Raw genomic sequence first — 72,089 nt, 5'->3', positions numbered from 1 at the left:
CCTGTGGAGGAAAAGGGACAGCGTGGCTTCTCTCTCAAGAGGATAAAAGCTTCGGCCCTTGCCTTGACAAGCTTTTATTGCTTTTCTGAGCACATGACATGATGGTCCTCATTTACTATGCACAGGTGCACTTTAGGTGGTTACCTTTTACAGAAAACAAAGGAGAGGATGTTGCTAATCACAACACAGAAGAAGGATATTTGCAAATGCATGGGGGAAAGTGGCTGGACTGGTTACACTCATCCTTGGTAGGTTTAACACAGATTTTAGAAAGTTAAGTTAAAGATATGTAGTAAATGTTTGCTGTCTCAATTCAGGGTGAGGGAATTTTAGCAAAAGCAAGTTTCATAGCAGTCTAGGTACAGTGCAGGCCTGATTCCCCATGGGAGAACCTATCTGTGGGAATGGGTCCTGTGCATCTCTGAGTGGGAGCTGGGCACATGCCATGCAGAACAGTCTCCTATACACTTCCTCATTTCTTTTAGCAAGCCAGCTGGCCACATAAGGCAGAGGCATTGCTGAGGCTGTGGTGGAAGGGGGGTGGGGTGTGGCCAAGGCTGTGGCTGTGAGTGTTACGGCAGCCACTACAATAAAGTTTCATAAACAGCCACAGAGAACCTTTTTTTTTTTTTTTAACAAAATCCTCCTGTTCAAGCCTGCCACTCTTTATAAGCAGCCAGCCTCTCAGAGCCCAACTTTCCAACCAGACTGGAGACAATCCATGTCAGGGTCCATCATGGCCCCACTCTTCTCCCTTCTCTGGGCATCACCCTGCTCCCCAGTTTTTCTGGTAATGACCCAGCTGTTGTCCACAGTATCAGCAGATGAACACCACCCCTGTGTGTCTGCCCCTTCATATTTATTACCCTCAGTGACTTCAAGCATCCAGGTCCATCACAGTGCTACTCTATCCTCCCTGTTTGGAAGGGGAGGATTGATTTGGCTATCTTCCAGGGATCCTGCAGTAGGTGCTGGTAGGCCCTGGGTTGGGGCCTGCAGCAATCCTGGTCCTGTGCTTATCCCAGGGACTTTACCATTCCAAAGCAATCTCCTTACCATATGTAATTCAATATCCTCTACAATTTTGGCCTCCATCCATCATATATGCTGGAATACCATTGGCTGTTCTCTCCATTCCTCAGAAGACTGGTTGGATGTTCCACTTGTGTGCAGGGGGAAGCCACATATCTTTATCAATTTATTCATCAATGGACACCTAGGAAGTTTCAATGTCTTGGCTAATGTAACTAATACTGCAATGAACATGGGGCACAGAATATCTTTTCTGGTATTTTTCCTATTTTCAAGTTAGTGTTTTTTTTTTTTTTTTATTGCTGTTCAAGTACAGTTGTCTCCATTTTCCCACCAACACTTTCCCCAGTACCATCTAACTCCCCCTCCCACCCTCAATACATCTCTGCTTCAGGTTTGTCCATAGGTCTTTTATACATGTTCCTTAACAATCCTTTCCTTTTTTTCCCCCTGTCATGCCTCTCTTTCTACCCCTTTGGTTACTGTCACTTTGTTCTTTAGATAAATTCCCAGAAATAAAATTGTTAAGTCATATAGAATTCTTTTATTTTAATATTTTGAGTGCATCCTATGTGTTTTCCGTAGTGGCAGCACTAATTTTTATTTCCACCAGTGATGCATAAAGCTTTTTTCCCCTTTCACACTCTCACCAAATACATAACATTAACAAATACAAACAATAACAAAATACAAACAATAAAAAATACAAAATAACATTTGTTTTTATATCTTTAATATATCCATTCTGACAAGTGTGAGGTAACATTTTAAGTTTTTTTTTTTTTATTTATAATTCCCTGATTAGGGATGTTGAGCACCTTTTCATACTGGCCATTTGTATATCTTCTTTAGAAAAAATTCTCTTCATGCATTCTTGTCATTTTTGAAAAGATTTTTTCCTATTGAGTTTTATGAGACCTTATATATCTTGGATATTAATCCCTTATCAGATAAATGATTTGCAAATGTTTCTCCCATTCCATAGGTTTTCTTTTCATTTTTTAATGATTTCAAACATTTCTTTGCTGCCTTTATTTTTTAAAACATTTTATTTATTTACTTTTAGAGAGAGGGGAAGGGAGGAGAAATGGGGGAGAAAAATATTACTCTGTGAGAGATACATTGATTAGTTGCCTCTTATACACCTCCAGCTGTGGACCCTGCCTGCAACCCAGGCATATGGCCTGACAGGGAATCAAACATGTGACCTTTCAGTTCTCAGGCCAGTGTTCAATCCACTGAGCTGCATCAGCCAGAGCTGTTATCCTTTATTCAACAGAGGTCTCCATTTTCCTGCCCTTTACCAACCTCCTCCCAGCCCCAGCACCCCCTTTCCTCTGGTCATCACCACCACACATTTGTCTGTGTCCATGGGTTATACATAAACTTTTTGGCTAATTTCTTTACTTTCTGTCACCTAGGCCCATCCTCCTTCCTCCCCTCCAAAAGCTGTCAGTCTGTTTCCTGTATCCATGCCTCTATTTCTATTTTGTTTGTCAGTTTATTTTGTTGATTAGATTCCACATTTAAGTGAGATCAGAAAATATTTGTTTTGGGTCATGAAGTGTTAATGAGACTTTCGCTGTGTCAAATGTATGAATGTGGCAAACATTTTGACCTACAAATATCTAACAACATAGTTGAGACATTTTGATGATAACTGGCCCAAACAAAATAAAAAAGAAACAAGTGTCATTGGCCAGCAATGAATCAAATTTGTGGTTGAACCCATTTTTGCTAAAAAAAAATCAGCTCTGAAAGTGAGAAACCATTTGGTATTTTTTTCACTGATCCAGGAACTTCACCAGGTAGAATCAGTTATAACTCACTTGTAAAATATGTTCTTGAAGTCCCACTGGTCTCTTAGTGTGCCTCTGTGCAAATTACCATAAGTCAATGAGACAGAAAGATTCTCAGAACAAAGTAACATGCTAAAGTCATATGTTTTGTTAAATCATATAGAAAATTCAAGGGGGAAAGAGGGAGTAGGTTCACAAACTTAGAAAAGAAAGTGATCAGAATGGAAAGATCACAATAACTGGATTTAGTGTTATACAAGGGGTATAGTCCTTTGTCAGCCACATCAGCTTTCCCTGTGGGTGGTTTGAAGGACCAGTGTGTATGGCACAGAGGGGTTCTGTAAGTGACCTGAAACTAGCACTCATTTCCTCCAGCGGAGACACTCAAGTTCAAGGACTCTTGCCTAGTAGTTCGAATTCACTGACAACTTGCTGAGCAGCTCTGGATCTTATATGCGTATCTCAGATAGGGCATATATGGGGTCAGGATGAGTGTCACTAAAGATAGATGAGTATTTAATGCTTACTTGTTCTTTTTTTCCTTTTCTACATGTGTTCAGCACATTTAGGCTGAACTTTATTATGTTTAATAATTCTCAAAAACTGCTTACTAGCTATAATTAGTTTTATTTATTTTCCTAATTTGATTCTTTTATATGTTTGTTTTTTTATTTAATAGTTTATTTTATTGTGTTTTTTTGCATTACCGTTTATCCACCATATAACCTCTTCCACCTCCATCCACCTTCTTCCCCCACAACAATGACCACACTGTTGTCCATGCCCATGAGTTATTTTTCAGTAATAACACCTTTCTAGGTTTGGAATTCCAACATATCCCTGCTGTCAAATGAATGAATCATAAACTAAAAATGTAGGCATTTCCTTATAATTCAAAGCATACTGTAAGAGTTTATATAGGTCCTTGCAGTATTATTGGACCTCTCAGGAAGATTCTCTTGCATAACCTTTACAAATCACATGAGTCAAGTAGAGAAAGGCTAGAAGCATAATGGACAGCACTTGATATACCATATTTCTCCTCCTGATGCTCTTTTTTGTTGTTGTTGTTGTTCTTCCTCTTCCTTATTCTTTTTTTTCCCTTCCCCTTCTTGCCCACTTTGTTTTCTTTCTTTCTCCTTTCTGCTAATGTTGATTTGGAAAATTTTGGTTATATACTTGAAAATTATTTACACACTAGTCTTTTATCCAACTGTACTATATTTTACTTCATGTCAATAATAAGAAACAGAAACTCACTAAGGACTAACCTAGTTAAAATTCTTCCACTGAATTGAGAAGCAACTGATATTGACTGCAGAAACTTCTTTAATTATGGCAACTGCCTTTCATCATCAGATAAATATTATTGACGATCTGCTCATTCTATTTTTGACAGGGACAAAATTATGCAACTCTGGCTAAAGATAAAATGTACATCAAGAGAATGAGAAATGACAAAAATTATGGTTAGTTTATGAAAAGGGCAGTTAAAGAGACATAAAATGAATACATTCTGTGCATAGTAGATTCTAGATCTATGTTAACATGGCTGCATAGGTTGTTTAAAAGGATAAAGCAAACCAAAATATAAGCTTCTCTAACTTTTAAGGTAAATATACTGATTTCTCAATTAAATACTCTGGAAAGAATGTAAAAAATATAAATAGTGTACAGAATTGTAATTCATGTTTGAACAAAGCACACTTCCTTTCTCATCTGATTTTTTTGGGGGGTGTAGTTGATCTTCTTTAACTAGAACTAAAGAATGAAATAAAATTATTATCATCATTCCTGCTTAAATTTAAGTATTTAAATATAAGCACTTAAATGTACACATTGTTTTAAATTTTTATTTTTTATTATTGTTCAATTACAGTTGTCCCCATTTTTCTTCCATTACTCTCCCTCGTCCTACCTACCCCAACCTCCCACAATCAGTTCTCAGCCTTTCCATTATCTTTGTCCGTGTGTCCTTTATGCATGTTCCTTGATGACCCTTCCCTTTCTTTGCACCATTATCCCCTTCCCCCTCCCCTGTGGTTACTGAGAGTTTGTTCTTTATTTCCATGTCTCTGGTATATTTTGCTCACTTGTTTTTTTTTTTTTTTTTTTTAATTGAAGCATTTGAGACATACTTGGAATAGGTATTTGAAAGTAACAAGATAACCAAAGACTTTGGTTAGAAGACTTTTCTAGAAATCTAGAAAAAAAAAACTTTCATATATACAGGAAGGTTTTTTCCCATAAGTTATATACTACAATAACTTAAAGTTAACCTCCAGGGCATAGCTTTAGTTTTTCTTCCCACAGGTACTGCCCATTTCTCTACTCTCCTTTGTAGAAAATGCCTCAAAAGGTTAGTTTATTGTTGATGCCACTAATTTATTTTCTCCCATTCACTTACATTAAAAAAAAACCTTCTTATATTGAAAATTTTAATCATATGTGAAATAGATAATATTAAAATGAACCACAGATTTAATGATTATTAGCATGATGTTTGCTTCATTTTACTTTCTTCAATGAAGTATTTTAAAGCAAATCCTAGATAAGGTATCATTTCACTACTAAATACTTCAAAATGCATCAGGATGCATGTGTAAAAATTTTTTTCTTACATAACTGGTTTTGTAAGTTTTTAAAATTTTTAATTAAAGTTGTCATCAATATTAATTTAGTTTCAGGTGTGTATTGAAGTGGACCCAAGCTTGTGAAGTGGGCGACATTGTGGATGAGATACAAGACAAATTCACATGGACTACCATGTCCTGTAGAGGAAAAGGGACGGCACAGCAACTCTCTCAAGAGGAGAGCACCTCAACCCTTGCCTTGACAAGCTTTTATTGCTTTTCTGGGCACATTATATGATGGTCCTCATTTACTATTCATGGGTTCACTTTAGGTGGTTACCTTTTACACAAAACAAAGAAGAAGATGTCGCTAATCACATCATAGAAAAAGGATAGTTGCAAATGCAAAAGGAAAAGTGGTTGAATTGGTTACACTGGTACTCGGAAGGTTTAGCGTAAATTTTAGGAAGTTTCTTTAAAAATATGCAGTAAATGTTTGCTGCCTCATTTCAGGGTGAGGGAGTTTTAGCCAAAGGCAAGTATCAAAGAAGTCTAGGTACAAGGCAGGCCTGATTACCATGCAGAGCGATCTCCTATAGTGTATCATAGTGCATAGACATTTATGTAACTTATGAAGTGATCCCTGAATAAGTTCAGTATTCACCTGACTGCACTACATAGTTATCACAATATTATTGACTCTATTTCCTATACCATAGTTTACGTACCCATGAACATTTTGTAACTATCAATTTGTACTTCTGAATTCAGCCACCTCTTTTTCTCAGCCTCCCAAACCCCCTTTCATTTGGCAACCATCAGTTTTTTCTTTGCATCTGAATCTGTTTCTGTTTTGTCTGTTCATTGCTTATATTTTTGTAGATTTTGTATATAAGTGAAATGATATGATATTTGTCTTTCTTAGGTCTACCCATATTATCACAAATGCTGAGATTCATTATTTTTTATGGCTGAGTAATATTACCTTGTATTTATGTACCATATCTTCTTTACCAATGTTGTATTGTTGGACACTTCGGTTGCTTCCATATCTTAGCTATTGTAAAAACACTGCAATAAACATAGGGATGCATTTTTTTCTTTGAATTAGTGTTTTCATCTCTTCAGATAAATACCCAGAAATGGATTTTGTGGAGCATATTATTTTTCTACTTTTATTTTCTAAAGGAATTTCCATATTGCTTCCCATAGTGGCTGCAGCAATTTGAAATCCTAGCGATAGTGCAGAACAGTTCTTTTTTCTCCACATCTTCCCAACGCATGTGTTGCTTTGTTGATACCCATGCTGACAAGCGGGAGATGATGTCTCATTGTGGTTTTAATTTGAAATCCTCTGATGGTTACTGACACTGAGCTTCTTTTCACACGTCTTCTGGCCACCTGCATGTACTCTTTGAAGAAACATCTATCCATTTTTAATTCAATCATTTATATTTTTGTGTTGTTATAAGAGTTCTTTATAAATTTTGGATATCAACTCCTTCTCAGATGTATCATTGGAGTATATCTTCTTCCATTTGGAAAATTGTCCATTTTGTTTATCTTTTCCTTGTTTTGCAAAAACTTTTTAGTTTGATGCAGTTCCACTTGTTTATTTTTCCCTTGCCTGAGGACATCTATCCAAAAATATTACTAAGAGCAATGTCAAAGTGTTTACTACATATTGTTGTTTTAGGAGTTTTATGATTTCAAGTCTTACATTTAAGTATGTTTTAGTTTTATTTTCATTGTCTGTGTTGTTGCAGTTGTTCCCCCTCCTCTCCCTTTCCCTATTTCCCTACAGCCCTATTGTCTTCCCACCCCAAAGCAATCCTCATATTGTTGTCCGTGTCCTTGAGTTGCAAATAAATGCTTTTTTGTTGATGTTGTTGTTAATTCTTTCACCACCATTCATCTCATTCTTTTTTCTACTTTCTGGCAGCCATCAGTCTGTTTGGTGTATTTATGACAAAGAAGGCAAAACTATATGATAGGGTAAAGACAGACTCTTCAATAAGTTGTATTGTGAAAACTTGATAGATTCATGAACATAATGAAACTAGCCCCATGCTGTTTTAATTACTATAACTTTGTAATATAGTTGGTAATATAGGTCAGGTAGCACAATACCTCCAACTTTATTCTTTTTGTCAAGATTGCTGTGGCTATCCTGAGTCTTTCTTGGTTTCATATAAATTTTAGGACTATTTATTCTAGCTCTGTAAAAATAATGTCATTGAAATTTTGATAGGGATTGCATTGAATCTTGCTTTGGGTAGTATGGATATTTTAGTGATGTTAGTTCTTCCTATCCATGAACATGGCATATGTTTTCATTTATTTGTAACTTGATTTCTTCAATGTCTTAAATTTTTCAGAGTACAGGTCTTTTACTTCTTTAGTTAAATTTATTCCTAGGTTTTGTTTCACGCAATTATAATGAGATTATTTTTTAAATTTCTTACTCTGATAATTTATTATTGGTATAGAAAAATACAATAAATTGCTGAATATTAATTTGGTATCCTGCTACTCTACTGAATTAATTTATCAGTTCCAGTAGATTTTTGGTGGAATCTTTAGATTTATTCGTATACAGTATCATGCCATCTGAAATAATAACAGTTTTATGTATTCTTTTCTAAATTGGATGCCCTTTATTTCTTCTTCTTGTGTCATTACTGTGGCTAGAACATCCAATAATATATTGAATACAAGTGATGAAAGTGCACATTCTTGCCTTTTCCTTGATCTTATGGAAATCACTTTTAGTTGTTTTTTTTTTAGTTTAGTTTAATATGTTTGCTGTAGATTTGTCATACCTGGTCTTTATTACGTTGAGTTATGCTACCACTATTTCCAGTTTTTATCATAAATGGATGCTGGGTTTTGTGAAATGCTGGGGGTTTCTTTGCACCTGTGAATATGGTTACATAATTTTTATGCATAATTTTTTATGTGATATGTCAGGTTGATCTGCAAATATTGATTCAACCTTGCATCCCAGGAATAAATCCCACTTGATTATGATGTATGATATTTTTAATGTGTTATGAATTTGGTTAGCTGATATTTTGTTGAGGTTTTTTGCATCTATCTTCATCAGGGCTATCAGAGTATGACTTCTTTTATATGTAACATCTTTAGCTGGTTTTGCAATAAGCACAATGCTGGCCTTGTAAAATGAGATTGGGAGCCTTTCATCCTTTGTAATTTTTTGAAACAGTTTGAAAATGGTAGATGTTAGTTCTCCCGTGAATGTTTTAATAAATTCACCATTAAGCCATCTAGTCCAGAATATTATTGGGAGATTTCAATTACTGAATTGAATTGTTATTTGTTTTTGGTTTGTTCAGATTTTCTGTCTTTTTCTTGACTCAGCCTGAGAAGATTGTATGTTTCTAAGAATTCATCCATTTTTTTAAGATTGTCCAATTTAGGCCCTGGCTGGTGTAGCTCAGTGGATTGAGCGCAGACTGCAAACCAAAGCACCACAGGCTCGATTCCCAGTTAGGGCACATGCCTGGGTTGCAGGCCACGGCCCCCAGTAACTGCACATTCATGTTTTTCTCTCTCTTTCTCCCTCCCTTCCCTCTCTAAAAATAAATAAATAAAATATTAAAAAAAAAAGATTGTCCAATTTGTGGGTATGTAGTTGAAGTATTTTCTCATAATATCTCTTTTATTTTTGCTATGTCAGTGGTCACTTTTTTTCATTTCTGAATTTATTTATTTGGGTCATCTGTCCTTATTTTCTTGATGAGTCTTGTTAAAGGTTTATCAACCCTATTTATCTTCTCAAAGAACCTGCTCTTGTTTACATAGATCTCTTCCTGTTTTTTAGGGCTCTAATATGTTAATCCTTCTATGATTTTTATTAGTTACTTCCATAAACAGTGTGTTTTCTGTGTTCTTTGTTTGCTAGACTGAGATTTTTCTTTGTGTTGTGGTAGGATTGTAATGCTATAAATTTTCATCTTAGACTTGCTTAAGATGTATCCTTAAGAGTTTGGATTTGTGTTTGTATTTGTTTTTTTTTAAGGGTTTGTTTATTTATTTGTAGACAGAAGGGAAGGGTGAGAGAAAGAGAGGGAGAGAAACATCTATGTGTGGTTGTCTCTCATGAGTCACCAACTGGGGACCTGGCCTGCTATCCAGGCATGTGCCCTGACTAGAAATTGAACCAGTAACTCTTTTATTCACAGGCCAGTGTTCAATCCACTGAGCTACACTAGGCAGGTCTGTGTTTGCTTTTTCAAATTCTCACTGAGGATATGTTTTTATTGATTTTAGAGAGAGCAAGGAATGGAGAATGAGAGAGAGAGAGAGAAATGAGTGACAGAGAGAGAGAGAAATGAGTGACAGAGAGAGAGAGAGAGAAAGAAATGAGTGACAGAGAGAGACATTGATGTGAAAAACAAACATTGATCAGTTGCCTCTTGTGCATGACCTGGCCAGGGAATCAAACCCACAACTCACATAACCCACAGGGTATGTGCACTGACTGGGAATAGAATGAAAATACTTTGATATATGAAATGATGTTCCAAACAAATGAGCCACATGACCAGAGCTGTGTTTGTATTTTAATTTGTCTCAAGTTATCTTTTGATTTCTTTATTAACTTCATTGTAAGCTCACTCATTGTTTAGTAACATGTTATTTAGATTCCATGTTTTTGTGTATTTTTCAGTTTTATTTGTGTAATTGATTTCTAGTTGTATACCATGTAAGTTGAGGAGATGCTTGACATGATTTCAATGTTCTTAAATTAATTGAGATTTTTTTTGTGACCCGACATATGGTCTGTATTAGAACATATTCCATGTGCATTTGAAAGTATATATTCCACTTTTTTGTGTTGAAATGCTCAAAAATATTAATTAAATCAATGATATAATGTGCCATTTAAGGTATTGTTTTCGCATTGATTTTCTCTCCGGAGGGTCAATTCATTAATAGCAATGGGATATTAAATTTTCTTATTATGACTATATTACTGTTGATTTCTCCCTTTAAGTCTAATATTTGTTTTATATTTTAGGTGCTTTTACATTTTGTAAGTAAATGTTCACAAATGTTATATCCTCTCTTTATATTGATCCTTTTAGCGTTATAAAATTTCTTTGTTTTTTCTTATAGCCTTTGTTTTGAAGTCTATTTTTTTCTGATATGTGTTGTTATCCAGCCTTATTTTATTTTCATTTCTATACAGTATCTTTTTCCAGCCTTTACTTCTAGCCTCTGTATATCTTTTGATCTTAAGTGGGTTTATTGTAAAAAGCATATTTATGGGTCTTGTTTTCTTATACATTCAGACTCCCTATTTCTTTGGATTTTAATAGGTGATATGATATTTGATAAGCATTGTTATTGTCATTTTATTACTCATATTTATTTCTTCTTCTTAAAGAATTCCCATTAGTATTTCTCGCAATCCTGGTTTGGTAGCAATGAAGTCCTTTAGCTTATTTTTGTCTAGAATCTCTGTATTCCTCCTTTGATTCTAAATGACAGCCTTGCTAGGTAGAGTAATCTTGGCCTTAGGTTTTTGGTTTTCACTGTGTTGAATATTTCATGCAAATATATGCTGGCCTGCAAGGGTTCTGTTGAGAAATCAGCTGGCAGTGTTATTGAAGCAATCTTGTAGCTTTATCTCCTTCTGCTGCTCTTAAACTTCTCTCTCTGTCTTTTACCTTTGGCATTTTAATTATGATTTGCTTTCATGTGGGTATCTTTGTGTTCAAATTTTTGGGGACTCTTTGTGCTTTATGGTCTTGTATGTATATTTTCTTCACCAGGTTAGGGAAATTTTCTCTCATTATTTCTTCAAATAGGGTGTTAATCCTCTTCTCTCCCTCTCCTGATACCCATGTGATGTAAATATTGGTACGTATGCTTCTTCTTGTCCTTGATGTCTATTAAACTATTCTTCCTCTCTCTGTCCCTCTGTGTGTCTCTCTCTCTGTCTCTCTTTTTTGTGATTGGGTGTTTTCTGTTACTGTGTTTTCTATATACTAATTTAATCTTCTCCATAGTCTAATCTGTTGTTGATTCCTTCCAGGATGTTATTCAATATAGTTATTGTATTATTTTATTCTAACTCAAGGGTATCCAAACTTTTGGCATCTCTAGACCACACTGGAAGAAGAAGAGTTGTCTTGGGCCACATACTAAATACACAAACTCTACCAAAAACTGATGCACAAAAAGAAGTCCATGCATTATTTTTGTGATAACTACCTCCACAGATAAGCAAAAAAGTCCTTACATAGTAACCCTAACTATGCAGAGGCCCTTTTAATAATCTTAAAATCATAGAGTAGGTCCAAAGTTCGTTATTGCTAATGTAGGTAATGTATAGAAATATCTAAGTAGTAAAATGTGATTGATTTCTTATATTTTTATTATAAAAGTAAAATAAAAGATGTTAACATGAAAGTAATGGGGAGTTTGACATTGTATTTGAAAACTAGTGCATCAATATCTGATTTGATAGAAGTAGTTGCAATTCTCAGTGAGTTTTCAAGGTACACATCAGATATTTTTATTCTAATTCTACTCTTAGTGAACAGGGTGCAGCCAAGAGGGGAGGGCCCAAATAGGGATTTGGAATGGGGCCCAGAACTCAAGGTGTCCAGGAAATATTAGAAAAATATAAAGGGTGACCTCACCCGTCTCCCCCTAGAGTTTGAGTTGGGGGAAGGGACACATGGAGCAGGGCCATTGAGAGCTGTTTTGCATAACAACAGTTTTGCAGCTAGCCTCTGGCATGACCACTTAACATATCTATAACCTTTAACTGGTTTCATAGATATGTTAAATAGCTGTGGCTACGCTTTGAGCCAGGGGGATGGAAGTGACTTCCATGCAAGATGTAACTGGGAGGCAACTCCCCCTGGTTACAGCACCAGCGTGAGAGCTTGGAGATGATTGGTTCCATGCCATGGGGCTACACCTGCCCAGACTCACCATGGCAGCCCAATAAAGCTGGAAGGATAAGGGAATGCTGGCAGGTGAAACCAATTGTAGGAGGAGTCAGAAATGGGGCTGTAGAGGGAAATTGGTGCGAGGATTTAAACTCAGACATGGCAACCATTTGAGGGAGAGAACCACGTGACTTTGGCTGAGTAGGGACCCTCGCAGCTGTGGCGAAAGAGAACCATGCGGTTTTGGCAGAGTGGAGATGCCTGCAGCTTTAGCGAGAGGTGAGAACCATGTGGCTTTGGGGTGCTCCCTTTTGCCACATGGCTTAGGAAGAAAGAGACTTTGCCTGGAAGAAAATGGGTGAAAGGACTCTTACTGGTAGACCATGAAAAGGTGCCACATGGCTTTGGATTAACTGGACATCCTGGTGGTGACACAGCTGATGGTACTGGGAGCTTGAATCATGGACTTCTATTATTTTTCTGAGATATGGTACCCCGGATTAGGGCAGAGGGAGAAGGAAGGACTGTGTGCATCTGTGGGTATCCTAAAAGACTTTAATATTTTAATGAAGACATTGGGTCACTACTTTAAGTCTGTATAGCTTTAAATAAATATTTCCTTTCCTTTTCACAAATCTCTAGCATTGAGAGACATCTTTCCTCTGGCAGCGGGCATGACAAGCCTAGTGAGGGGTCCTTTTGGTAATAGTATATCATACACCCACCTTGGGTCTGTTCTGTAATATTACTATGTTTTATTCTTGAAAATCATTGCTCACAAATGTAGGTGCTGCCAAATAGTGATGACATTAATAATGCATGATTGTGAAGCAAGGGATATTTATCTCTGGGAAGTTAGGACATATAAAAGTCCAGTAAAGAGACGTGATCAATTTTTTCCTTAAGTTGAATGTGAAGTTGCAGCTCTATGCACTCCATTTGAAAATTTGCAGGTAACATATTTATGTTGACTGAAAATGGAGTTGCAAATATAGCAAAATATTGATTAATATCCTGGAAATCTTGAAATAGGTTTTCAAATTATTGTATAAAGTTGAAAAACAAGGCTGCATTAAACAGGACTATGTTTAGTCAATACGTCAAAATGAATAAAATTGTTCGCCTTAATTTGAGTTTGCCATAACTTCAGTTTCATTTGGAACACTCTTATGGTTTGAAATATGGTATTGATAAATTGGTTTTCACCTTGAAGATGGATGTTTAACTAATTTAAATGAACAGTTAAATCCACTAAAAGTGCAAAATCCGTAAGCCCATTTTCATCATCAAGTTCTGGCACAAATTTGGTTTTTTGATACCATAAATGACTTGATAACATGTCCCAAATCATAGCTGTCTTACTTCCAAAAAGTAAATGATGTCAGGATTGTCAGCATCAATACTTTTAAGGAATTCCTGGAATTGGCGATGATTTAATCCATTGGCTCTTATAACATACACAGTCTTAATGATGATTTACATGACATTATCCATTTTTAAAACTTTTGTGCATACATTTTCTTGATGTATTGTGCAATGACACTTCATCAAATATTGAGTTTGGAACAACAATTGCATCATCTGGTATTAATTTTGCAAGTTTCACTCTTATACCTACCATCACTGGGACACCATCAGTAATTATGCCAAATATATTGACAATGACATTCAACATAGAATTTACTGCTTCATATAAATCTTTTATTTAGTTGTATATTTTAATGGCACTAAAGAAGCCATTTCTTCAATGACATTATATTTGTCATCATACTTCTAATAAAAATGGCAAGTTGAACCATATCTGTAGCATCAGTGCTATCATTTATCACCAAAGCATAAAATTGAAAATTAGCAGCTTTACTCTCCAAACTTCTTTTGTTAGATTTTTCCAATTTATTCAATTTTCTTGGCTATTGTCTGGTGAGACAGCTGATTTTATAAATATCCCTTTTTTTTCCCCAGGGAAAATTATATCTACCATACTTTCTATACATTACTTAATAAACTCACCATTAGCCCTGTCTGGTGTGGCTCAGTGGATTGAGCACCAGCTTGGGATCCACTGAGTCACCAGTTCAATTCTCAGTCAGGGCACATGCCTGGTTTGTGGGCCAGGTTTCTGGTAAGGGGTGCATGAGAGGCACCCACACATTGTCTCTCTCCTTCTTTTTCTCCCTCCCTTTCACACTGTCTAGAAATAAAACAAATTAAATCTTTAAAAAAGAAATTCAATATATATGTTTAAAGAATAAACTCACCATCAGTAAGTGGTTTTGATATTTTTTTTATTAAATGTGCCACCACATAATTAGCTCTTATAATAGAATCCATCTCAGTAGTAACTTTCTGAAAAAAAAAAGTTTGTTTTGAAGACAGACTTTTTTCAGTTCCACTATTTTCTCCTTATGAAATAATCATTCATACACATTGGATTTGGCAGCATGGTTTTGCATGTAATGCCTTTTAGAATCATAGTTTTTGAAAACTTCACAAATTCCCTACAAATTAAGCAGAGTGCCTTACTATTTGCCTTGACCAAATAGTCATCTGTCCACTTTTCACTGAATAGTCTTCCTTCATCTGTAACTTTTCTTTTGAGGGGATTCTTTTCTCTTTTTAGATATTGTAGAAGCCATTCTGGAATTTAAAAATAATAATAATAGATAAGGGACTTTATTTACTTTTATTATAAAAATTGACAAGAAAATAGAAAACACGGTTCAGGCCCTCCATAGCCCTCTCGGCTGCTGATGCATGGTGAAGTGGTAGCCAATTGTAAAGTATGGTGGGCAATATGTAATTCACTGCTAAGGTGTGGATGTACTTTTAATAATAAAATAAGAATGTTCACCTGACTTCTAATTAACATTAAACATCTAATGTTGCAGTGGTAGATTGAAATATTATTGATAATTGCTACCTTGGTAAGTCACCATGAGCACATGTAATGTCTGGTGGTGTCAGTTCTACAATCTGCACTTGGAAGATAACACACTGGAAACCATACACCACTATAAAACTGAAGCCATGTATGCATACAAATAGTAAGAGAGTACACACATTTATTTTACTTAACATTGTGACATGCAACCACAAAAAATCTCATAATATTTTAAGTAAAGTTATGATTTTGTTTTGGGCCACATTCATAGCCATCCAGGGCCACAAGTGGCCCATGGCCATGGGTTGGACACCACTGTTCTAACTGGTTCTTTTTTATGGTTTTTATGACCTTTTTTTTTAACATTCAGTGTCTCATTGTTAAAGTTTTTACTGAGTTTATCTATTTTCCCTAAGTTCTTAGAGAATCCTTATAATTATTTTTCTTGAACTCCATTTCCAGTTGATTGTTTGCTTCCATTTTGTTTAGTATTTTACTGGAGTTTTCTTCTGTTCTCTCATTTGGGGCATGTTTCTCTGTGCCCTCATTTTGACTGCCTCTCTGTGAGGCAGAAGATAGAAGAGGAAATCTTTAGATACTGCAGCTCTTGTCAGTCAGCATCCTGATTTCTAGAAATTACCTTAGGACATTTGATAATAATTAGTATTATAATTTCCTTCCCCAAGAGAGCAATCAAGGAGGGTTGTAGGAAATCTCATGTGTAAAAGCTGAAGTATAAATTCTATAAAGCCTGTAATTGTTCAGTGGCAGGGAACCATTCTCTGGGAGCCACTCCCTGATCAGAAATGGCCTGCTTCCATTTCTTGGGAATTGTACTATCCTTAGTAAATTTCCCAACTAATTTGCTTTATAGTTTCTGTATGGTCAGTTCAATCCAATTATTTGTTTGTGACCACCAAGATCCTAGACCCCATATCCTTCAGCAACAGTTTGATGAGGCAGCCTGTAGAACTTCTATGAAAATGCCAGAGTAGTAAGACAACTCCTTCCAAGCTACTTGGTGGTTAGAGACCTTTGTTGTCTCTGTCTCCTCTATTCCTTGGGACACCAGCTTCTTGGAGAGAGTTTGCTGCTTCTGTGTGGTCATGGGTCAGGCAGCTAAAAGCCATTAGTCTGTCCACCACATTAAGAGACGGTGTGAGGATTACCTGGTCATAAATCAAGGTTAGAGACTAGCTCCATCTTAGACATAAGATAATATCCATGCAACAAGGCCCACTATAAAACAAAACATTGTTCCTTTCTCATGGCTTTCTATTAGGACTATTGTAACTCAAGAAAGGTTTTCTGGGGGTACCTCCCTTCTTCTCAAGCAAACCACATTCCCCCTAAAACTTGCTTCACCCACTGCCTCTCTATTTTGTACCTCTTCCCCATAAATGTTTGCTGCATTTGCTGAACCTAGCCAGGGTGGTGAGCCATTTAAAGTCCTTTTGGAAGCCTTCCCAACCTAGGTTAGCTTTGTAAAACCATCATAGTTCAAGTTAAGCAATTAGGAGGAACAGAGGAAACTAGCCAAAGTTAATCAACTACAGTCCCCTCCCTACAACACTTTGCAGGAGTCCAACTTAAAGAATCAATTCCTAAATAAATCAATTACAGAGAATATAGCTTAAGTTATAAAAAGCAAAGAAAACTATCCCAAGTTTAACCATCCCAAGTTAACCAAGTAGCAGACAAATCTAGCCAAAGTTAATCAATTAGAGAAAAAGAAACTAGCAGAAGCTAACTTTCTTACTTCTGAACTAGGGTACAATTAGTTCTTGGCAACTTTAGTTTGTTTTCTCTCTTAGTTGCACCAGAAACATCTGGTAGCTTAGAATGGTAGGGTAACAGGGGATTCCCTGTAACCCACAAGAATGGTGGGATAATGGTGGGTAACCTGTAACCCACTAGCTTAGAATTGTGGGATAAAGGGGGATGCCTGACATCCACTAGAACAGTGGGATAATGGGATGCCTTGTAACCCACTAGGAAATTCCTTGGAAAAACAAAGTGGGCTGCCTGCAGGGAGCCAGGAAGTTTCACTTTATTTCTTCCTCAGGTACACTGTGGGCAAGATGGGTAATATACCCTCTATTCCCTTAGCATCCCCATTGGTATGCACTCTTAGAAACTGGGAAAAATTTGACCCTGAAATTGTAAAGAAAGAGAAGCTAATTTTCTTTTGTAATATGGCTTCACCCTAGTACACATTAGGAGATGGGGAAGTTTGGCTTGAAAATGGAAGATGTTTTGTAAAAGGTTCGGCAAATGGTCAGAAGTTCCTTATGTTCAAGCCTTCATGGCACTGTATTGCAATGTATCCCTCTGCTCTAGTCCAAGAGAGGCAGCCCTTCTCATGGTTAAACTAACATCCTAGACAACTCCCTTCTAGGTTCCCCACCTGTCCTTCAAGAGGAATGATGTAGGCCCCAGAATCTTGAAGCCTATTCTCCCACCTCAGAGGAATTAACCTTTCCTCCATTCTACTACAAGAAACCTATTCCCAGCTGGGCATACTCAAGGCAGAGCCTCACATCTGTCCACTGATCCTGTCTTCCTGCCCCTAAGGGAAGTAGCAGGTACAGAAGACCCTATTCAGGTTCCATGTACCCTTTTCAATAAATGACCTGTGCAAGGCAAATATAGACTAGAAATCTTCTATGAAGATCCCTCACTGTTCACTAGTAAATTCCAAATCTTAACTCTTGCTTTTGATATGTCCTGGAGACACCTTTATATAATCCTGACTACACATTGCTCTCTAGAAGACAAGTGATAATTTAGGAAGAGGACCACAAACATGCCTGATTACATGCTCAAAACCCCAATGATGTAGGACCAGAAGCTTAAAAAGTCCATGATCAAGAGCCCAGCTGGTACTCAAGGAGGAAACAAACAACACCATCATTTAGTGTTTATTAGCTGGGATGAGACAATGCATTAGGAAGCCTGTAAATTATTACAAGAATAGAGAAATAACACAAGGAAAGGAAGAGAATCCTGCTCTCTTCTATAACAGGTTACTGTTAGATCAAGTATTAAGGGTGCAGCATTTCATTAGCCCATCAGCAGCAGATATTCATAGAAAGCTTCAGAAACTACAAATGGGTAAATAAACTCCTATGGAACACTAATAGACACAGCCTTCTCGATTTTTAACTGACACCTTGAGGGCAGAGAGGAACAGGTACAGAATAGAAAAAATGGCAAGGAAAGGCAGGCCAAGTCAATAGCTCTAGCTGTTAGCAGCACCATTGGCATTACCCAGCTACCTCAATGTAATCTGGGAAAACCACAGGAAATGTCAAGGGAAAAAAGATCGAATATGCTTTAAGTGTAAACATCCTGAACACTGGGCAAGGGATTGGACTGGGCACATTCCAGAGCCATGTCCCATGTGCAAAGGTGCAAACCCTGATCCCTGGCACTGGAAGGTAGACTGTCCACATTCTCTGAGAGGAAAGGGGTTATCACCTAAAGCTGTGGAAGCCCTTGAGGACATGAGGGAGCCCACAGAACAGACTGGCCCCAGCCAACAGCAGCATTTGATCCTTAATGAGGGACCCTAGTTAACTCTTGATGTGCAGGTAAGAAAATTAACTTCCTTGTTGATAATGGGGCACTTAATCTGTCTTCAGTTCTTATGCTGGACTTCTCTTCTCTAGTTCAGTTAATATTTTTATGGGAGATTGAAAAAATTCTCAAAATTGTTTTTATATAACCCTGTCACCTGTAAATCTTAAAGCTAACATTTTAAACATTTCTAATTATTATGAAATGACATTTACCATTGCTAAGATGAGACCTCTTGTACAGATTAGGGGCTGCTTTGAAGTTTTAGGAGGTCCCAGTAAAGATCTTTAACATTATGTTGTGGCAGGAAAAGAAAAACTCCAAAAGTTCCTATGTAACTGTAACACTTGCAAAATTTCACACAGGACTGTAGAAGCTGACCAGTTGTAACCAAGGCAACGCTGGTAATCTCAAGGCCACTGACCTTGCTTCTGCTTCTGAATGCTTGCTTTCAGCAGCTGGTTCCCCCTCCCTTTCTGCCTGTGTAATTGGTATATAAAAAGGACTCCAAACCCAGCTTTTTTTGGCTCAGGATTTGGGAATTAACCCCCCTTGAGCCCACATGCGTAATAAAGTTTGTGCTTCGTTATCTCCCCGAATGTGGGTGGATTTTCCACAACATTTTGGTGCACTGGCCAGGAAACCACTCACGCGAGCAGGCATTTTGCCTCTGGTGAAGGTGACTGGGGGAATTGGCGGGGGAGCCCTGCTGCAGGGGAGGAGCACCTGCCCTGGTGATTCCAGGCTTCCCCGGGCAGAGACTCCCCGTGCTGCATCTCCGACCGCTCTAACAACCAGCGGAGGGGAGAGACGAACCGCGAATTGTCGGAGGTGCCAATCAGGTATCAGTGAGCCCTGGGGACCGGACTCAAGTATCAGAGGGGGACTGATCACCCCCCAACCAGAAAATTCAGGAGTCTGGGCCAAGACTCAGACCACTGGACTCCTACTTGGGGGAGAACTGTGTGACTGATTGTGTGAATGTATTTGTAACTCTACGGCCCAGCCAGGCTTACAGGAGTCTGATTGGGCCCCCCACCTGCGGCGGGCATGTGAAAGATCCCCTTTTCCTTTGTTTGTCTGTGTCAGTTGGGAGAATTCATCATGGGTTGGGGGGGTTTCTGCCACCGTACTATATTGCATGTATGTGGGTGCGCCGCCATTTTGGATAAAATGAAGGACAAGCCACGTGAGTGCCCCCCCAGGGTGGAGGTGCATGGTTGTTGTCATCTTGGATAATGGGTCACGTGAGAGCCCCTCCATCTTAGAACTGGGGAAGGTGCCAGGCTAAGGGCTCTCTCTCTAGACTGCATCCCTCTGGTTATCTGTGTAAGTGGTTCTGATAAGGATGGCTCTGAAGTTTAAGGAAAACATCTGGCCCGTAGGGTGTTTACAGGGTCTGAGCTTCAGAAAACTGCAGAATGTCCCTGCAAATCTAGGGAATTTTAGTGAAAGTTACCTGCAGTGCCAGGGACTTTCGGCTGTCCTTCCCAGAGTGGAAAATGAACCAGGATTAAAAGAATAATGGTTAAATCTGAATGAGTAAAATTATGTATAAATAATGTAAAGTTTTAAACCTAGAGTAAAGGAAACCTCAACTATTTGTTTTCTGGTTTTGTGGGAAAAGAGCAGTGTTGTTTCTGATCAAAAACCCTCTGTACTTAAAATCTGTTTAAGGTTGCCTGTAACCAGTTGGGGAGGATGCCTTTGCCACTCGGGACCCAGGAAGGGTCATTTGGGGCTGATGAGTGCTTCAGCCAGAGGCAAAGCAGCATGTCTCTGCCAAAAGACCGGGCCTCAAGGAGCATGTCTCTGTGCGAGAGAATACCCCTACCTGTGTACTGTTCTGGAAACTCTGTGTTTTGGGTTTTGCTCTGCATCTTCTCTGAAAAGGAAATTAAGAATTCAAGGGAAGGTTAAAACTTCACACTCTGTAGATAAGCAAATAATTTATATATATATATATATATATATATATATATATATATATATATATAAATGAAGAAGGTCTGTGGGAAACTGTACAGATAAATGGAAAAGTAAGAGTTTTAAAAGGAATTATGTGGTGTTAGTTAATAATAAAAGGTATAAGACATGGAAATACACTCTTGGTGGATATCAGAAAATGTATGAGAAAAAAAGGGTTGCAAAAGTTGCATAAGTCTGTGGAAGTAAAGGCTTTAAAAAGCCTGGTAAATATCAGAAGGGAAAAGATTTTCCTTCAGGCTTTGTATTTTTCTCCCTACCTGATCCCTCCAGAATTTGGCATTCTGAATGAGTAAGTGAAAACATAAGGTTTCTTTGCATAAGACCAATAAGACCAGTCGTTAATAGTGGTTTTGTCAACCAAGACTTTGACTGGAATGTCACGCCTGAAGGAGGCATGTATGGGTTCTGGTCATCACCAGAAAGCCCTGAGGAACTGGGATTGACTTGTGAAGCTAGCGTAAGCCCACGGAAAAAGCCTGGTACTTTGGTTGGTTGTGCAGGTCATGGCAGTCTTTCCAGGGAAGGAATGAAGGTTGCTTTCATGAAAGACGGCCAAAAAGGAACCTGTGGGCACAATGAGAACCTCAAGGATCTGAGTGAAACAACTGGTACAGGCAAAGCCAGATAGCAGATGTGTGGCTCTGCTTCTGGGCCCTGAGGGGCGGACTGTGAAGTCAACCTGAAGGTTCCCTGTGTGAGTTCTAGCAAAGCAGAATTAAAGATCATAAGTAATCCAGGCTGCTCTTGGTGTGTTTATGCAAATAAACAGTCAAAATGAAAAACAGAACTCAAAGAGTCCCTTAATAACAGTGAGGGTGATCTTAAGGAGAAAAATTATGGTTCGAGGAAAATCACTGTGCTCAGTATTAAACATCAGAATAATGCAGCTAACTGTCTTAAAAGTTTGTTTTCTGTTTGCAGATGACATGATAGTGTACATAGAAAATCCTATAGACTCCACCAAAAAACTGCTTGACCTAATAAATGAATTTGGTAAAACAGCGGGATACAAAGTCAATATCCAGAAATCAAAGGCATTTCTGTACACCAACAATGAAACAGCAGAAGCAGAAATCAAGAAAAAAATCCCATTTGAAATAGCAAAAAGGAAAATAAAATACCTAGGAATAAACCTAACCAAAGAGGTAAAAGACCTGTATTCAGAAAACTACATAACACTGAGGAGAGAAATCAAGGAAGACACAAACAAATGGAAACATATACCGTGTTCATGGATTGGAAGAATTAATATCATTAAAATGTCCATACTACCAAAAGCAATCTACACATTCAATGCAATACCTATTAAAGTACCAATGGCATATTTCACAGACATAGAACAAACACTTCAACAATTTATATGGAACCATAAATGACCCCGAATAGCTGCTGCAATTTTGAGAAAGAAGAGTAAAGTAGGAGGAATCACAATACCTGACACTAAACTATACTACAAGGCCACTGTAATCAAAACAGCCTGGTACTGGCATAAAAACAGGCACATGGACCAATGGAACAGAACAGAGAGCCCAGAAATAAACCCAAGCCTCTACGGTCAATTAATATTTGACAAAGGAAGCAGCAACATAAAATGGAATAAAAATAGCCTCTTCAACAAATGGTGTTGGGAGAACTGGACAGCTACGTGCAAAAAAATGAAACTCAAGCACCAACTTACACCTTATACAAAAATAGATTCAAGGTGGATAAAAGACTTAAATATAAAGCGTGACACCATTAAAGTCCTAGAAGAGAACGTAGGTAGGAAAATCTCAGATATTTCACGCAGAAACTTTTTTACTGACTTGTCTCCTAGAGCAAGGGACATAAAGGAAAGAATAAACAAATGGGACCTCATCAAAATTAAAAGCTTTTGCACAGCTAAGGAAAACAGTATCAAAATAAAAAGAGAACCAACTGTATGGGAAAACATATTTGCTAATGATACCTCAGACAAGGGTTTAATCTCCAAAATATATAAAGAACTTACACGACTCCACTCTAAGAAGACAAGTAACCCAATTAAAAAATGGGCAAAGGACTTGAACAGACAATTCTCCAAGGAGGACATACAGAAAATCCAAAGACACATGAAGCGATGTTCAATATCGCTAGTCATCAGAGAGATGCAGATTAAAACCACAATGAGATACCACTTCACACCAGTCAGAATGGCCATCATAAACAAAGCAACAAACAACAAGTGTTGGAGAGGATGTGGAGAAAGGGGGTCCCTAGTGCACTGTTGGTGGGACTGCAGACTGGTACAACCATTATGGAAAGCAGTTTGGAACTTCCTCAGAAAACTAAAAATGGATCTGCCTTTTGACCCAGCAATTCCATTGCTGGGACTCTATCCTAAGAACACTAAAACACCAATACAAAAGAACCTTTGCACCCCGATGTTCATAGCAGCACAATTTACAATAGCTAGGTGCTGGAAGCAACCTAGATGCCCATCAGTAAATGAATGGATCAAAAAACTATGGTACATTTACACAATGGAATTCTATGCAGCAGAAAGAAAGAAGGAGCTCATACCCTTTGCAACAGCATGGATGGAGCTGGAAAGCATTATGCTAAGTGAAACAAGCCAGGCAGTGAAAGACAAATACCACATGATATCACCTTTAACAGGAATCTAAACAACAAAACAAAACAAAACAAAAAACTGGCAAAATATAACCAACGACACTGAAATAGGGGATAGTCTGACAGTGGCCAGAGGGGAGAGAAGAGGGAATTTCAGGGGGGAATGGGTAGGGATTACAGGAACAAATTTGGAGGACACATGGACAAAAACTAGGGGTGGGGGGTAATGGGGGGAAGGGGGGAGGGTTGGGTGGAGGGGCTGGAACGGGAGTAGGGGGGAGAAAACTGTACTTGAACAATGATTGAAATAAAAAAAAAAGAAGATGAAAGAAAAAGAAAAAAAAAGTTTGTTTTCATTTGAAGGTTAAAACTGGTTTTGTAATATCATCAAAAATGTACAATTTACAGGCATAAAGGACCTGTCAAATTGCCATTGCTGAATGTCATTGCAGGAAAGACCTTGCAACTGAATACCTTCCCAAAAAACAGTCTCACAGGCACAGAGACTGGTTTGGGGACTATCGTGTAAATTAATCTGTGTGTTCTGCTGTTTTCATAGGACATATGCCTATGACTTCATTACCTGAGTGATTGGTTGCCGTATAGGCCTCACTTAAGGAGCCCATTTTTCATCATCGCCCCCTGGAGTCAATGGTTTGGCTAAACCAAGTGGTTGGGTTAGTAAGCAGTTTGGGTGATCTGTGGGCTTCACTTTAAAACTGATTTTCCCTTTTCTATCTTAATGGCTTGAACAGAAAAGGTTTAGGTATTTGAAAGGAGGAAAATCATAATATATTCCCTTCAGCCTGAGTAAAGTATAATGGGCCACAAGAGTTTTAGATAAGTGTAGCATGCCTTGTACACCTTCTTCCAGATAAGCCATACCTAAGCCTCTGCCTTTGTCATTTTATGGTTATGATTTAATTGTGCCTTCCAACTCTTTCCAAATCTGTTACCTCCAGAATATAACCAGGATGCCAGTGGTCCAGTAATGCTAGCCTTTGGACACCAAGCCTGCCACTTCCTGGTAACAACCCACTGACCAGTATTCTGTAAGGTCCTTCCCCTTATAGGAAGGACACCCTCCGTGCTGCACCCCCTTTCAGGGCACCCCAAACCCATGGGTAGGTAGAACAATGTCCATTTCCAGCCAGAAGCAGTTACAAGAAGACAAGACCTTCGTCCATTGTCCTTTAAAAGAATTTAAAGTGGGTATATACCTAAAATGAAAAATTGTTACAAAGTGCAGCCAAGAGGAGGGACCCCAAATGTGCATTTGGGATGGGGTCCATAACTCAAAGTGTCCAGGAAATTTTAAGATGTCTTCACCCCTTCCCCCACAGGTGCGAGTTGGGGAGGGACACACAGAGCAAAATATGCGGGGCTGCTTTGTATAGCAACAGTTTTACAGCTAACCCATGGTGTAGTCATCTAACATACCTATAGCCTTCGGCTGGTCACTTGGATGTGCTGAATGGCTGTGGCCATGCTCTGGGCCAGGGAGATAAAAAAGACTCCCCTGCCCAGGATGTGACTGGGAGGCAGGTCCCCAAGTGGGAGCTTGAAGAAGATTGGCTCCATAACATGGGGCCACACCTGCCCAGACCCATGATAGCAGCCAGACGGGAGCGGGTACCGGCCTGTCCAGGATCTGTGGGCTGTCTACAAAGTAGCTGACAGCCACCAGCCACCACCCAGTGGTTCTGAACGTGTACACCCTCCTAAGCTAGCTTCCCCAAACAGCAACGTGGTTTACCTGCCTTGATCTGAAGGATGCCTTCTCCTGCATTCCTGTGGCACCTTCCAGCCAACCCATTTTTGCCTTTGAATGACAAAAATCCACACACAGTGGTCAAGACTCAGTTAACCTGGACTAGTCTGCCCCAGGGGCTTAAGAACTCCCCAACCCTATTTGGGGAAGCCCTAGCAGGAGACCCCTCGCTAAGGCGGGGACGGACCTGATGATTCTGCAGTACATGGACAACCTCCTCCTGGTGGCCCATCCCAGCAACGGTGCCGGGAGGAAACACACACGCTGCTGAAGTGCCTGACTGAATTAAGGAAAGAACACTAGAAGCAGATCCCGAACATACTCCTTCTCTTCACGTCGAGTTGCAGAGGGCACGTGCTGTGTATCTGAAGTGCCCCTACAGCCATCTGTGCAGTCCTCTGTCATGGCCCTTCACGGTGCTCCATTGGATTCGCCTGCCCCAGTGGCCTGCAGCTCCCTTAGGGCTCCAGTAATGTCACCAGGTGCAGAGCTCAGCAACCAGGCTTGCCGGAAGTACTCATGGTGTGATCAGGGGCGAGGACAGAAAATGGCAGAGTTGCCAATGCCCTCCAGAACCTTGTCTGATTTCTAAGAAAAATGCTCGTTCTCCTGAGGAAAAGCCAGCCTGCACTCTGCTGCTGTGGAACTCGGCCCTACCAGGCTTTGAAAGGTCCGTACATTAAGAGAAAGCCTTCCAAAATATTAAGGGGTGCCTCAGTAATGTTCCTGCCCTTGGACTGTCAAAGCCAGGTGGCCTTTTAATCTGTATACCCACAAGAGATACAACGTAGCCCTTGGGTCCTGACCCAGCCTGTGGGACCATGGCAACACCCGGTGGCTCACCTGTCTAAGCAGTTGGACCATGATGGCACTGGCTGGCCACCTCGTCTGAGGGCAGTCACTGCTGCCATAACCATTTTGCAAGGGGCATAAATGGCTGTTGAACCCCAAAATGACTCAATACCAGGGCATCCTCCAAGGAAACCCGAGGGTGCATGTTAAGAACATGAAACAAGTCAATCCAGCCACCTACTTACCGGAAAAACTTAGAGAGCTGGACCATGATTGTCTTAGAGTAACTGAGGAGGTCCACACCAGCCGGCCAGACCTCTAGGACCAGCCCCTGGCCAAACCTGATGTTGATTTCACCCACTACATGGATGGAAGCAGCTGTATGGTTGAGGGCAGGAAAGTCACCCAGTATGCAGACCAGAAAACTGGACTGCCCTGGACAAACTTACTGCTGCAGGAGTCACCCCTTGGATCTACTACAGCTGGGCCAAGACAGCAGCAGATCCTGAAAACCTGAGGACTAGGCCTGTGCCAAAAAACCCATGCTAAGACACTGGAGGACGCCAACCAGTAAAAAAAGACACCAAGGAATAGACTGTTGTTCTGCAGGGTACCTGACTTTAATTGGCACCCTCGTAGGAGCATTGACGATTAAACTAGTGACTGTGGCCCCTGAGGAATGGAATCCCTGCAAAGCAGGTCACCCTAGAAATAGTTTGTCTCTGTTTGATGTCTGTATTTGAATTTATTGTATGCTTTGCTTAACAAATGCGGTCCCTGTCTCAGCCCCAGCTTGCAAATGTAGTACCCCCAGGCATAGGATTATGCTCAGCGGTAGACTGGCCTCTTACTATCTCCCAGGGTCAGCTTTCAGCTCCTCCACTGACATGCCATCGGGTTGCGTTCAGTCACAGCAATCCCTCTGCACTTGGGGAGGGAAGGTATACCGAACTGGAGTAATATCCAGGACCATTAAGTACCAGGCCCGGAGGTGTCAGGCATATAGGACCCTGCATCCTCCGGGCCTTAGTCCAACACCTAGGGCTACAGTGACTCACAGGGCAGCCACCACAGTGCTAGTCCTCCAGTGGTAGCAACACCAGTATCAGCAGTTGTAACCCTCCCAAGGACCTCAGCCTTATAACCAGGTATTAGTGATGCTAAAAGGGATAAAACACCTTATAGCATCAAAGGGGGGAATGTGGCAGGAAAAGAAAAACTCCAAAAGTTCCTATGTAACTGTAACACTTGCAAAATTTCACACAGGACTGTAAAAGCTGACTAGTCATAACCAAGGCAACGGCTGGTTATCTCAAGGCCACTGATCTTGCTCCTGCTTCTGAATGCTTGCTTTCAGCAGCTGGTTCTCCTTCCCTTTCTGCCTGTGTAAATTGTATATAAAAAGGACTCCAAACCCAGATTTTTTTGGCTCAGGATTTGGGAATTAACCCCCCTTGAGCCCAAATGTGTAATAAAGTTTGTGCTTTGTTATCTCCCTGAGTGTGGGTGGATTTTCCACAACAATGTTAGCCAATAAAAGAAAATTAGAAGGCCATATCCCAGAACAAATTTTACAGAAAATAGGTCCCCTAGAATTTGAGACTCTGGAGTTCCCAGAAAAGCCAAGACTTCCCAGTCAGTTTAAATTTACTTAAAGCTTGGGACTGTCTATCCCCACAGGAAACAGTAGCCTATCAGACAAGAGGAGGCCCCGGAGAATCTGAAGTCCATCACAGATAAATTTGTAACCTTTGGGCTGCCAGTACCCTGTTAATTCCACTGCAACACTTCAATCCTCCCTGTTGTTAAACTGATATGAGAGTACAGATCAGTTCCAGATTTAAGACTGGATAATGAGACTGTTGTTCTCCTCTATCCTCATGAAGCCAACACTTACACCACACTCACTCAAGTACTGAATACTGAGTGGTATACAGTTTTAGACTTAAAAGACACCTTCATTTGCATCCCTGTCCATCCAGATTACCAATACCTTTTGCATTTGGGTGGACAGGCACAAAAACAATGATCCATCAGCAATATACCTGGACAGTACTACCATAGGGTATAGATATAGTCCTCGTCTGTTCTCAAAAGCATTAGAAAAAAAGATCTAATGGAATTACAATTATAAGAAGGAGCTGTCTATAATATGTAGATGATGCCCTAGAGTGCAGCCCCTGAAAAGAAACCTCATACTATCAAAACTCTTAACTTCCTTGAGGACTAGGGATGTCAAGTCTCCAAGAAAAAGGCCCACAGTAATAGATAAATTTTGCCCTAAATACCCACCATGGCTGTGGAGCTGCTCAGGGTAGATAGTTGGGTCAATATTTCCAGAGTAATACCAGAACATCCTCCCCTGAACCAACAGAAGAATCTGGACTCCAACTAATCCTGTGAACCCTTAGATCACACACTTGTTCAGGAAGGAGAAACCTTAAACTTAAATCAGTATAAAACCTCTTTTTGCTAACAATCTGCACACTTGCTATTACTCCTTGTGTCAAGAACTCTCTCTTTTCTAAATTACCTGGGATTTTCTCTGGAGCAATACTCTTCACAGTTGCTGGGTTTGATGTCACCAACCACAATACAGTGGATGAGGGATATTTGTATAATATAGGGCTACATGATTAATCCTAATCTTCCCACATGCCACCCAGAAGAAACAATCAAAGCCTCAAAGTACTCTTGCCAGATAATAAAACAGAGTGGACTTTTAAGTAGATTACTTATTGGCCCAGGGGGTTGGGGTTTGTGTTCTAGCTAGTACTACTTGACAAAATATTACAGCAAGCAACATAGGTAAAAGGATTGTATCCCAGGAACCCCAAAATTATCTGGGGTATCATTAAGGGATACGTTTGCTCAGTAATTTGGTTTATTATAAATCATCATCTTAATCCTAATCTCTGACCCTTGCTTCTTTAAATTTATATCTTCTATACTCAAACAGTTCCACATCAGGACGATGATGCTCTAGAGTTTTCAACCAATACCTAAGGAATCCAGTGCCAAGACCTTACAATATACAGCATCCATTCTTGTCTCAGGAATTCCTCTCCAACTACTAGATAAGATAGAGCAAAATGTCCATTGTTCTCAGCAGGTAGTCTACTTTCCATTCCAGCAGGAAGTAGATACGGAAGACTGACCATCTTCCATCAGAATCCCAAAAAGTATTTTTTAGAACCATGTCTCTCAGGGAGAAGTTGAGGCAGGAGATAACATAGGAAATCCTGAGAAACTGTGGTTGTTGTCAGTTAGGATCCTAATATCCAAGTATCACATTGTGATACCTGATAATAATTTGCATGGTAGTTTCCTCTTCCAAGTGGCCACTTAAGGAGGATGGTGGGAAATCACATGTGTAGAAGCTTAAGTAAAAACCCTATAAAGCCTGAAACTGTTCAATAGGAGGTAGCCATACTCCAGGAGCCATTCCCTGGCCAGAGATGGCCTGCTTCCATTTTTTTGAAAAAACACTTTCCTTAATAAATTTTCCATTTACGTTGCTTTACAAGATTTGTAAAGCAAATTGGTCAATATTTGTGAAGCACATTTGGTCAGTCCAATTATTTGTTTGTGACTACCAAGAACCTGGATCCCATCCCCATCTACAACATCTGTGTATTTGTCTAGTATTAGGTATATCTGCTATATTACCCAATCTTTTCAAGGTGGCCTTATGTAGTAGGTGTCCTGTGGGGTTTAGTGATTCAGCCTCCCTGGTCACCTGAGCTGGGTGCTCTAGAAGTGTCACTTGTTTTGTTTGTGTGTGTCCTCCTGTTGTATTTGAGCCTTGATTATTGTTGGCACATCAAAGTAGTGTTGAGCCTCAAGCTGACTTGCTGTGAGAACTAATCAGGACCACAGCACTGAGCTACTGTGAAGGGGCTGGCTTCATAGAGTACAATTTATCCAGCAGAGCTCTAGTGCTTTCTGAATCCACCCTTTTGCGTATGCCATTTTGGACCTTGTGACCTGTTTTTTTTTTTTTTTTTTCTGAAGCTGACCACTGGTTCTGTTTATTCTGGGGCCTCTTGGGAGATGCACTGGCATAGGCCATGTTCAGCTGCTATGTTTTTCTACACCAAGACCACCTATTAGAAGCTACACAGTGAATCACAGTTGGCAGATAACTGTCTTGGGCCCAGAGCCACATTTCAGGTACTACTCTGTAAAACAAGGCTGCTTGTCACCAATGTCTGCCCTGGGGCCACTCAGGAAGAGACACAGGGCCCACTGAGGCCAGTTGCTGTCTTCCTGGGACCTGGGGATCTTTTTAGTGTTTTTAGGAATGTTTTGGGCACAGGCCAAGGCTAGGTACCTGTCAGAAACACCCATTCAAAGTGTATCAAGAGGTGAGCAAGTTGCATATCACAGGGTCTCCAGGAATCACCAGAATGAGGCTAGCAGTGGTCACCAAGTTATTGTAGGTTCAGGTTTAACACAAGGCCAGGCCTGGGGCTACTCATTGAGAGGCAAAAGTATACTAAGGTCATACGATGCCTGTATGAGGTTTGCAGACTTTCCAAGAGCTTTTCAGAAAGCCTGCATCATGGGTCAAGACCAGTTCCTTGCGGCTGGAATTGGCTTGGGTGGTATATGGCCTGGGTAGGACTGGTTATCAGGGAATCACCAGAGTGTGGCAAGTGGTGTTAACCAGGCCAAATCAGATTTTGATATGGCCACCACCTATACCTGCAGGTTATGGGGAAGGAGGTCTCAACACAAGAACAATGGTATCGCTCTCCAACCCTCCTGCTGAAGCCACAGAATTCAGTTTCTTCAGTGTGTTCTTGGTGCCTTTTCAACTGTTGTCCCTTTGCTGGACCTCAGGGTGAGTGTCTGGGAGAAGTTAAATCAGTATAGAGGCTCTGTAAGAGTACAACTACTCTTTACTTAGAAACAATCTTGGTAGGCAAAATATTTCTCCTGATTCTCAGTCACTACATGTGGTTTTGGCATCAGGACATTCCACATCTCTGCCCCTTTTACCAGTCTTGACTTGGATTCTTTATTATATACTTATATATAGGACTTCTGTTAAGCTCATCTTAGGTTTGTTCTTCATATTAAGTGTTTTATAATTTAGTTTTAATTTTGACATGGTCATGAAGGGAAGCAAGCACCACAGCATTTACCTACTTTACCATCTTGACTAGAAGCTGAGTCATAGGTTGTTAATACTGTTAAGTGAACCAAGATCATATTCTCTTTATAAACACTTCTCCTTAGACAATAAATTTAACAGGAGGAATCCTGAAATTCCATCTCCACCAGTCCTGCACTCAAGACTGAGACTTTAGTATTTACCTACCAGTAAAATAATCAATTTCTTAGCTAGGAGTGAGTAGTATGTTTTATTTCTTAATTATTACACATTTTTGAGAATAATTTTTTTTAAAAATTACCTTGTTTTTATTGTGCAAAGTGATCTTTTCTATGAAAATATCAAATAAACATAACATTTTTAAAAAAACATTTTATTAGACATGTTACTGATATCTATATTAACACTATTGTGATAGTGGTAAACAGGAGAACTCTTGTTCATTCTATTATTAGCCAACTAAAACAGGCTTCACCTACTCTAATTAGCAGCACATACTTCAAATTCCTGTTTCTGTAACCGAATGTTTATTTAAATTACAATAAGAAGTTTGTAATTAATTATATTCTGTTTCTTTTGTGGTTTTCATTTATTTGCTAAAGGATAAAGTTGGTTGACTAGATTATCACTAACTTGAATCTAAAAATAAATAAATTAATTAATTCATTTATATTTTAAGTGGAAGTGGGGTGGTCAGTGTTCTTTCATATTATGTTACAATAAATTTGAACTAATCATTTTGAAATAGGGAAAATTCTTAGATTTTTGTCCATTTCTATGGCATGTAGCACATATTAGGTGTTTAATACATACTGAAAAGAAACAAAGAGGAAAAAAGGGAGGAGAGAGAAAAAAAGACATTACAAATCAAGTAAATTAATAACAGTTGATCATTTGGTCCTCTTGGGTTGTATTCTAAATAAATAGACTGTTAGAATACTGGATTGCAGATTGAGTTCTGTGTTCTAAACATATGTGTCTCAAAGTAGTTAGATAACATTATTCAAGTCACTATTCCTTTACTGAATTTAACTTCTCTGAATACTTCAAATGTTTAGGGAGAGTCTAAAACTCAAACTACTTACTCTATATTTTATTGTTCCTTTCAAACCTAACATAACTTCTATAATTGCTCTTTATGTTAATAAATTATCTTTAGATAAAAATTAGATTATTAAAATGGCTACAATTTTTATCCTCTCTGAATCAGTAACCCTGGGTGATACGAATTTCAGCTCTTCAACAAAATGTGTAGTCTATTTATTTCTGTACTTTAGACTTTCTTTGTGTGTGTATGTGTTGGGTCCTTGTGACTCTTTGACTACTAGAATTTGATTGTGTGCTAGTTCTGAGCCTAAGGCTATAGCCCTTTCACTCTTATGTTAACTATCTTAAAAGCATACACAGACCCCCTGTGAGAAACCTTTGCTAGTCTGCTAAAGAATAACAGGCCATGTGGAGCAGTGGCTCTGCATTTCAGCTTAGGACATAGTATATTATCAGCCATGATCTATCTCACCTAGCCCCTGACTACAGACACATGAGAAAGGCCAGCTGACATCAACCATTTTTGGTTCAGTTCAGCAGAAATGTCCACTTTGCCAAGACATCAATGAACAATAAATTATTATTCTCTTTCACTTAGTTTTGGTGTGCTTTGTTACTCACCAAAAAAGCAAATTGATTAATTCACTTCTCCTGAAACATAACAAAGACATCCTTTACTCTGTTTTCACTTGGTCTCCATAGATCAATTACTGTTGGGAACTGCCCTGCTGGTTTCAGAAGCTGTAACCGCTCCCATGGCTAAGGCTGAGTGAGTGACCTTCAGACCATAAGCCACTAAGGAGACAAAGCTTATCTCCCTGGCAGGGGCACTGCCTCTGCTCCTTTTACTTCACCCTGCCTGACCCCCAATGCTAGATTTGGTTGGCAAATGATGGGTAAGATTCCTCAAGGGAAGGATGATCTAAAACAGGCATGATCATAGGGGCCCCCAGGGAAGGACTTGGGGGCTACAGAAAAAGGGGGTGATGGACCTTTGCCCCTTGGCTTTGACAAAGCCTGAGTCCTCATTGTGTCTTCGAGAAGTCTCCTAATCTCTTGGCTACCTTACTTCTCCTGCCTGATTTAAGCCTGAAACAATGCCTTAAACCTGAAACAATGCTGGAGGTGAGTTCCACCCTGTGCTGGAAAGGGTGGGTTCCATAGGGCAATCAGGCCTAAGAAAGAATATACAAAATCCTATGAAACCTATTTTGCTAATACCCTCAATTTAAATAATAAGGGACCAAGAAGGAAGTGAATTTGTTCCCCAAAGTTTTATGGCCCTTTAGCTATCTGACCCTGACTCAAAATAGGCCCTCAGAATTCTTTGAATGTTATCAATTGTTTAATCACTTTTGCCTGACAATGATTGATGAGCTGTATTCCTGTGCAAATTCAACCAAATAAAAGCTTGTTAAGGCAAGGGTTGGGCTGCTCTCCCCTTGAGACAGTGGCCGCACCATCCCTTTTCCTCCACAGGACTTGGTAGTCTGTGTGAATTTGTCTTGTTTCATCCATGCTGTGGACACTGCGAGCCAGTGTCCACATCAAATTACCAAATCTTCTTTAATTAAAATGTCTTTTAAATACAATTCATTTTTGAATTTTCCTGTTATTCTTCTAATTCTAGGGCTTCCATCATGTCTTGCCTGGTATTATAAATGTTTTTTTACTGGTTTTCCTGCTTCCATTCTCTTACTCCTTCAATCCAGTCTCCTAAATACAATTTTAATCTATGAATCTAATTTTGTGACTCCTTTCCTTTAAACAGTATTCATTGATTCTCTTTTATACATGCAGGCAATTTACTTAAAATGGTATACACAATTTATTACTGTCATCAATGTTCTGTACTGCAACATACAAAAAAAACACTATTTAACTTCACAATCACAATTTTAAGCCATTTCCCATTTTGCTCTTGTCTGAATCCCTATAGCTGTATTGTCTATTTGTCAACTTTTATTTATTGTTCAACATTTATCTTAGTTATTCTTTGCTCTGGGAAGTTTTTGTGGTTTCTTTCAAATGGAATGAATTATGCCATATATAAATGTGGCATAATACACACACACACACACACACACACACACACACACATATGTAATCTCACATATCTTTCTAACCAAGAATGTTCCATTCTCTATTTCTTTCACTTGTTTCTGTGCTTTTGTCACACAAGTGAATATATTAAATCTGATGAACTCAATAAAGTAACAAACAAGGTAGCAACAGAAGTTTAGATACATAGAACAGACTGACAGCTTTCAGGAAGGAGGGGGTTACAGGATGAAAGACAGTGAAAGGATTAACCAAAAAACATTTATGCACAACCCAAGGACTTGAACAATGTGGGGATTGCCTTGGGATGGGGAGAGGATGGGGCTGGATGGAGGTGGGGAAAGGGAGAAAAGTGGGAACAACTATAACAGCTTAAGCAAATAAAAATAAATTAAAATAAATGCAAAGGCTCTATCTCAATCACTATTTGATTCTCAGTAGCAAGCACTATGTCTTGCATATAACAGGCACTTGATAAATGTTTCTGATGTGCATATAATGAGTACTATTAAATCAATTTATCTGAAAATTTAAAAATTTAACTATATTAAATTAAATTCATAGAAGTTTGAAATTTGTTTGTACTTGTCGTATGTAAAGTCATTTTCTCATTATGTAACTGTAAATGAACATTATGAGGATGAAGAATTATCCTAGATGCTTTATTTTAGGTGAATGTGGCTTAATATTATTTATAATTCTAAGATATTTCACTATTGCAGAAAATTATAGGCAAAACACACTGTTAATATTGGACTTTGTTATTAAAGTAAATTGTGAATACTAAGCTATACTATCATTACAAGCAAGGTTTAATAACAAACATGTCAGTACGTATGCTGTAGATAAAGTGACAAACTATATGATAGTACTTTTTATAAGGACATAATTTAAATCTTATGGCACCTGGAGAAGTCTATTTTTCTTTTAACTGATTTTCTGTTGAATTCAGATAAATCTTTATGGTAGTATTACTTTCCTTCATTCATTCAACAAATATTTATTAAGCACATGCTATGTCCTGAACTGTGCTCTGATCCTTCAAATCAATTATTCTCTAACTAATCTTACCTGAATTAATTTATGACATAAATTATGCATGTGTTACTGATTTTCCTATATTTTTCTTTGTTTTCTCTCTACTTCTGTACTTTCCTTTCTTTTAATTTTTTTCTAAGAATACTCCAATTTTAAGTTTATTTTCAGGAACTCAGGATATTCTCAGATGGTATTTAAATCCCAAACTCTCTTTTATGCTAACTAGTTATTTTTACCCAAATTTTAATACATATAATTTTAAGAGAAATTATTGCTCTAAAGCATGATTTTAGTAACTATAACTTGTATCCATTGATGTTTGTTAATATGACAGTCATTTTTTTTTCTTAAATTCCATGGTTGTGGATTAAATTAAACTTTCAAAACAATATTAAAGATCTCCACTGAGAATATTAGTTTGTACTAAAGTAGAAAAAGAAAATTTTATATGCCTATTATTCATAAAAAGAAATTGAAATTATCATCTTGAAATGTCAGTGGCTGTAGATATTTCCTTTTATATTACTGTAAACAATTGGGTCTCATATCAATGAGAAAATTTCCCACTGTTAAAGCAAATCGTACTTACTTTTTAAAATTTACTTTAGAAAATGAAATTAATATTTTTTTGAAAAATAGAATTCAAGAATGAATTATTTAAGGAAATAATTAATATGACTCAGATAAGAGCTACTGAATATAAACATTATATTCAAAACAAAACTAAGGTCATGGTCATTTCTATCAGGTTAGTAACAGATGAAAACTGCAAAAGACAGAGATTCAAAACTTTATATTCTTTATGCTGTACTTTACAACCCCATGAATATTTTGTAACCACAAGTATGTACTTAATACTTTCACAACTAAAGCACAGAAAATACAGTCAATAATATTGTGATAAATATGTATGGAGACAGATGGGTGCTGAAAATGTTGAAGGGAACGATATGTAAAGTATATGATTATCTATCCACCATGCTGTACACCTGAAATTAATACACAATAAAATAAAAAAAGGCTTTACAAAGATTTTTATTTATATAACTGTATCAAATTTGTGAAAATTATCATTAGTAAATAATGTACAGTCTTTCTCACCCACAGTTAATTTAATTATGATCTATCTTGGTGTGTTCCTTCTTGTACCTAGCTTCTTTGGGACTCTCTAAGCTTCCTGGACTTGCATGTCTATTTCCTTCACCAGACTGGGAAGTCTCCCTTTATTATTTTTTCAAATAAGTTTTTAATTACTTGATCTTCCTCTTCTCCTCCTGGCACCCGTATGATTCAAATATTGGAATGTTTGAAGTTGTCCCAGAGGTTCCTAATTCTCCACTCACTTTTTTTTGAATTTTTGTTTCTTCATTTTGTTCTGGTTGAATGTTTATTTCTTCCTTCTCTTCTAAATCATTGATTTGAGTCCCGATTTTCTTCCCTCCACTCTTGGTTCCCTGTATATTTTTCTTTATTTCACTTTGTATAGTCTTCATTTCTCCTTTGTTTTGCAACTGTACTAAATAATTTCTGTCAGCATCCTGATTACCATTGTTTTGAACTCTGCATCTGAGGTCAGGTTGGCTATCTCCTCATTGCTTAGTTCTTTTTCTGGGATTTTGTTCAGTTCTTTCACTTGGGACATACATCATTGTCACAGCATACCTGCTATGTTGTTAGGAGTGGAGCCTTAGGTATTCGCCAGGGCAGGACAACCCACTTCACTGCATTGTGGTGTTGTATATGAAGGAGGGGGTCACAGAAGGAATGATGTATCTTGCTTGGCTCTTGTCCACTTACTGTTGATTTTCCCAGTACCCACAGGTGAATCGTGCCTTTCTTGTGCTGATTCTTAGATGGGTGGGTTTTTGTACAATCTAGGACTTGTTGTGTCCCTCCAATGGACTCTCCTGTGACACTGGGAGTTTCTCCCACTACTGCAACCCCCACAGATTTTTACAGCTAGAGGTTTTTAGGCTTTATTTCCCTGCACTGGAACCCTGGGTGGTACAGTCTGTCACTCTACCTAGTTGTTTCTCCCTGTTTATCCTCATGTGACTGTGGGACTGCCTGGCCCACTGGTTGCCACCTTGCCAGGACTCCTCTCCTCCTGGCTTCCCATCTCCACCCCTCATACCAGTCTTGGTGAATGTTTCTTCTTTAACTCCCTGAGTGTCAGATTTCCATTCAGTTCAAGTTTATAGCAGTTCTTGTTTTTGTTTTTAAATTGGTTTTTGACTTTCTGGTTATGAAAGGAAGCAAAGTACACCTAATTATGCCTCAGTCTTGACCTGAAGTCCTTATTTATTTATTTTTAATAAGTATTTGCTTTTATTGGCTACTTGAGAGGGATGAAGCAGGAAGAGTGTGTGGTCCTGATGCTGGACCAGCCATGCTTCACCAGCTTGTTGGTGATGGAGAACTCACCCAAATAGTAGCCAATCATCTTGGGCTTGATTTACAGCTGGTTGAAAGTCTTGTCATTGTATACACCCACTGTGCTTCCCATCATTCTGGTAGAATGATCATGATCCACAGATACATTTTCACCACCTCAGGCTTCTCCATAGGAGGAACCTCTTTCTTGGCCTTGCAAAAGCACTTTATTCCAGAGGCCACAGTTCAGCTGCTGCCACTGACTGGCACTGCAGAACAGCATTAGCTGCTCATAGAACATGTCAAGCAGTAGGTCCAGATCCATGTCCAGTAGATAAACTTGTGGAAAGTCCATTTCTTCTCCTGTTCCACTTAACACCATTTTGTCAGTGTTTCAAAAATGCTCATATATTTTTAATAGTAATATTTTCATTTATTTATTTGTTACTGTTGTTAAACTACAATTTTCTCCATTCCCCCCACCACTCTCCACTTCCCCACCCACCTTCCACACTCAAATATAGCTCCCTGTTGTCCTTGTGTGCAGGCCTTCTATACGTGTTCCTTGATTACCCTTCTCCTTCTTCCCTCTGTTATTGCCTTCCACACTCCCCTCTGGCAACTGTCAGTTTGTTCTACATTTCAATGTATCTAGTTATATTTTGCTTATGTGTTTGTTTTATTGATCAGTATAAAAAATTCTATTTGCTATAGCCACAAGAAAAATAAAGCACCTAGGAAGAAACCTAACCAAGGAGGTAAAAGACCTATATTCAGAAAACTACACAACCCTGAAGAAAGACATTAAGGAAGATACAACTAAATGAAAACATATACTGTGTTCATGGATTATAAGAATTAACATCATCAAAATGTTCATAATACCCAAAACAATTTATAGATTCAACACAATTCCTATTAAAATACCAATGACATATTTCACAGATATAGAACAAACATTTAAAAAATTTATATGGCCCCGATTGGTGTGGTTCAGTGGATTGAGTGCCAGCCTACGAACCAAAGGGCTGCCAATTTGATTCCCAGTCAGGGCACATGCTGGGCTTGTGGGCCAGGTCCCCAGTAGGTCATGCATAAGAGGCAACCACACATTGATGTTTCTCTCCCTTTCTTTCTCTCTTCCTTCCCCTCTCTCTAAAAATAAATAAAATCTTAAAATATAAAAAAAATCTGTTTTAAATTTATTTTATTGGTGTTCAAGTACAGTTGTCTGCATTTATCTCCCCCAACTCACCCCCACCCCTGCCATTCCCACTTCCCTCCCCTGATTCTATGCAGCCCCCTTAGTTTTGTCCATGTGTACTTTATAGTGTTTCTGAAAACCCTTCCCTCTTATCCCCCCATTATCTCCTACCACCTCTCATCTGATTATTCTTAATTTCAATGTCTCTGGTTATATTTTGCTTGCTTGTTTGTTTTGTTGATTAGGTTCTACTTAAAGGTAAGATCGTGTTTGTCTTCCACCTCCTGGCTTATTTCACTTAGCATAATGCTCTCAGGCCAGACAGAAAAATATAAATACTGTATGATTCTTTATTTAAAATTGAATAAAAACAAACCCCCTAAGATAAATAAAAAAATAAAAGTAAAAAATTTATGTGGAACCATAGGAGTGATATTTTTTGAGATATCTCCTTGGACATGAAAAACAAAATAGAAAATACATGAATGGCACTACATCAAACAAAATAGTTTTTTTCACAACAAAGGAAACCATTAACAAAATGAAAAGACAACCCTCTGAATGGGACTACACATTCACTAATATATTTGATTAGTTAATATCTAAAATTTACAAGAACTTTTAAACCTCAACACCAAAAACAATCTATTTAAAAATGGGAAAAGATCTGAATAGACACATCTCAGAAGAGGATACACAGATGGCCAATGGGCATACAAAAAGATGCTCAACATCACTAATCATCACAGAAATGCAAATTAAAATCACAATATATCAAATCACACCTGTCAGAATGTCTTTTATCAACAAATCAACAAACAACAAGTGTTGATGAAGATGTGGAGAAAAGGACAACTTAGTGCACTGTTGTGGGAATGCAGACTGGTGCAGCCACTATGGAAAACAATATGAAGTTAGACCAAAACATGCAAAATGAATCTTCCTAATGACATAGAGAATCCACTTCTGGGAGTGTATTTCAATAAATCTGAAAGAATAATATGTACCCTTATATTCATTGCAGCATTATTTATAACAGTTAACATTTGGAATCAACCCATGTGTCCATTAGTAGACAAGTAGCAAAAAAACCTGTGGTATGTTTATGAAATGGAATACTACTTGTCCATTAAAAAGAAAGAAATATTACCCTTGTGACAGCATGAATGGGCCTATAGAGCATTATGCTAAGAGAAATAAGCCAGTCAGATAAAGGCAAGCACCATATGAATCCATTCAAATGTGGTTTCTAATTAACAAAATGAACCATCAAGCAAAAGGGAGACAGTCTCATAGATAACAAGCAGGTTAATAGCTGTCAGGGTATGTGCCACTGGGTATAGGCATTGCAAGGATCGAGCAAAACAGCAAAAACAAAAAAATAGAGAAAATACTCATAGACACAGAAAACAATGTGATGATTTCTAGGGAAAAGGAAGAGGGAGCTGAAGTAATGTATGGGGGCATATGTGGTGATGGAAGACCTTACTTGGTATGGTGAACAAAGAGTAGAGTGTACAGATGATGTGTGTAGAATTGTGCATCTGAAAATGTATACTTTTATGATTGAGGAACACTGTGCAGGGACCTTGTGTGCTCATCAGCCATGCCAACAGAAAGTAAGGAGTGTGAATGCAATTTGACCCACTCAGTGCACCTCACAAATTAATCAAAAGGGTTCAAACTGAGGTGGCTTATCAGCCTAGTATGACTGCACACAGTAGAGAGTACAGATTGCACAGTGCTCTGAAGGCATGGGATGGAAATTGGGCATCTGTAGTTATTGTATCCCAGACTTAACCCTGATCCTTGCCAAACCACAAGAAGGAAACATGGAGCCCAGCCCCCCCCCCCCACTGCATGCAGGGACAAGTAAAACCTTCAAAACCAGCTGGGCAGGCTGAACAATCAGCAGGTGGCTTTCTTCTGCCCAAGAGTAAGACCAGGAGCTGAGAGAAAACCAGACACAGATCCAGAAAGAAGTCAGAAGGCAAAGAGTAACAGTTGAGACATATTTAGCCTTGGTCTTCATCAGAACTTATTTTTTTTATTTTTCTTTCTTCTTTTTCTTTATTTAGAGTTTAATTTTGTGTTTTTTCTTCTCCCTTTCATATTGCATTTTAATTTTTCTTCTTTCACTTCACTCATATTCCAAATAACACACTATTCTTTGTCTTTTATTTTTATTCTTCCTATTCAGAGTATACATTTCTTATTATACTATTGTTATTCCAAATCCCACATAGCACCTTCTCTGGTCTTTACCCATTTCACAATTTTTATGAGATTTATACTTGTTGTAGTTAACTTTTTAAAAATATATATATTTATAGATTATGCTATTACAGTTGTCTGTTGTAGTTACCTTTATTTTATCTCACACTAGACCTAGTTTCTATCCCTTACTTTCACTATTTCTCCACTATCTAACCTCACATAATTATACTTTTCTTCTTATTTCAGCTCACATTCTTTTTCCCCTCTTATACCAGTCTTAATTCCTTTTTAAAAATTATTTTATTGTTCAATTATAGTTGTCTACATTACTACCACCTACTATCCCCCCACCAAAACCATTCCCACCTCCCTCCCTTGCTTCTACCCCACCCTTGGTTTTGTCCATGTATCCTTTCTAGCTGTCCTAGAAAACCTTTCCCACCCCTCCCGCATTATCCCTTCCCACCTCCCCTCTAGATACTGTAAGATTGTTCTTAATTTTAATATCTATGGTTATATTTTGCTTGCTTATTTGTTTTGTCAATTAGGATACAGTTAAAGGCATGATCATATGACATTTGTCCTTCACCCCCTGGCTTATTTCACTGAGCATAATTTCCTCCAGTTCCATCCATGCTGCTTTAAAGGGTAGGAGCTCTTTTTTTCTTTCTGCTGCATAGTATTCCATTGTGTAAGTGTACCATAGTTTGTTGTTGATCCATTCATATACTGATGGGCACTTAGGTTGCTTCCAGCACTTGGCTATTGTAAATTGTGCTGCTATGAATGCTGAGGTGCATAGGTTCTTTTGGATTAGTGTTTTCAGGGTTCTTAGGATATACTCCCAGAAGTGGAATTGCCAGGCCAAACATCAGTTCCATTTTTAGTTTTCTGAGGAAATTCCATACTGTTTTCTACAGTGGCTGAACCCATCTGCATCCCCACAACTAGGAAAAGTGCACTAGGGTTCCCTTTTCTCCACATTCTCTCCAGCACTTGTTTGTTGATTTGTTTGTGATGGCCATTTTGACTTGGAATGTCTGATATATTCCTGCCAATGTTTTCCTCTAGAACTTTTATGGTGTCACAACTTATATTTAAGTCTTTTATCCACCTTGAAATTATGTTTGCGTATGGTGTATGTTTTTGATCAAGTTTCAGTTTTTTGCATGTAGCTGTCCAGATGTCCCAACACCATTTATTGAAAAGGCTATTTTTACACCATTTTATTGTTCTTCCCACTTTTTGTAATATTACTTTACCATAGAGACTTGGGTTTATTTGGGGGCCCTCTATTCTGTTCCATTGTTCTGTATGTCTGTTCTTATGCCAGTACCAGGCTGTTTTTATTACAGAGGCCTTGTAATACAGTTTGATATCAGGTATTGTGATCCCTCCTACTTTGTTCTTCTTTCTCAAAATTGCTGCAGCTACTCGGGGTCTTTTATGGTTCCATATAAATTTTTGAAATATTTATTCTATATCTGTGAAATGTGGCATTGGTGCTTTAATAGGGATTACATTGAATCTATTAATTGATTTGGGTAGTAATAATGATTGGGTGAGATACCATGGTTATAGCTGTACTTCTCCAAAGGAACTTCTATTTGTTCACTATTAGTTTGCAGTTTAAATCCAATGTAATATATCCCCCTGTCTTTATCTCCCCCTGTCCTATTCCATTTTGCCTCCCCCTGCCACTGATCAGTTGAGTGAGGAATTTTATTTAATAATTTTCTCTCACTCTCTCTTATTTTCCCCCTCTCTCAGCCTGGGCTTTATTACTTACTTTATTAATTTGCTTCCCCCATCCTCTCAAAATATTTTTTTTTGTTTATGGTAAACATCTCATAATCACTTTTTGCTTTTTTATAATACTCTTATTCTTGTTCCACCCCTATTAAACTTCATTCAGCTGTCATTGCTATCACTACTGCTGTGGTTTTTCTGAAATACTGCTCCAATTAGTCCAATATGTTTTCAACTTTAATTCCTACTTCATAGTATACTCTCCCCTCTTCTAACCTCATTGTTCTCATTCCTTTACTTACATGTTTTACTTACATTTTAAATTTTGTTCTCTGCCTTTTATCACCTCAGTTCTATCACAACTCTTATCAATTCTCCTCCCTCTTACCCTCAATAATGTTTTCTCCTCTTTTAGTCATCTGATATCCCCTTTGTCATATCTTATAATATTCATAAACATTCTAGAATTCTATTAATATTAGCTAAATTGCAGTTGAGATTGCTGATATGGTAGGAGGGTCTTTTTCCTGAAGTAAGTTTGGATGTCTGGTAATATTGTTTTGTAAGCCAACATCTGTAAAACAGCATACAAGAAAAGGTGGGGGTTATGACTACCAGTAAGCCCACTGGAGGGAGGGACTCATGGACAAAGAATCTTCCAACAGATAAAGCTTTATTTTATATCTGCACAAGAAGATGTTCCACACAAAAGGAAGAAAGGGCAACTCTAGAACATCCAGAAAAGGAGATCAAAGAAACCACACCACTGAGCCCCACAGAACTCATAGCACAAAAGTCCAACACATAAAGAGATCTGGCAAAGAAGAACATCCTGAAATGTAAAAACACAAAAAAGTCACCTAAAGTGGAAAAATCAAGATAGAACCCTCAATCAAATGGAATGGAATAATCCCCTCTAAAAGAACTAAGTGAAATGGAAGCAAGCAAATTATCAGACAAAGAACTCAAAAGAACGGTTATAAGGATTTTCAAGGAAGTCAGTGACAACTACAAGGAACTGAGTGGGAACTATAACTGTATGAAAAAGGAAATAGAAACTATAAAACTATAAACAAGAACCAGGAAGAAATGAGGAATAAAATATTTGAAATTAAAAGTTTACTAGGTTGAATTACAAGCAGGCTGGGTGATGAAGAAGACCAAAATAGTGAGCTGGAAGACAAGAAAGAAAGAAATGCCCAGGTAGAACAGCAGCATGAGTAAAGACCCAAAAAGTATGAGACTAGATTGAAGGAACAGCAGGACAACATGAAACACATAGCATTTGAATCAGGAATGCAGGATGGAGATTAAGAGGAACAAGAGATAGTAAACATGTTTGCAAAAATAATTACAGAAACATTTTCTAACCTAGAAAGAATGAAAGCCACATAATTTCAGGAAGCACAGAGGGTCCCAGTCAAGATGAACACAAAGAAGCCTATTACAGGACACATCATAATTAAAATACCGAACTTTACAGACAGAAATAGAACCTTAAAAGTAGCAAGGTAGAAACAGTAACATACAAAGGAGCTCTGAACAGGCTTGCAGCTGAATTCTCACCAGAAACACTATAAGCCAGAAAGGAAAGACAAGAACTATTTCAAGTAATGAAAAGCAACGACTTGAAACCAAGACTGCTCTGCCCAGGAGACTGTCACTTAAAATGCAAGGGGGAAAAAGGGATTTCCCAAACAAAAGAAGGTAAAAAAATACATCTTAACCATACCAGCATTGCAAGATATGCTAACGGGACTGTTTTAAGAAGATGAAGGTATAGAGTGAGAGAGAGAGAAACACAAGTACAAAGGGGGAAAATGAATAAATGCCTATCAATAATAACCTTAAATGTAAATGCAAGAAATGCTCCAGTGAAAAGACATATGGTAGCTGAATGGATAAGAAAACTTGACCCAGAAATATGCTGCCTACAAGACACCTGTCTCAGAACAAAAAACCTACACAGGCAAAAAGTGAAGGGTTGGAATAAAATATTCTAAGGAAATGGACAGGGAAAAAAAGGCTGAGGTAGAAATACTGATACCAGAAAAACATAGATTTCAAAACAAATGCCATAAAAACAGACAGAAAAGTTCATTTCATAATTCTAAAGGGAAGAATCCACCAGGAAGCTATAAACATTGTAAACATATATGTGACCAACACAGCAGCACCTAAAAATATAAGGAAAATCTCGGAGGACTTCAAGAAAGATATAGACAGCAACAAACTCATAGTAGGGGATTTTAACAACCCACTGTCAACAATGAACAGAACTTCCAAACAAGGAATTGAAAAGGACAGTGTGGCCCTGCATGACACACTAGATCAAATAGGATTAAATGATATATAGAGAAATTTTCACCCCAAAGGAGCAAAATATATATTGCTTTCAAATGCAAATGGTATTTTCAAAGATAGACTACATGATAGGACACAACAGCATCCTCAACAAATTCAAGAAAATTGAAATCATATCAAGCATTTTCTCAGACAACAAGAGCCTGAAACTAGAAAACAACCTGAAGGAAAAAAAACTTAAAAATACTCAAATTCATAGAGATTGAGTAATATGTTATTAAATAATGGAAGGGTAAACAATGAGATCAAGGAAGAAATTCAAAAACTTGGGAATAAGTGAAAATGAACTTACAGCCACACAAAATCTATGGGATACAGCAAAGGCAGTCCTGAGAGGCAAGTTCATAGCAATACATGTATAAATAAAAAAAGGGAAATATTTAAAATAAATGACCTAACCGTACAGCTACAAAAACTAGAGGAACAAAAAACAAATAAAGCCCAGAGTAAGTAGAAGGATGGAAGTTATCAAGATCAAAGAAGAATTAAATGACATACAGAGTAAAATAACAATCCAAAGGATCGACAAATCCTGGAGATGGTTCTTTGAAAAGATAAACAAATCGACAAGCCTTTGACCAGACTCATCAAGAAAAAAAGAGAGAGGACCCAAATAATAAAAATCACAAATGAAAGAGACCACATTAAAACCAATACCACCAAAATAAAAAGGATCATTAGAAATTACTATGAACAACTACGTGCCAAGAAATTTGAAAGCCAGGCTGAAGAAATCAAGTTTCTAGAAACATATAAGCCTCCAAAACTGACTTAAGAAGAAAAAGAAAGATTGAATAGACTGATATCAGCAAGTGAAATTGAAGAAGTAATAAGAAAAATTTCCAGCACACAATAGCTCTGGGCAGGAAGATTCACAAGATAGTTACTAAACATTTAGAGAAGAGCTAATCCCAATTTTTCTCAAACTATTCCAAAATCCAAGAAGAGGGAAGACTATCAAACTCTTTTTATGATTCCAGTATTACCCTAATCCCCCCCCCAAATTAAAGGCATAATAAAGAAAATTACAGACAGATATTACTGATGAACATAGATACTAAAATCCTCCACAAAATATTGACAAATAAGATCCAGCAATACATTAAAAAGATCATACACCACAATTAAGTGAGATTAATCTCAGGGATGCAAAGTTGTTACAACATCCATAATCAATATATGTAATTTATCACATAAACAATATGAAAGAAACTATATGATCATATTAATGGACACTGAAAATGCATTAGATAAAGTACAGCAATCATTTCTGATAAAAACACTCAGCATAATAGAAGTAGAGGGAGCATTCCTCAACACAATAAAGGCCATATATGGGAAATAAACAGCCAACATCATATTCAATGGGCAAAATCTAAAAAGCTTTTCCACTAAAGTCAGGAATAAGATAGGAGTGTCCGCTTTCACCACTTCTATTCAACATAGTATTGAAAGTTCTAACTACAACAATTAGACAAGCAAAACAAATAAAAACCAGCCAAATTGAGAAGGAGGAAGTAAATTGTCATTCATGGTAGAGTACCTAGTACTCTACCATGTCATAGCAAAAACCCTATTTACTACACCAAAAATCGACTCAACCTAAAGAGTGAATTTGGTAAAATATCAGGATACATGTCAACATTCAGAAATCAATGGCATTTTCATATACCAACAATGAAATAAAAGAAACAGAAATTTTAAAAAATCTCATTTACTATAGCAACAAAAAATGAAATAGATATAAACTTAACCAAGGAAAAAATTACCTATATTCAGAAAACTACACAACGCTGAAGAAAGAAATTAAGGAAGACACCAACAAATGGAAGCATATGCCATGTTCATGGATTCAAAGAATTAGCATCATTAAAATATCCATACTACCCAAAACAATCTATAAATGCAATGCAATCCCCATCAAAATACCAATGACATATTTTACAGCTATGGAACAAATATTTCAAAAATTTATGTGGAACCATACATGACCCCAAATAGCCTCAGAAATTTTAAGAAAGGAAAACAATGTAGGAGGCATCACAATACCTGATATCAAACAAACTATATTACAAGTCCACTGTTATCAAAACAGTTTGTTACTGGCATAAGAACAGACACATAAATCAATGGAACAGAATAGAGAGTCTAGAAATAAACCCATATCAACACAATCAGTTAATATTTGACAAAGGATATAGGAGCATAAAATGGAGTAAAAATAGCCTCTTCAATAAATGATGTTGAGAGTTTTGGAATGGTACATTAAAAAAATGAAACTAGCCCACCAACTTACACTATACACCAAAATAAACTGAACATGGCTTAAACATAATCTTAAGTATAATTTATGACACCATAAAAGTCCTTGAGGAAAACATAGGCAGGAAAATTTCAGATATCCCACACTGCAATATTTTCACTGATACATCCCTTAGGATAAGGGATATAAAGGAAAGAATAAATGAATGATACTACATCAAATGAAAAAGCTTCTGCGTGGTCAGAGGAAACAACAAAATAGAAAGTGTACCAACCATCGGGGTAAAGCTATTTGCCAGTGATACCTTGAATAAGGGTTTGATCTTCAAAATATATAAAGAACTCACATGACAACAACAACAGGAAGATAAGCAATCTATATTAAAAGATTGGGCCCTGGCTGGTGTAGCTCAGTGGATTGAGTGCAGGCTGTGAACCAAAGTGTCACAGGTTCAATTCCCAGTCAGGGTACATGCCTAGGTTGCAGGCCATGGCCCCTAGCAACCGCACATTGATGTTTCTCTCTCTCTCTTTTTCCCTCCTTTTGCTCTCTAAAAATAAATAAATAAGTACAATCTTTAAAAAAAAAATTGGCAAAGACTTGAACAGACACTTTGCCAAGGAGGACACACAGAAGGCCCAAAGTCACATAAAATTGTTAACGTCACCAGCCATTAGAGAGATGCAAATTAAAATCACAATGAGATACTACTTCACACCCAGCAGAATAGCCATTATTAACAACTAAACAAACAACAAATGCTGGTTAGGCTGTGGAGAAAAGGAGTCCTAGTACACTGTTGGTGGGAATATAGACTGGTGTAGTCACTGTGGAAAACAGTATGTAATTTCCTCAGAAAACTGAAAATGGAACTGCATTTTGATCCAGTGATCCCACTTCTGGGATTATAAGAATCCTGAAACAACAATTAAAAAGAACATATGCACACTAATGTTCATAGCAGTATTATTTATAATAGTAAGTGCTGGAAATAGCTTAAGTGTCCATCAGTAGACGAGGGGACCAAAAAGTGGAACATTTACACAATGGAATACTACACTACAGAAAGAAAGAAGGGACTCTTACAGTTTGGTACAACATGGCTGGAACTGGAGAGCATGATACTAAGTGAAATAGGCCAGGTGGTGAAAGACAAATACCATATGTATGATCTCACCTAAAAGTGGAACCTAATCAAAAAAAAGAACAAATGAGAAAAACCAGAGACTTTGAAATAAAAAACTGACAATGACCAGAGGGGATGATGGAGAAGCATCATGGGAAAGAAGGGGAAAGGGCAAGAAAATGAACAGAAATTGAGGACTTATGGGCATGATCTATGGAGGTATTGACTGTGAAAGCCAGGGGGATGGCACAGAGGTGAGCAATGAGGAGAAAGCAGGACAACTGTAATTGAACAAAAATAAAAATAATGTTACACAGAAGCAATTCGTCATACAAAATGGAAAAATAATGAAAAAGATATTTAAGGGAAAGTACCATCCTAATCATTTGAATCATTCTTATATTACTATAAGTATGTAGCTTAATGTGGGGTACTCTTAAGTATAGTTCTGTAATTGTTATGACTCTTCACTTAAAACAGTAACATACTCAGATTGGAAGAAGAATCTACTTCAAATCAAATTTGGCCAGAATTTTGCTGAGTTTGAGTGTACTCCTACCATTTGAAGGCATTAAAAACAGATCATCAAATTTTCATGTCCATTTTGGAGTATTTTCAGGAAGCAATATTTAAGATGAACTGTGATTCAAAGTTCTCATACAGGCCTGCTAAAGAGAACAAATTTATCAGTGTTTGAATCATGGAAAAAGTGCTGAAACAACAGATGGAATCAATATTAAATTGACAAAGGAACTACATAGAAAAATGATAGTTCTTTGTAATGATTAATAATGATTTTATAGATTTCTTTTTACAATCTCAATTCTTTTTAAAGAGTCTAAGCAGAGCACTGGCTGGTGTGGATTAGTGGATTGAGTTCTGACCTGTGAACCAAAGGGTTGTTGATTCAATTCCCAGTCAGGGCACATGCCTGGGTTTTGGGCCAGGTCCCCAGTAGGGAGCATGTTAAAGGCAACCCATATTGATGTTTCTCTCCCTCTCTTTCTGCTTCCCTTCCCCTCTCTAAAAAATAAAATACAATAAAATATTATTTTTTAAAAAGTATCTAAGTAGGGGTCAAAAATGGCTGTCATGAATTAGTTCCAAATAGGTATTAAGTGAGTTCCATTATAGGTTGCAATCCATTGTAAATTGGCATTTTGTAACACAGCCATGATAGAAAGATAAATAGTAAAAATGATTATGCGGGAATTTTAATTAAGGTATATATAAGAGAACTCATCGCTCAATATCAGATGCTTCCAATACACACACACACAGACACATTTCCTTCCATTAGTTTTTCATAATTCTTGCCTACAACTTTTTATTTAATCTATGTTCAGTGGTTTACATTATTATCACTATGGTTCATAGATAAACCATACCTTATATTTTGGTTACATTGGCTGTCCTGCATACAGGATAGGTATATAAGGTCTGTCTGGAAAAAGTACAGCTATTGTTAATATAATAAGAACAGTTTGCACAACATCGGCATAACCTGGCAACCAAGGAGAGTGGACTGGAATGTGCATGTGTGAATAATCATGATGTCACTGTACTTAGTCAGTACTTAGTAAGTGTACTTAGTCAGTGATGGTGGTTGACACCATTGAGTAAGCATGCGTACTGTATGACCATCACATTCAAAGTGATTAAGTGAGTAGAACAATAAATTTACATCCAATTTTGCATTAAGCTTGAACATTCCTCCAGGGAAACTATTTAGATGATTCAGAAGGCCATAGTTATGGGCAACTGTGATTAACAGCTTCATCATGACAACATGCCTACTCATGCATCACATCTCATACAGAGTTTTTTGATAAAAACATCAAATTACCCAGGTGACTCAGCCCCTCTACAGCCCAGAATTGGAGCCTTGTGACTTCTGAATTCTCCCAAATCTAAAATCACATTTGAAAGGGAAGAGATTTTAGACCATCAGTGAAATTCAGGAAAATATGACAGGGAAGCTGATGGCAACTGGGAGAACTGTATGAGGTTCAAAGTTGCCTACTTTGAAGAGAATGAGGCATCATTGTCATATGTATGATATTTCTTATATCTTGTATCTTCTTCAATAAACATATGTATTTTTGGAATTACGTGGCTGGATGCCTGCTTTTTTCCAGTTACTAAAATAATTTTTTCATCTATTTCATTAGCTATCTCTAAATTTAATACATATATATGTCTTATATATGTATATACACACACTAGGTTTATATATAAAATTGTACATATATACATTAGGTTTATATATATATATATATATATAAGGTTTATATATAATTTTATGTGTGTATAAAGTTTATATACATATATATTTTTTCATATATTTGTATATAGGCATGTTTTTTAAAATTTTATTTTAATAGTTGTTCAAGTACAGTTTTCTGTCCTTTACTCCCAGCCCAGTCCACTCACTCATTCCTCCCCACCTCCCTCCCATTTCCATCACCCCTAGTTTTTGTCCACGTGTCCTTTATATTTGTTCCTGTAAACCCTTTCCATTCTCCCCTGAAATTCCCTCCCCTTTCTCCTCTGGTCACTGTCAGCCTGTTCTCTATTTCAGTGTCTTTGGCTATATTTTGCTTGTTTGTTTTGTTGTTTAGGTTCCTGTTAAAGGTGAGATCATATTTTAATTAAGTAATATGTCCTTATTTCTTTTTCATTCTCCAGTCCAATTTTTAGTAGACTCTCACCCCAATACATCATAGTCCTCCTAAATTTTCCTTCACCATCATTGTTATTTTCTTTGCTTTATTAATTTTATCTACAATGAATTTATGCACTTTTTGAATTATTACATTTCAGTTTACTCCTTGATTCTGATGAAACATGTCCTCCAGGAGTAAATTTTAGAGGCTTTATAAGCTTTCCTATCAATTATTATTTAATATGTGAAATAGCTTTGTATATAATTCTAGTGAGGAAATTGTTTTTTCTCAGGAATAAAAATAGGACAGTGATTGTTAAATTATGGCAGAAATGAGGCAGATGTGTACAAAAATTTCCTCGCTTTTTCCTATACACAATTTACACTACATTTTCCAACCTCCTTTGCAATTAGATGTGGCCAGGTTGCCAAGGGACTGTGGGGCAAAATTATGTACAGACATACATTTCCACATAATCTTCCATATTCTCTCTTTTTTTTCTAGTGTGAAAGCTGAATACAAAGAATTCACTGGTGGGTCTAAGCCTGCCGAGATTGTGGAGCATGGAAATGAAGAAGTCTTTATCTCAGAGTAACTGCCCCTACTGGAAAGCAATCAATTCATATTTCTATGATATGACATAACAATAAATCTTCATTATTAGGGGCCACTAAAATTTTAAGATTCTTGTAGCCCTAAGGTGATTCTTGACTAATATTATATTGTATAAATTTTAATATAAATTATCTTTGGTAGATTTAGTATGGGAGATAATTGCATTTAAGAAAATACATTCCCTTGCCCCCCCCCCGTGCATACACTTTCCTTGACTTGACCCTTCCCCCGCTTTCTCTTGTTATCCCCCTTGCCCATCCCCTCTGGTCACTGTGAGTTTTTTCTTTATTCCCATGTCTCTGGTTCTATTTTGCTTGCTTGTTTGTTTTGTTGATTAAGTTCCACTTATAGGCAAAATCATTTTGTATTTCTCTTTCACCACCTGGCTTATTTCACTTAGCATGATGCTCTCCAGATCCACACATGCTCTCTCGAAGGGTAGGAGTTTCTTCTCTCTTTCCTCTGCATAGTATTTCATTGTGTATATGTCCCACAGTTTTTGTATCCACTCATTTACTGGTGAGCACTTAGGCTGTTTCCAGCACTTGGCTATTGTAAATGACATTACTATGAACATCAGGGTGCATATGTTCTTTTGAATTGGTGTTTCAGGATTCTTAGGGAGAGTAATAGGGGAAAATGGGGACAACTATAACTGAACAATAAAAAATAAAATTTAAAAAAATCCTTTGGGTCAAGGATAAATACACTATTTTTTACTTTAAAATATTATATAAATGAAATTTATTAATTTCATTTTACTTAAAATGCATTTTAATGTGAAATATAATGTAAAATGGAGACATAGAAAAATATTGAGAAAGTTCAATAAATAACTTTTGGTGAATAGACTTGTGATTCTGACATGCTAGAATCTCTATCATATAGCTTTATAACCTAACCATCTAGAGATAATAATATCCAGACTTTTTATTGAAGTTCTTTCTCTTTTTTTCTTTTTAGTTAAAAAACCTATTGATTGTATTCCTAAACAGTATGGTTTTGATTTGCTCATTTTGAACTTTTAATCACTGACACACTTCATGTATACCTTATTTCTTTTAATCAACATTAGGCTTACAATATTTGAAAATTTGTCACTGCTGTACATGGACATTGTTTGCTTATTTTCATTGCTGTGTATTCAAACATATGGGGATTTTCTAACAACCGTTTAATTACTTATTGGTTGCATAATTACCTTTTGGTTAGAGAACACTGTCAACACAGTGGATTGAAACTTGTTGAGACTTGCTTGATGATTCAACGAACAGTTAATTTTGTAAAGATTCTGAGTTTAAAAAGAATGTGTATTCTTATTTGCTGGCAAAAATGTTCAATATAAGTTCACAAAGTGGTTAATCTCGTTGGTCAAATTTTCTATATTTTGTTCCTGTTTTTATATTGTTCTATTAATTGCTAAGAAATTGTTATTATTGTTTTTGAATTTATATATTTTGCTTTAGAGTTTGTTAAATTGTACTTTATGTCTTACTCTTTCCATTGTTTTACTTTTACCTCAGAAATATAGAAATCTTCCCTTTTTACTTATTTTTGAAAAATACACCTTTAGTTTAAAATGTATCTATATTTTACTTAGAATATTTAGTTATTTTAAATATGGGTAAAATGTTTACTTAAGCCATAGTTAGCATATGAGCTCCCTAGGACATGCAACTGCAATGGAGGATGGTTATGAGTATCAGGACAAGAGTGGCCATTTTGGAAGGCTAGCTGATGGTGAGTGCAGTGATGCAGTCAGTGATTGGATATAGGGCTTTATCTGGACCCAAAAGCAACTTTTGTACCCTGAACTGTCAATGTGCACTTACACAGCTGCAGAATTTCATCATAGGCACCCATATGGCATTAAAGGCCAATCATTTGAGGCTCGTAGGATGAAGAGCACAACTGGTTGAAGTACCCCTAAACGTGAACCTTTGATAAGGGTCTGGAGAGGGGGAGATGAGGTTAGCATCTTTCACTCACATGGCCATGAAAGTCCTGGCTGTATGCCAGTGTTGGCCAGATTAGGGAAGGAATGGGGAGATACTCAGGCAGATGGAGTCTGAAAGAGAAAATACTGGGCTGAAAAACAGTGAAATCTGCAGAAGGTCACTGGCAGCACTGTGTTCACTAGTGTGAAACAGTCAGAGCACTAGGGGAGTCTCCAACCATTAGTCAAGATGGTGGCAGGGGAAGTTTTTACACTAAGCGTTCAAAAACCAGAAAGATGAATGCATAGGGCTTGAGCTTATGAAAGCTAGAAAGATGATTGCATAAGGCCAAAGTACACTAAACCTAGAAAGATTATTAGGTTAGGAAAAACGTCCTCCCTTCCATAATCCTATTAGAACCACAGGCTTGAGAAAGAAGATAAGATGATCTTTGAGACAAGAATCTTTCTACAAGGTTGTATGGCACCTGAAGAGACCTCTTTTCTTTTGCACAAATACCCAACTCATGAGTATGGCTTTTGAGGCAACAGGTAACCTCCATTTTTTTTCAATTAGTTTGGTAACTCCAGACAGGACTGCATGGATTTTAGTAAGTCCCAGAGGGTTTACACTTAAGTCATAGCTGCCTGTGACATGTCAACCCTGACAGCAAGATTGTGGGGTCTCCTAGTCTTGTAATTTCCCTGTGCTCCTGCTCAAGTCATCAGCCATCTTAAATGTCTGGCTGGTGAAAGAATATGGGTCTGGAGAGGACATGAACTACAAGACAGTGAGTTGAACCAGCATGCATACCAGGGTCCTCAATTGCTGCTGTTTGGGGCTTACATCACTGAGATCCACCTAGAACTATTTGTGGTGCTAGTTGTCAGGCAACCCTTCTGCTTGGGACTTGCACCATTTAACTCTGGTTAGGACCACTTGTGGTATTATTTGGCATGAGATAAGACTCTAAAACTTGTTTTTGACTACTTGTTTGAATAATAGAATTATGGATTCAGATTTTATTTTTATGTTTCCATATTGTCTTGGGTCTTGTTATGGCTAGGGTTTTGAGTTTTTACTTGACTCCTGAATGGAGCCCACTGAGCTGAATTTTAGTAGATTGGTACCTGTACTATTATTATCCAATATCTAAGAAGGAATTAGTTTTCTATTATAACACTTCTTGGTTTATATATACTTTAGACTATGGGGAAAATACCCCCCAAATTGTTCCATTAATTATTACACCATCATTCAATTGGAATTATTTTGCAAACTGTCAAGAAAATAGGATGAAATCCCTTATAATCTGTTGTTTATGTCCTTACAAAATAAGGATTTGGCAAAGAAAGGGAGCTACTTAATGATATAGAGAAGAGAATTGGCTTCAGAACTTTCCCCAAATAGTAAGACATGGGAAGAAAATAAAAATGAGGGTATGAATCTCTAATGCTCTGAATCCAGGGAGCCCAAGATTAGCAGCAGAAAAATTTCCCCACCACCAACCCTGCCATTAAATACCCCTAAAATAGGGACCAGTGGGCAGTAGTACCACCCTTGTATGAATAAGAAATGGCCTCCCACTCAAAGAACTTGCAGGTCACCCAATATAGCCAGAAGGCATCCCTATCCAGAGCAGGAAAATTCCCTTTCAGGAAATATACCGCAGGAAGTTCATCCCACTGACTACTATTGGGGTTATACTCTACTTTCCACTTCAGATTGAACAAATTAGAAAAAAATTCTACTCCTCATATAAGAGAGATCTTAAGAAAATATCAGATCTTATCATCTCCATTTTTACCACTCATCATCCAAACTTGGAAAACAGAAACTCCCCTTAACATCCTGCTAACCACAGATGAAGGTGGCTAGTTTTAGATAAAGCTAATGAAGAGGCTCTAGCCTCTACTGAGAGAATCATAAAAAGAATGCCCAACCCAGCTATGGCAATTCCCTTGACAAAGACAGCTGGGACCTGGTTAGTGGGGACCTAGACTTCCTAGAACATTACAATATGTGCATATTGGAAGGACTTAAAAAAGAGGTGCCTAAACAAAAGAGCCTGAAATATGATACAGGTCTTTTAAGAGAAAGCAAAGATTATTCTGAATTTTTAGAAAGGATCTACAAGGTCTATTGAAAGCAAACTGATGTTGATGCATAGGCACCAGAAAATGTCCAGAGTGTAAACATTATCTTTTTGGGGGAAAATGCCCTGGATATAAGAGTAAAGTTCCAATGTTTAGATGGAATCTTGGAAATAAATCCCTCCCAGATGGTAGACATATCCTTTAAATTGTACCATGCTCAGGAAACAAAGAAATTAAGGCAGGCCACTGTTTTCTTAGAAAGAGTACAAGAAAACCAAAAGGAGAGATGGGACCCAAAAGAGAAAGGGAAAGACCTAGGTGCCAGTGTGTATTGTACAAAGAGGAAGGCCATTGGAAAAAGAACTGTTCAAAGCTGAAATGGAAAAAAAAAATATGTATATAAAGAATAGAAACCCTTACCAAGAAATGTTAGATGGGAGGGTATTGACTGATGTAAGTCACTTTAGAAAATACGAAGCCTTATTAGATGACCTAAATGTTGCCTTGCAAACCACCACTACCTTAAATTGGGACACCATACTCCTTAACTTAAAAGGAGGCTGAGACCTCCAGTATGACTACTTGGTAATAATTGACAAAGTTTATTCCAGTAGACCAGATCTATTTGACTAGATGTGACAGAACTTGACTGAGAATTATATACAGATGAGAGCAGCTTCGTGGATATTGATCAACAATCAGCCAGGTAGATGATCACCATAGACAAGGTAGTAAAAACTCAAACCTTTGCTACAGGAACATTTACACAAAAAGCTGGACTGATAGCCCTCAATAGAGCCTTAGAATTATACCAGGGAAAGAATATTAAAATCTACATTGACTTTAAATATACCTTCATGGTAGTCCATGCCATTGAACAATATGGAAAAATGGATGTAGCAAAGGGCATCGTTTCCTCTCTGACCCCTCCCCCACAAACAATGCCACAACATAGCAAATAGGGTTGCCCCATCCTGGTGAATATCTAAGGCTCTGTCCCTTATAACATCATAGGTGTGCTGAGACAAAGAAATATGGTCCAAGTGAAAGAACAGATCAAAATTCCAGAAAAAGAACAAAGTGATGAGGAGATAGCAAACTTATTAGATGTAGAACTCAAAATACTGTTAATCAGAATGCTCATAGAAATGATTGACCTTGGTTGCAAAATGAAGAAAGAAATGAAGGCTACACAAAGTGAAATAAAGCAAAATATACAGGGAACCAACCATGAAGGGAAGGAAACTAGAACTCAAATCAATAATTGGGAACAAAAGTAATAAATAAACATCCAACCAGAACAGAATGAAGAAACAAAAAATCAACAAAACAAACAAGAAAGCAAAATACAACCAGAGACACTGAAATAAAGAACAAAAAACTGACAGTAACCAGAGAGGAGGGGGAAAAAGGATAAAAGAACTTCAAGGAACATGTATAAAGGACATAAAGACAAAGCCAAATAATGTAGGTATGAGGGTGGGAGGTGAGGATGTGTGGGGCAGGTGCATGGTGAAGTGAAAATGGAGACAACTGTGCTTGAACAACAACAAATGAATGAATGAATAAAACAAATAATTCAAAAAATAAGGAGAGGCTTAGGAACCTCTGCAATAACTTTAAAGGCTCTAACATCTGAATTATAAGTGTGCCAGAAAGAGAGGAGGAAGAACAAGAAATTGAAAACTTACATGAACAAATAATGAACAAATACTTCCCCAATTTGGAGAAGAGGATAGACTTCCAGGAAGTCCAGGAAGCTCAGAGAGTCCAAGAAATTAGACCCAAGGAAGAACACACACAGACACATTAAAATTAAGTTAACCAAGATTAAAGATAAGGAGAAAATCTTAAAAGCAGCAAAAGAAAAGGAAACAGACCTACAAAGGAATGTCCATAAGTCTATCAGCTGATTTCTCAAAAAAAATATATATAGGCAAGAAAGTGTAGAAAGAAGTATTCAAAGTCATGAACAGCAAAGGCCTACATCCAAAATTACTCTATCCAGCAAAGCTATCATTTAAAATGGAAGGGCAGATAAAGTGCTTCCCAGATAAGGTCAAGTTAAAAGAGTTCATCACCACCAAGCCTTTTCTATATGAAATGTTAAAGGCACTTAAATAGAAGGAGATCAAAACCTATGAAGAGTAAAATTACAACAAACTCACAGCTATCAACAACTGAATCTAAAAAACAAAAATAGTAACTAAGCAAACAACTAGAACATGAATAGAATAGCATAAATAGAGTCACATGAAGGGTTATCAGTGGGGAGGAGAAGGGGAGAATGGGGGGGAAAGGTACAGGGAATAAAAAGCATAATAGGTAGGCACAAAATAGACATGGGGAGATTAAGAATAGTATAGGAAATAGAGAAGTCAAAAAACTTATATGGACAACCTATGGACATGAACTAAGGGGAGATGCTGGAGGATGGAAGGGTGCAGAGTAGGGGATACAGGGCAGAAAGAATTGGGACAACTGTAATAGCATAATCAATAAAATATATTTTAAAAGAGAAAAATGGCTCACTTTGGGAAATAAGGACACCAAACATGCAAAAGAGATTTTACAATTGCTAGAGGCAGTGAATCTACCAAACCAGATTGCCATAATGCACTTCCCAGGATATATTCTACTTTTGTATCTTGTTCGTTTTCTTGCAGAACTATAATATTTAATTAATATACTATTTGATAAACTAAAGTCATACAAAATCATTTCAGGATTTGTTGTGGGAGGTGGGAGCTCCAACAAGAAGTATAGCGTGCTTGTGTAAGGTGAGGGAGGATGCTATCAATGCACTATTTACAGGAAAGTGATTCTGCACGTATATGCTTTGTCTTTTTAATTCCAAAGTATATTTATTTTGAATAAAAATATACTTTTTTAATTGTACTTCATTGACCTTGTCCAATCCACCAGTTTTATAGATAAGGTGAATAAAACTTAGAGAAGTGACATGTTTAGTCCAACTTCTCAAAAATAATGAATGGAAGATCAAGCATATAATTCATTTTTGTCCCAGTTCATGTGATTTTTTAATGTCACCATTTTCCATTTCCACGAGAATAAATCTCAAGATTGTTGTAAGGATTAATATTACACATTAATTACCAGCTAAAAGCACTCTTATTGGTTTTTTACTTCAGACAAGTTGTAACAACCACACTGTGACTCAAGAAATACAATTTCTGCCTTATTTTACTTAGCCTATTGCTCTTCAGCTCCATACATGCTGTTGCAAAGGATAGGAGTACCTTTTTTCTTTCTGCTGCATAGTATTCTGTTGTGTAAATGTACCACAATTGTTTAATCCACTCATTTTCTGATGGGTACTTAGGCTGTTTCTGTCACTTGGCTATTGTAAATTGTGCTGCTATGAACATTGAGGTGCATAGGTTCTTTTGAATTGGTGAAGACAAATGCTATATGATCTCACCCATAAGTGGAACCTAATCAACATAACAAACAAGTGAGCAAAATATAACCAGAGACATGGAAATAAAGAACAAAATGACAGTAACCAGAGGTGAAGGGTGAGGCTGATAAAAAAGGGTCATCAAGGAACATGTATACAGGACCCATGGGAAAAGACAACAGGGACAGAGGATTGAACGTGGGGAGGTAGGGGCGGGTAGGGCCGCAAGAGTAATGATGGGGGAAAAGGAGACAACTATATTTGAATGACAAAAAACATTTGCATAATTTGGTTATATTGATATCTATTGCTGTACCACAAGTGTTTTAATATTGGAAATTCAAATATGTATAACTTGATAACCTTTTAATCTAAAACCAAGTTATTGATTTTGGCTCACATTTTAGAATTAAACCAAGATAAACAATTACCACCTACAAAATATTTTAAAGTTTTTATTTATTTACTTTTAGAGAGAGTGGAAAGGAGGGAGAAAAAGACAGAAACATCAGTGTATAGTTGCCTCTTACATGCCCTGCACTCTTGACCTTGCCCACAACCCAACTATGTGTCCTGCCTGGGAAGTGAACCAGCAACTCTTTGATTTGCAAGCCTGCACTCAATCCACTGAGCCTTACCAGCAAGGGCTCAACTTTAAAATTTTGTAAATTTTTTTCAAATATGTCAAATATTTTGTAAATATTGGCTAATGTATAATAAAAATATTTTTTTAATTTAGAGTCTACTACAAAATTACATATATTGGTATGTGACTAACCAGGTTCACAAATTTTCATATAATATATATGCAAAGAAAATTAATGCATTAAAATGTAATTTAAATATATTTTACTATAAAATCTACATATACCTTAGAATATCAAGTATTAACACACAAAAAAGCTATGCACATTTCTTAAAAATGTCTTTCTGCCTGGCTGGTATAGCTCAGTGGATTGAGTGAGGGCTGTGAACCAAAGTGTTTCAGGTTTGATTCCCAGCCAGGGCACATGCCTGGGTTGCAGGCCATGGCCCCCAGCAACCGCACATTGATGTTTCTCTCTCTCTCTGTCTTCCTCCCTTCCCTCTCTAAAAATAAGTAAATAAAATCTTTAAAAAAATTAAAAAATAAAATAAAAAATTTAAAAAAGTCTTTCTAAATTTTATTACTCATTAGTGTACATTGCATTATCTAGAATAATATTGCATGTTAACTAGCATAATCCAAACAATTTTGAGTGAAAAAACAATTATTTAAATGATTTTCTTATTTTTAACTTTAAAAGAATGATTCTGGGTGGAGGAGATGATGGCTGCTGAGTAGGTGAAAGCTGAGTCCACTTGCTCCTGCCCCAACTTGTATTCATGGTTGATCTTCTGACAAATAACACTAGCAATCAACAGAATCTTAGCAATATGAAGTTTTGAAATCAAGGAGTACAGAAAACACTTCACAGCAGTGTAAGGAGATTTTATAAGTTGAAGGGGAAGTACCCCATGGGTGGTGCCTCTAGCAGTGAATAGACTGGTCAGAAATTACAGCTTGTGGCTCCCCTCCCCTCCTAGGACAGGAAGCACCATTCTCATGCAGAGAACCCCCAGATCTTGGCTAAGAGTGACTTGGGAGGATATATGGAGTTGGGGACATCCATGCTACACACAAAAAATGAGCAACATATCTATAACTGTAGTGCCGAATGCCAATAAGGAGAGTGAGAGAGGAAGGGAAGGACTCCATCTCCCAAAACAATCAGGGACCATACATGAGGTGAGAGAAGGCAGGCTGTGGTCTGATATGATTGTGAAAGACTTTTGGCTTTTTGGAAAGATGGTGTGCATAGAGGATCAGACAATCATTCAGGACTGCAGTGGGTGTGCTACAGAAAAACTTTTTAAAAGAAGAGCTAAAGCATGCTGGGAGGGGACTCCATGCATAGCTTCTGTGCCAGCAAAGAGACAAAACTGAAAGTGCAGTTTGCTCCTATTGAATACACCTAGGCAGGGAGATCAGAAAACTTTTTGATCAGGAAAGGGATTTCTGGGCCCAGCATGGGTAGCAAGGCAGGGGCCATGTGAAATGGAGAGTTCGGACTCTGTCCACTGTGAGGGCAGTGGACTGTGAATTAGATAGGGAAAGTTGAGTGCTTGAGATGATCTACAGCCAGGCAGAAACCTTTTCCAGGGCAAAATTCTAAGCTTTGGTAAAGGAAGGTCAGGATGTACCTAGACCCCACTACCTGCTGAATTACAAATACTGCATCCAAAGGGGAAATTCTGTAGAACAATCAGTAAGAACATACTCAAGAACAACATGCAGTGTGCATATCCACAGAAGAAAGACAGAAAGAGAAACTTCAAATGGGTCCATGTGGAATGTCCCTCAGGGAGACAAAATACACTGGTTCTTGTGTGCCTATTCCAGTGAGGCAAGAAAGCTGGGATCTTGCAAATTGGTTCAGCATGCTTGTTTGTTTTGTTGATTAGGTTCCACTTACAGGTGAAATGATATAGTGTTTATCTTTCACCACCTGGCTTATTTCACTTAGCATAATGCTCTCCAAATCCATCCATGCTGTCCTGAAGGGTAGGAGCTCCTTCTTTCTTTCCACTGCTTAATACTCCATTGTGTAAATGTACCATAGATTTTTTTATCCATTCATTTACTGGTGGGCACTTAGGTTGCTTGCAGCACTTGGCTATTTTAAATTGTGATGCTATGAACATTAGGGTGCATAGGTGTTTCTGAATTGGTAATTCAGAACAGGGGCCATGGTGGGCATGGTGGAGTGAAAATGGAGACAACTGTACTTGAACAACAACAACAATAACAACAACAACAATAATAATAAAAAGAAATAGGTGAAGCAAGGAGGAATCACGGTCCTGCCCAGCCTTGGCTCTCACAGAGCTACCATCAGCACCAAGCAGGAAAGAGCTGACCCTCTTACAGAGACTGGCCCATCCCTTGAAGTGGATGGCTAGTTCATCAAAAACTATACATTATTGGAAATAATCTGGAACAGGACAAGACAGGTAGGGCAGGTGCAAGGAAATACATCCACAATTTTCCAAGAAGACTGAACCACACCATCCAGAGGATACCTGGGTTCCACCCTCATAATTGAAATAAAAGTCCTCTCTAGAGGCAGGTCTGTCATGTCTGTCATGCAGCAGAATTTGGAGGATACATCATTGGACCTTGAGCTGATAAAAAGCAAGAGGCCATCAAAAGGAGAAGACAGAAGACAAACATCACACTCTGTTGAGATGAACTCCACCTTATTCTTCTAGATCAGGGGTGTCAAACTCATTTTCACCAGGGGCCACATCAGCCTCATGGTTGCCTACAAAAGGCTGAATGTGATTTCAACTCCTTAACAGTTAAGGAATAGTGACATTTATACAGTCCTAAAATTATTTTGGACACCCTAAAATCTGGAGTATCAGCACTATTTTTTCTCTTTTTTTTTTTTTTAAAGATTTTATTTATTTATTTTTTAGAGAGGGGAGGGAGAGAGGGAGGGAGAGAGGGGGAGGGAGAGAGAGAGGGAGGGAGGGAGAGAGAGAGAGAGAGAGAGGGAGAGAGAGAGAGAGAAACATCAATGTGCGGTTGCTCGGGGTCATGGCCTGCAACCCAGGAATGTACCCTGGCTGGGAATCGAACCTGGGACACTTTGGTTCCCAGCCCACGCTCAATCCACTGAGCTACGCCAGCCAGGGCTTATTTTTTCTCTTGAATGGCCTTTTAATTTTTTTCTTCTCCTTCAGTTGTATTCCAACACATTCACTTTTTTGTCTTTTATTTTTCTTTTATTTATATATTTCATATTATTGTATTTTATTTCAAATTTAATATTGTACTTTTTCCTAGCCTTACTCCATGTTGCCTTCCTGGCCTCCCTTATTTTCATTTTAAATTTTATTTCCCCTTTTTTTATTCCTTGGTCCTATTCCTTACTCTTCCTATTTCACCTAACTCTGTCCTCTCAAAATATTTTTTTCTTTTAGTCAGCTCACATTCTTTTTCTCTTTCTTATATTATTATCATTAATTTATTATTATTTTCTTTCCACCTTTATTAATTATTGTTTTTTTTTGGTATGCATATTATGGCTATTGCTGTTTTTCTTCAACTATATTCCTATATTTCACTAATTTTATTTCAAATCTCACAGGTTACTCTCCCCCTGTCCTATACCATTTTCCCTTCTCCAGTCCTTGCTTATTTGATTTTGGAACTTTATATTTCCCTCTATTAGTCTGGATTCTATCCCTTACTCTTATAATTTCTTTTCCCTCTATCCTCTCAAAATCATTTTTCTTTACTATAGACATCTCATCTTCTCTTTTCTCTTTCTTATAATATTCTTGTTCTTTTACTACTTTTATTAATCTTCTTCATCTGTCACTGTTATTGATCATCTTCTGATGTTTCTACACTTTTTCCTTATAGGTTAGCTATTGTTTAATTTCATTTCAAACCTCATTATACTCTTCATTTTCTTATTTCATGTTATCAGCCCCCTTCCCTCTTATACTTACATTTTAAATTTTATTTTTCCCTCTCCTGCTTTGTTTCTATTCCCTAGTTTTCCACCATCCCTCTAAAAATAATTTTTTTCTTTCTTTTAGTCATCTTGTATTGTTTTTTCCTATTTTATAATATTCTTAACCTCCTTCCACTTTTATTAATCTTTTCATTTGCTGTTGATATTGCTGATGTGGGAAGGGAATATTTTTACTGGAGTGGGCTTGGTTTTCTGGGTAGTTTTGTTTCTTATGCCAGCACCTGTATGACAGCATACAAGATTTGGTAGGGGTTGTGACTCTCATTCAGCCAGCTGGTGGGAAGGAGCCACTATTAAAGGAGCCATCAAAAATCAAAGTTCAAGTGCAACAAGACAGCCCATGTAAACTGAACAAAGGGTACTTTTAGAGTATCCAGCTCAGGGATCAAAGACACTGCATGAACCATTGAGTTTCACAGAATTTCTACCACTGAAGACAAGCTCATGAAGACAGGGAGTCAAAATAAAAGAATCTGAGATGTGGAAACACACAAAAAGAGTGATGCATAATGGGACAAAAAAAACCCCTATCAATTGAAAAGAAAGTAGGAATGTCAGAAAAAGAACTAAATTAAATTGAGACAAGCAATTTATCAAACACAGAGTTCAAAAAATCATTTTAAGGATGCTCAAGGAACTCAGTGAGAACTACAAGGAACTTAGTGGGAACTACACCAGCATGAAAGAAGACATAGAGATTATGAATAAGAATCAGAAGAAAATGAAGAAAACAATATATGAAATGAAGAATGCACTAGAAGGGATTATAAACAGGTTACGTGAGGAAAGATTCAAATCAGTGAGATGAAACAGGTAGGAAAAAAAATCACTAAGTCAGGACAAAAAAACATTAAAAAAAAGATTTAAAAAGAATGAGTATTGTTTAAGGCAGCTTGAGGACAATGTGAAACATAAAAACATTTGCATCATAGGAATACCAGCAGGAGAATAGAAAATCTATTTTAAAAAAATGACAGAAAGTTTTCCTAACCTAGAAATGGAAAAAGTCAAACAACCTCAGGTGGTGCAGAGGTTTTCCATTAAGATGAACTCAAAGAGGTCCACTCCAAGACACATCATAATTAAAATGGCAAAATTTAAAGACAAAGAGAGAATCTTTTTTTTAAGATTTTATTTATTTATTTTCAAAGAGGGAATGGAGGGAGAAAGAGAGAGAGAAACATCAATGTGCAGTTGCTGGGGGCCATGGCCTGCTATCCAGGCATGTCCCCTGACTGGGAATTGAACCTGTGATGCTTTGGTTCACAGCCCACACTCAATCCATGAGCTATGCCAGCCAGGGCACAAAGAGAGAATCTTAAAAGCAGAAATAGAAAAACAGATAATAACATACAAGGAAGCACTGATTAGTCTACTAGCTGATTTTTCAACAGAAAAACTACAAACCAGGAGGGATTGGCATGAAATATTCCAAGTAATGAAAAGCAAGGACCTGCAACTGAAACTACTCTATCCAGTTATGCTCTCATTTAAAATGTAAGGCAAAATAAAAGTTTTCCCAGGCTAAAGAAAGCTAAAGTGTGCATTTCCATCAAACCAGCATTGCAAACATGCTAAAGGAACTGCTTTAAGAAGAAAGAGAGAGAAGGAGGGAGGGAGGGAGGGAGAAAGAGAGAGAGAGAGGAATACATGTACAAAAAGAAAAAAATACAAAGAACAAGTACCTATCAATAATAATCTTAAATGTAAATATGTTAAATGCTCTTATCAAAAGGCATTGGTTACCCAGAGACATATGAAAGGATTCTCAGCATCATTAACCATCAGAGAGATGCAAATTAAAACCACAGTGAGACACAACTTCACACCAGTGAGAATAGCCAACATAAAAAAATCAAGAAACAAGTGCTGGTGAGGTTGTGGAAAAAATGAAACCCTAGTGCTTTGTTGGTAGGTGTGCAGACTGGTGAAGCCACTGTGGAAAACAGTATGGAATTTCATAAGAACACTAAAAATAGAACTGCTTTTTGACCCAGCAATTCCACTGCTGGGATTATACCCTGAGAATCCTGAAACACTAATCCAAAAGAATTTATGCACCCCAGTGTTCATTTGGATGGTTCTGGAGAATATTATGCCAAGTGAAATAAGCCAGGCAGTGATAGACACATGCCATATGATCTCAAGTATAAGTGGAACCTAATCAACAAAACAAATAAGGAAGCAAAATATAACCAGAGGCATAGAAATAAAGAAAAAAACTGAGGGAAAATGATACAAAGGTTGTTAAGGAACATTTATAAAGGATACATGGACAAAGCCAAAATGGGGTAGATTTGAGGGTAGGAGGTGGGAGTGGGTGGTGCTGGGTAAGTGGTAGGAAGAGAATGGAAACAACTATACTTGAAGAACAATGAAAACGTACAAAAAATTATAATGTAGTGAGACACAAATGTGTATTTATATGATACAAATAAATAACCAGCATACTTTTAAAAAATGGTATAGGGTAGTTGAATTAATAAGAAAACGTGATCCTTATATGTTTTCTACAAGATACAAGACATCTACCTCAGAACAAAAGATCTACACAGGGTGAAAGTAGAGGAATGGAAAAAAAAAATTCAAGCAAATGGGCATAACAAAATGCTGGGATAGCAATACTTATGTCAGACAAAATAGACTTCAAAGCAAAGGCCATAACTAGGGATAAAGAATGTCACTAAATAATGCTTAAAGGAGTTATCCAACAAGTGGATAGAACCTTTGTAAATATATGAACCCAACATAGGAGTGCCTAAATACATAAGGAAAACATGGTGGGAGAACTTTAAGGAGATTGATAGCAAAAAAGTCATCATAAGGGCTTTTGATACCCCAGTGTCAAAAACTGACACATCTTCCAAAGAATCAAGAAGGATTTTGTGATGTGGAATGACATAATAGATCAAATGAACTTAATTGATATTTGCAGAACATTCACTTCCAAAAACCAAAATATACATTCTTTTCAAATACAAAAATCATTTTAAAAGGTAGGACAAAAAAAAGCAAGCCTTAACAAATTCAAGAAAATTTAAATCTTATCAATCATCTTCTCAGATCAAAATGGCTTGAAACTAGAAATGAACTTAAAGAAAAAACTTAAAAACATTGAAATACATAGACACAGATTACATGTTATTATATTATGAATGATTTAACAATGAGATCAGGAATTAAATTTAAAAAGTATCTGGAAACAAGTGAGAGGGGATATAAAACAAGGCAATCTATGGGGCACAGTAAAGGCAGTCATGAACAAGATGTTCATGGCAATACAGACCTTTCTATAAAAGAAAGAAAATTCTCAAATGAACAAGATGTTCCTACATTTAAAAGAACTAGAGAGCAAACAACAAAGTCCAGAACAATTAAATGGAAAGAAATACAGATCAGAGCATAATTAAATGACATAGAGACTAAAAAGTCAACCCCCAAATCAATGAACCCAGAAGTTGATTCTTTGTAAAGATAAGCAAGATTGACAAACCTTTAACCAGACCCATCAAGAAAAAAAGAGAGGACTGAAAAAAAATAAAATCAGAAATGAAAGAGGGGAATTAATATCCGATGCTACAGAAATACAAAGGAGTGTAAGAAATAATTATATGACAGGAAAGTAGAGGAGTAGATGACAATAAGGTCAGTGGAAACTGAACCCACTTGCTTGTGGACCCAACTGGGATACCTAGTTGATTTTCTGAAGAACAGAGTGGACAGCTAGGACAGTTGGGACAGAATCCCAACTTATGTGGACTTTTGGAGCCAAAGGTTGCAAAGGACATTTGAAAACCAATGGTAAAGAGATTGCATTGGGGCCGTAAGGTCACTGGGACCTCCGCAGGAACCAAGGCTACTGCAGTCCTGGGCCTGGCACCTGGATCCAGGGTCAGCAGCTACTGTGGGAACTTTGGAAGAAAGCCAGATATTCAATTGTAACTCTGCACCTACCTCCCCAGGGCAGGGGAAGCAGCCCCGCCCCAGTAGAAACCTGGACACTTGGAGTCACAGGCGGGAATAAAGATGCAATGGGAGACACACAGAGGCACTGTTCCCCCACTGGGACTGTGCTTGCCATGTTGGACAGTACCAGCGAAATTGAGGAGCTGAGTAACTCCTAGAGAATGGAGAGAGTTGGGCCATGATGGACCCTGACTCTGATAATCTCCAGACTGCTCAGAGGGTTGGGCTGTGTGAAAAGCCAGGCACTTATTAAAAATGGCTGGCACAAACAAGAGGAATTTACTCAAAAAAAGGCTCTCAGCCAATGTTTAAGGAAATCTGATGTAGGGTGCTTCTTAAGAATGGGTGTGGGGGAAGCAAACAAGGGGAATTTACTCAAAAAAGCTCTCATCCACTGTTTAAGGAACTCTCCCAGCAGCTTGGCCAGGGAAGAGAGAGGAGGAAGGGCTCAATTTGCTCTAAATCAGGGCACCTCGTGGACTGATCAAAGGAGGGCAACAGGGGCTAAGGGTGGTAGCAGTCCCCAGAAAGACTTAATTCAATAGAGAAACTAAGCTGCCCTGAAGGAACTTTGTGAGTTTGTGAGTGCTCAGCACCCAGACTAGCAAAGAGGGAGGAGGAATGTGAGTTCCTCACACTCAGTGCACCTCATGGACTAAACAAAGGGTTTCACAAGGAGGTGGGTTAAAGGCTCCAGCCTGGCACATAAGGGCAGTGAGGGTCACACAGCCCTCTGAGGCCCTGGGCTGGAGGTTGGACACCTGGGAATATTGGAGCCCAGACAGAACCCCCAACTCAGAACCATAGAAAAGGAAAAAGAAAAATGGATACCAGTCCTGTTCTCCCTGCAACATCCAAAAAGAGCATGAGAACCCCCTTGGAGGTTCAAAATCAGCAAGAGTTTTTTTTTTTTTTTTTCTTTTTTCTTCCAAGTGTAAGACAAATGAGACCTGGAGCTGTGAAAAGGTCAAAGACAGATCCAGAGAAAGATCAGAAGGCTATGTCAAAAACTGAGAAAATTCACTTCGCATCCTAAAAGAACTTGTATTGTTATTTTTTACTTTTTATTTTTATTTGTATATTTCTGTTGTTAAATTATTATTTTTATATTTCTCTTCTGTGTAGTTTCTTTGTTTGAACCCATTGTTTGGTTTTCTTGTTGCTCCCTTTCATATTGCATTTTAATTTCTTTTCCTTCACTTCACTAATATTCTATAACACAATGCTAGGTCTTTTGCAGTTTATTGTTACTCAGATCATATACTTCTTTTCATATATTGTTCTCATCCACACAAGCACTTATCCTGATTATGATTCATTTTACTATCTTCCTGAGCTTTATTACGCTTGTGGTTAACTTCATTCTCTCACACACTATGTCAAGTTTCTATCCCATTATATCTCAAGGCCTAACCTAGCATAAGTGCTCTACTTTCTGGAGTCAGCTCATATCCTTTTTATCCTCTAACAAGAGTCTTATCTATTTTCACCTTTTAACAAAGTGGCTAGTTGTATGAAATATCACAGTTATTACTGTACTTCTCCAAAGGATCTCCTATCTGTTATGCACTTGTTGGCACTTAAATTCCCACAGAATGTTCTACCTCTGTTATAATTCATTCTGCCTTCACCCACCTCAGAACACATACAAGATAAGATGGGAGTTGTGAATACCAGTAATCCCACTGAGGGAGAGGACCCAACAAAAGAGGAGCCACCATCAGGTAAAACTCAAGTACAACAAGAAAACCCACCAAACAGAAAAAATAAATGGCAACCCTCGAGCATCCAGACAAAGAGATCAAAGAGACCATACCACTGAATCCCACAGAACTCCTACCAAAGACTTCATCCTATGAATATAGTTAGCAAAAGAAGAGCATAGGGAATCACAGAAACAAACCAAATTAGTCACATAAAATGGGAGACAAGAAAAGAACCTTCAATTGAAGCAATGTAAGACTCCCCACTAAAGAGCTAAATGAAGACAAGCAAACTATCAAAAGGATATAGAATTCAAAAGGATGGTTTTGAAAGGATGTGCAAGGAACTCACAAATACAAAGAAGTGAGTTGAACTACAATAATATGAAAAAGAAATAGAAACTATAAAAGACAACCTAGAAGAAAATCAGAATACAAATTCTGAAATTAAAAGAAAACATACTGGAAGGAATTACAAGCAGGACCAATGAAGCAGAGGACTGAATGAGTGAGCTAGAACACAAGGTAGAAAGAAATGCCCATGTAGAACAGCTGCAAGAAAAAAAAAAAAAACACTAAAAAGTATGACATAGCTTAAGGGAATGCAAGGCAACATGAAAAGTTAACAAATTGGGAATCATAAGAATACCAGATGGAAAAGAAAGGAGCAAGGGATAGAAACCATATATAAAAAAAAAAAAAAATGAGAGAAAACTTTCTGAACTAGGAGAGGTGAAAAAACATACCAACCTCAAGAAAAAAACTCAAATTCATAGTGATTAAATAACATGTTATTAAATAATGAATGGGTTAAAAATGAGATCATAAAATAATAAAAAAAATTTCTGGAAATAAATGAAAATGAACCCACAAAAATCCAAACTCTGGTACACCCAAATGGAAGTCCTGAGAGGGAAGTTTATACTGATACGGGCCTAACTAAAAAAAGAAACACTTCAAATAAAACACCTTACATCTACAAGAACTGGAAGAACAACAAATGATCCATAGCAAATGAAAGGAAGGAAATAACAATATCAGAGCTGAAGTAAATGACATAGAGACTAAAAGAACAATTCAAAGGATTGATAAATCCAGGAGCTGGTTCTTTGAAAACAAAATCAAAATATAAAAGACTCTAAGTGGCCTTATCAAGAAGAAAAGTACCCAAATAAATAAAATCATAAATGGAAGAGGAAAGACTACAACTGATACCACAGAAATACAAAGGATTGTAAGAAATTACTATGGACAACTCTATGCTAAATAATTTGAAAACCAGGTGAAATGGAGAGCTTTCTAGAAAAATATAATCTCCCCAAACTGAATAAAGAAAAAGCAAGAAGCCTGAATTGAATGATAACAGCTAGTGATAATGAAGCAGTAATAAAAAAAACTCCTGACACATAAAATCCCTGAAATAGATGGTCTCACAGGAGAGTGTTACAAAACTTTTAAGGAAGAGCTAACCCTTACTCTTCTCAGACTATTGCAAAAATCCAAGAAGAAGGAACAGTATTAAAACTCTTTATACAAAGCCAAGCATCATCTTAACTCCAAACCAAATAAAGACAAAACAAAGGAAGGAAACTATAGATCAATATTGCTGATGACATAGATGTTAAAATCCTCAACAAAATATTGGCAAGACAATCCAGCATACATAAAAAGATCATACACCATGATCAAGTTGGATTCATTGCAGGGATGGAAGAAGAGTGCAACATTCACAAATCAATAGACATAATCACATAACAAAAGAAAAGACAAAAATCATGATAACATCAATAGAGTCAGAAAAAAAAACATTAGAGAAGGTACAGCACCAACTTATGATAAAAACATTCATCAAAGTGAGAGAAGAGGGGTCATTCCTCAATGTGATAAAGACAGTATATAAGAAAGCTACAACTCATGTCATACTTAATTGGTAAAAAGTAAAAGCTTTCCCATTAAGATCTGAACGAGACTAGAATGTCCACTTTTTACCACTTCTGTTCAGTATAGTACTGGAAGTCCTAGCCACAGTGAAACAGACAAGAAAGAGGAATAAAAAGCACCCAAATTGGAAGGAGGAAGTAAAGTACCACTGTTTGCAGATGATATAACAGTGTATACAGAAGACCCTATAGACTCCACCAACAAACCACTCCACCTAAAAAGTGAATTTGGCAAAAGAGTGGGATACTAAATCAATATAAAGAAATCAAAGGCATTTTTATACACTGATAATGAATGATCATAATAAGAAAACAGGAAAAAAAATCCCATTTGCTACAGCAACAAGAAAAATAAAGTACCAAGGAAGAAACCTAACCAAGGAGGTAAAGGCCAGTACTCAGAAAAGTATACGACACTGAAGAAAGAAATTAAGGAAGACACAAACAAATGGACTCATGTACCATGTTCATGGATTAGAAGAATTAACATCATCAAAATGCCCATACTCCCCAAAGGAATATATAAAGATTCAGCTCAATCTGTATTAAAGTACAAATAACATATTTCACAGATATAAAAAAATAAAAACATTTAAAAAGGATGGTAAATGACCTTGAATAGCCACAGCAATTTGTAGAAAGAAGAACAAAGTATGTGGGATCACAGTACCTGATATCA

General features: G+C 37.5%; 1 pseudogene; it reads right to left on the bottom strand.

The window, feature by feature from the left end:
• Positions 1-37,537: 37,537 nt before the first annotated feature.
• On the bottom strand, positions 37,538-53,642 carry LOC114492018 (annotated as a pseudogene).
• Positions 53,643-72,089: the final 18,447 nt, after the last annotated feature.

The sequence above is a fragment of the Phyllostomus discolor genome, chromosome 1 (assembly GCF_004126475.2).
Source record: "Phyllostomus discolor isolate MPI-MPIP mPhyDis1 chromosome 1, mPhyDis1.pri.v3, whole genome shotgun sequence".
NCBI lineage: Eukaryota > Metazoa > Chordata > Mammalia > Chiroptera > Phyllostomidae > Phyllostomus > Phyllostomus discolor.
Note: the sequence above shows the minus strand (reverse complement) of the source record. Positions and strands in the feature narration are given on the sequence as shown.